We start from the raw sequence: 72,089 nt of genomic DNA, 5'->3' as shown, positions 1-72,089 counted from the left end.
TCCCTTTTAATTTTTCGGGTTTTTCCTTTTTGCCCCCAACTATGGTTCCCATGGGAATTTGGGGCGTGGGGGGCCAGTCTACACATCCGTTTTTATGGGAAAATTTTTAAATTAAAAATTTTGCAAACATTTTAAAATTTTCAGTATTTTGGAAAACCAAATTTTTTTCCCAAAACCCCACCCAACTTAGCAGGTCTGGCCGTTCCCCGGGAAAAGCTCGCATTTTAGGGGCCCAGTCAAAAAATTTTTTTTCCTGAAATTTTTACAGCCCAAAAAATTATTTTTTTTAGGGCTTTTTTTCCGAATTTTTCAAAAAAAAGTACATGTTTTTATAATTTTAAAAAATTTATATTTTCCCCCCTTTTAAAAATCCAAGGGGGTTTTATAGCATGGAAATCATGGGGGGTTTAAAAATTTTTTTTTACTGAAAAAAAGGGGTGAAATCCCCTTTGTTTTGGAAAAAAAAATTTTTAAACCCTCCAGTTTTTAAATCCTAGGGTAAAAAGGGAGCCCCATTTCGGGGGTTTAAAAAACCGGACCCCCAAAAAAAATTCCCCCAAAAAATTTTTCCCTTTTAAATTTGCCCAAAGGGGGCACTTTTTCACTGGAACCCTTTAAAAGAAAGCTGACGGGAATAATAAAAAATTTCCAATATTAAACCTTATGCCCCTGTTTTTTAATTTACACCAAAAAATTTTTAAAAAAGTAGTTTCTGTTTCCTTTTAAATTGTTTTTCTGTGTGTTTACTTTTTTTTTGGGGGAATAAATTTTTTTTTTAAAATTTGTGGGTTAAAGAATTAGCCCAAAAAATTCCCCACAAAAAATTTTTAATTTTTGGCCCTTTAAAAAAAAGGTTTTTAAAATAAATTATAATGAAATTTAAAAAATTTTCTTTTAAAAAATTTTTATCTGGTAGTCCTAAATTTTTTTGCAAAAAAAAAATTTTTTAAATCTGGGTTTAAAAGATTTTTAAAAAAATTTTAATAAAACATTTTTTTAAAGATGAAAATAATTTTTAAAAACTTTTTTTTTTGCCCTTTTAAAAAATTGGACATAAAATTTTTAAGGAAATTTAGAAATAAAGGTTAAAAAATTTTTCCACAAATTTTAAATTCCCCTTTTAACCCTGTTTTTTTTTGTCATGTCCTTAACAAAATTTTTTTAAAATTAACGTTTTTCTTTAAAGGGGGTTTAAAAATTTCCAATTTTAAATAACTGAATTTTGGTTTTAAATAAATTCCCCTTGGTTTGAAAATTAAAACCCTTTTTGGAAAAAAACTTTTCCCCTATAACTTCAAAAACATTTTAAAACCCCAAAACCCAACGGGACAGCCCTAATATATAGACCAAAAACCCTGCCTTTTTTAAAATATTTTTTTTGAATATCCCAAATTTAAAATTAAATGGAAAATTTAAAAAAATTTAAAAACCCCTGGGCCCCAAAACCCAAAATTATAAAAAATTTAGCAGGCAATTTTCCAAAAAAATTTCGGTTTTGATTAAACCCCCAGTGGTTTTGAAAATTGGGTGCGTTTTAGGGCCTTTTTTTTATATGACGTGGCCCACCCCTGGTAAAAAAACCTGAAAATTTCTTTTGTTTAAACCCATTTTGGTAAAAATCAGGGGGGTTTTCTTCCCCGCCAAAAATATTGAAAAACCCCCAAAAAACTAGGTAAAAAAGCTAATTTTTTCCCCCCCCCAAAGGTTTAAATTTTTTAATTTTTAATTTAAAATTTCTTGGTTGAAGTTTTTTAAAGGGAATATTTCTGTTTCTAGTAAAGAGATTTCATTTTTTTTTCTTTTTTTCAGGTCGTAAAAAAAACCCCGCAGTTGCAAAGGTTAAATTTGAGAAAACGGCGGGTTTTCCGATTTGGGTTTGGTAGAAATAGGGTTCTTTTTTGTATCCCCCTTCGGGAAAGAAGAAAACCATTTGAAAAAAACCGACTAAAAACCAAAATTTTAACATTAAAAAAAGTAAAACCCCAAAACCCCAATAGAAAATTTGGAAAAATAAAAAAAAATGAAAAATTTTTGTAGAACCCTTTTGAATGAAAAAAATTTAAAATAAAAGTAAGAAAAAAGTAGGGGAAATTTCCCCCCAAAACCCACGGAAAAAAAGTTTTTTTTGAAAAAATCTCCCCCAAAAACCCCTTTTGGCCTGGGAAAGTTTTCCCGCAAAAAAAAATTGTTTTCCAAAAAAATGCAAAAGGTTTAGTTTTAGAAGGGGGGAAACCTTGTTGCCCCAGAAAATTTTATAAATTAAACCCTTGAAAACCCAAACCCCACGAAAAAGCTAACGGGGATTTCGCCCCTTCCACCCTAAAAGAGAAAAAACACTTTGGTGATAAAACGTGGTACTGAAAAACCCAAATTTTTAAAAAGAAAAAAAATTTTTTCCTAAAAAGTAAAGAATTTTGAAAAATTTTAAAATGAAAATTTTGTTTTTGTTGGGGTTTTCCCTGGGGAAAACCCAAAGATCATTTTTGGTCCCCCCTTAGGTACTTACCCCCTTTAGAGGGTTTGGTTTTTTTTTTCAAAAAAAAAAAAATGTTCTTTAATTAATTTTCCCCCTTTCCCAAAGGGGTTTAGACCCTTGATTTTTGGGAAAAGAATGGAAATGATAATGAAATAAAGATGTTCTTTGTTTAAAATAAAAAATGCCCCGTCTGACCCCAAACTTTTAACATAGGTTCCGGGCAAATGCAAAATGCCCCCCTGCAGGAAAGGTCTGAGGAGTCTTTAAAAAATGTTTTAAATTGCCCAAAAACCCCCAAATAAACTTCCAAGATTTTCCCTAGAAAAATACCCCAAAAAGGTAAAAAAAGCGAAACAGAGGGGTTAAAATTTCTTCAGGTGAAAAAAGGCGTTTATGGAAAGAAAAACAAAATTCGGGTTTTTCCTCCCTAAAAAAGTAAAAAATTTTTAAATTAAATTTTTATAAAAATTAAAAGCCCTTTTTGGAAGGGAAAAAAAGGGAAATTAAAATTAGCTATTCAAAAAACCCAAATTAAAAAAAAGGTTTAAGCTTCCCACCCTAATTTTAAAGGGGTTAAGGACTTTGGGGCCCCAACAAAAAACCCAAAACCAAAATTTTAAAAATTTCCAGACCCCCAAGGGTTTTGGAAAAAAAGGAAAAAAGGGTTTCTAAAAATGTGACAAAAAAAAATTCCCAAAGTGAATGAAAAAAAAATGATGCTGTTTAAAAAAAATTCCCCCAAATGAAATTTTGCAAATTTGAAAATAAAAGGGTTTTTTGGGTTTGGTTAAAAAAAACCCAGGCGAAAAGGTTGTTTAAAAAAACCAAGGGTAAATTTCCCAGCCAGAAAAAAACCGATTGTTTCCCCCTTGGGTTTAAAGGGCCCCGAAAAATTTTCCAAATTTCCGGGAAAAGGACTTCAAAAACCCAACAATGGATATTTCTGACCCTTAAAAGTTTTAAGGGGAACAATTTTTAAAGGATGTATTTAAAAAAAAATAGCCCACGTAGCACGCACCCAGGCCTGGTTCCGGATCCGGGACCAAAAAGGGAAACATTTGGGGAAATTATTTCCCTTTCCCAAGCCAAAAAAAATTTTACCCCCTCCCCCTCCCTCACGATATAAAATCCACAGCATTGGGGGAAACGGGGGTTAAAAAAAACTTTTTTCCAAAATTTTCCCTTTCCCCCAAATTTTTTTGGGAAACGTCTTTTTCCCGGGCCCCCGGAAAAAAAAAGGGGAAAAAGCCCAAAAATTTGGGGAACCATGTCGCTAGATCATTTTTTTGGTACAACGCCCCCCATAATTTGCTAAAAAACCCTTTGGTGAGGCTGGGAAAAAGGAAATTCCCTAATGAAAATTAAAATTTCTATTTTTTTAATTTTTGGGTTTTTCCTTTGCCCTGTTAAGAAGGGAAAAATTGGGGGTTGGAATTTTTGGGGAATGGGCCCTATTAAACTCACCCGGCCCTTGGGGTTCCCCGTCCCCCTTTGGGTTTTGGGTTTTTCCCATCAAAAATTTGGGGAAAAATTTTGAAATTTTTACGGGGGACACTTTTTCACTTAAAAAATCCCAAACATACGGGACGGGGCCCCAAACTTTCCCAAAAAAGTCCCTCAAAAATTTGTTTCCCCCCTTTTTTTTACTGGCCCAAACTGAGAATTTAAAATGTGCTTTTCTTTTTACAAAAAGCTCTTACAGCCCTTTTTTTTTGGGCCTAAAAAAAACGTTTTTAACAGAAAAAAAAGAAACTGCCCCCTTAAAGTTTCCTTTGTTTTTGCTTTTCCCTTCCCTTAAAATTTCCCACATTTTAAAAATTAAATATGGGGTTTGAAAAATATTTAACAGGTAAACTTACCCCCTTTTTTGGGTCTGCTGTACATTAATGGGCCCCCAACCCCCCTTTTCCTTTTTTCCCCCCGTCAAAAAATTTCTTAAAAGGTTTCAACGGGGTTTCATATTTAACTCTCCCAAACCTTTCCCAAAAATTGGCAATTTAAAAGATGTAAAACGAAAATTTTTCTTTTTTAAAACTTGCAAAATTTTTTTAAAAGGGCCAAATTTCATAGAAAAATTTTTAAATTTTAAATTTAAAATTTCCTAATTTTAAATCAAAATTAAACTTTTTGATAATAAAAATTTTGGGAATTTGTGATGTTTTATTTGTTTTTTACAATAAAAAATTTTTTTAAAGAAAGAAAAATAAAATTTTAATTTTATAAACCCTTTTTGGTTTTTTAAAATTTTCCCCTTCCCCTTCCCCCCAAAAACCTTGTATTACTATTTAAAGCGGGTTTATATAAAAAATAATATTTTCATGTTTTTTTAGGATAAAAAGGAAACAATTGGACCCACTTTGTTGCCCTTTCCCATCAGAATTTGGGAAAAAATTTTTCCCCGGACGGAAAAAGTTGGTTGGGGAAAGGCTTTTTTGGAAAATTTTCCCAAAAATTTAAAGGGTTTAGGAATTTAAGGGGGGGTTAAAAAATTTCCCTTTCCCCTTAAATTAAAACCGGAAAAAAAGGTTTTAAAAAAAAACTTGTTTTTTTCCCAAAATTTTTGGGAACTCCCCCATTATCAATTTTTAGGGAAGGGGGAGGATGAAATTTCCAACCCGTTTCCCCTATAATGATACATTTTTCTTTAAAGGGAAACATTAAAAATTAACCTGTTGTTTTTCAAAAAGGACCTTCCCCCTTGCCCCAAATTTTCCCAAATTTTTTTAAAAACTATGCATGGTGAGTATCCATTATGAATTTAAGGGAAATCAAGATGAAATTTATAGTTCTTCAGTCAGCAGTATAGAGTCTGTAGACTGCACAAGATTGCAGGCTATCCTGACACTATGCTGATTGCAAGGGCTAATCACTTTTGCTACCAGAAGTTTAAGAGTTGAAAATTAAATTTTTAGAGTAATATATGTGTGAGTGGATCTACCTAGATCACATTTAAAGCAATATCTTGATTACTGATGATTATTTATTTTTTAACTCTTGAGTATATTTTGCTTAAATTTTATATTATTACGGTTTAGGGTTCTAATCGATGGCATGCAGGTGTCTGAAATAATGCATAGCATTGGCGATTATAATATTATTTTATTTGAGTTCAATAAATTCAGTAATTAATTTAATATACTATTCATCACATACCAAAAATAAAGTTGTTTGTAGTGAAAAAGAACCAGTTTTCATTGACACATCTATAGTAAAATGCTAACATTTTGTGCGTTTTAATACTATGTTCATATGACGCAAATAATGTCACGTCAAAATAAATGCCGGGCTGTGCAATACCATTTTTACGGAGTCAAAAAAGTGACACAGTTGTGTGATAAAAGGAGAACAGTTGAACAGAATATGAAAAAAAAGAGAGAAACATGGCTGTATGACATGTATTCATACTTGAATTCTATTTTTATTTTATTATATACAGATAAAGAAGGTAGAAATACAGTAAACTCCCAGTTATACTTATAATCCTTGTAGTGTACTGCTTATTTGGATACATCATTCTGGTTTTGTTCCATTGTCAGATACCCACAGTTGAACCATTCACATTGAGTACATGTTAATCAACTGTGGGTATCCAACAATGGTTTCGTCCCTGCAAGATTCAAATTAAAAAATAAGTTATAAAAATGCCTGACAGGGTTATTAGTATATGGCTCAGTTTAAATGATTGTAAGCTTAGCAGGAAAAACCAAAATTACTCCATAAATTGACAGAAGCTGTGTTTATACATTATTTAAAGGTCACAATTATCCAATTATAAGGGACGTTACAGATATGATTTGACCAATATTTCATGTGTATCAATGCATACGATTATTTAATCACTTAACCTTAACAACACTAATTATCTTAATAGGCTTGTCCATCTTATAATCTGAATAAAACCATTTATTTGTAAGTAAAATTTCGCAAAAACAATTTGACTGGATAGCAAACAGCTGTGCAGACCAGGATCAGACAGCCAGATAATGCTCGACCTGCACTGGTTGCATCTGTAGATTCATTTGCCACTTAAGTTGGTTCAAGTGATAAGTTTGCTGGTTGATATGTTTCAATGGTAGGATACTACGTCATCATGTTCCTGCAAAACGCTCTGAATTAGACTGTGTTTTTTTTTGTAAATATCCCATCGACTCCAAGATAAAATATGTTTTTATTCTAAGAAATTGTTAGAATATCAAAAAATAATGTAGCATACCAAAGATTGGCATAAGTACTTGATTAAACTTTAAAAAATCATTTCTGTTTCCCTAAATGTTCCCTCTCGGACTCTAAAACAAAAATTTATCCCATTTTCATGATTAAACCAAACCATAAACTTAAAATGTTTTCAAAAAATTATGTCAAAAATTTCTAAAGCCAATCTTTGGTGCGCTACATTAAATTTTTATTCTAACGATTTGTTCAAAATATGATGATAATAATTAGCAATGATGTCTGGGCTTAATAGGGAACATGCGTTCACAGAATGATGTTTGTGTACCAAGTTCATCATTTTCTAATTTTGCATTATATAATGAAGACAGTCCTTAACTTTTGATACACCCCGTTCATTATTCAACTATACCTGATTATTTTGTTATGATTAAAACTTTTGTCAGTACAGAAAAATAGATAATGACAATATTTGGATGTATCGTCTTTAATGTCATGTGAATATCTGTATAGTGTGGAGTTTACTGTATATTTAACTGTGTTATTGTGGCATACCCCCAGTTCAAAAGCTTTAAGTTCAGAATTTCTGTGATTATAAAACAAATTTTATCACACTTTATGTTCATAGTATACCACTTGACCAGTATGTTAATATAATTGAGCCGCATCATGACAAAACCAACGTAATGGGTTTTAGACAAGCATGGATCCAGACCAGCCTGCTCATCCATGCAGTCTGATCAGGATCCATGCTGTTCGCTTATTAACCCTATAACAAGTAGAGAAACTGAAAGCGAACAGCATGGATCCTGATTAGACACTGCAGATGGCTCAGGCTGGTCTGGATCCATGCTGGTCGCAAACGCATTATGTTGGTTTTGTGATGGCGGGGCTCAATTATGACCATAATCCTTTTGTTCACATTTTGTCACTTGACCAGTTTGTTAAATATATGTATGTTTGTTAAATATATGTAATGTATTACATAAATTACCTCCCTTACTTTGCCACCGATGTTAAAGCCTGCTTTATTGATATCCACTTTGATTTATTTATCTTGCCGTTAACCTTTTACCTGCTTAAAACATTGACTCATCTTTGAATTTGGAATACATGATTATTATAAGTTTATTCAAATTTTAATGAATTTAAAAATCTTAATATAAAACTTGAGCTGTCAACAGTATAGAGCCTGGTCAGACTGCGCGGACACCGCAGGACTGTATTATGGTGACAGTGAAGGATCACACTCAGGTTCCAGCAGACTGCGGGTTAATTATCCATTTATCTTGACATTTAACTTGCTTAATAAGAAAACCTCAGTACATGTGAAGTAGCTTCAAGTATCCAAGAAGAACCAAAACTTATCCCAGGTTATTTATTGTACTCAGGGGGCCCGAACATGCCTCAAATAATGCTAGGATCGGACTTTGCTGTTTCCCTTTTACTTTGAATGAACTGTTCCAAATTCAAACCTGGGCAAATCGAGGATGCAGGTTGAGGGATATTGTATATCTTTGAGGCTTGTTCCCATCATAGTCAGGAAATTTAGCTTGTTTAGACTGGCATGGCTTATCAGTATGTTATGTATTATGTTTACAAAACTCACCTATTCTGATGATCTCACTTTCTGTTATGCTGATTCAACACTTTCTGTTATAACTTACTTATTATATGTTGAAAATACAATGAAAATTTGAGACTTATTTTTGAAACTGAGTTGTATACACTTAGTGATAGTAGTGATAAACAGTGGTAAATTATAAAAATAGTGAATGATATATTAGATGAAATACAATGTTATATACCTGGTATAGGCTTACACCGGTTTATAACAGTGAGTTGTGATTGGTATTTATGATGAACAATAGACAATAAACAGTGAATGTCAGATATTCATTGGATGAAATACAGTGTGATAAAACAGTGAGTTGTGAGCAGTGAGTGAAAGTTCTGAAAAAACTGTATTATGATTAACAGTGAATGATATACACCAGTTGATATGCAGTTTGTGATTTAGAATGAGTGATATTCAGTGGGTTTTATGCAATGAGTGATATTCTGTGGGTGATATACAATGAGTGATATTCATAGGGTGATTTAAAATGAGTGATATTCAGTGGGTGATGTACAATGAGGGATATTCAGTGGGTGATGTACAATGAGTGATATTCAGTGGATGATGTACAAGGAGTGATATTGAGTGGGTAATGTTCAATGAGTGATGTTCAATGGGTGATACGTAGTGGGTGATGTACAATGAGTGATATTCAGTGGGTGATGTACATTGAGTGATATTCAGTGGGTGATGTACAATGAGTGATATTGAGTGGGTAATGTTCAATGAGTGATATTCAATGGGTGATACGTAGTGGGTGATGTACAATGAGTGATATTTGGTAGGTGATATACAATGAGTGATATTCAGTTGGTGATGTACAATGAGTGATAGTCATTTGCTGATGTACAGAGAGTGATATTCAGTGGCTGATGTACAATGAGTGATAGTCAGTGGCTAATGTAGAATGAGTGATATACAGGGGCTGATGTACAAAGAGTGATATTCAGTGGGTGATGTACAATGAGTGATAGTCATTTGCTGATGTACAGAGAGTGATATTCAGTGGCTGATGTACAATGAGTGATAGTCAGTGGCTAATGTAGAATGAGTGATATACAGGGGCTGATGTACAATGAGTGATATTCAGTGGGTGATGTACAATGAATGATATTCAGTGGGTTTTATGCAATGAGTGATATTCTGTGGGTGATGTACAATGAGTGATATTCAGTGGGTGATGTACAATGAGTGATATTCAGTGGGTTTTATGCAATGAGTGATATTCAGTGGGTGATGTGTAATGAGTGATATTCAGTGAGTGGTGTACAATGAGTGATATTCTGTGGGTAATGTACATTGAGTGATATTCATGGATTGAAGTAGAATGAGTGATATTTAGTGGCTGATATACAATGAGTGATATTCAGTGGGTGATGTACAATGAGTGATATTCAGGGGGTCAGATGTACAAAGAGTGATATTCAGTGGGTTTTATGCAATGAGTGATATTCTGTGGGTGATGTACAGTGAGTGATATTCAGTGGGTGATGTACAATGAGTGATATTAAGTGGCCCACTTAACATCACCAACAGAATGTCGCTCACTGTTGATCACCCACTAGGTGATCTACAGTGAGCGACATTCTGTTGGTGATGTACAATGAGTGATATTCTGTGGGTGATGTAGTAGAATGATTGATATACAGTCCAGGGTGATGTACAATAAGTGATATTCAAGGGCTGATGTTCAATGAGTGATAACTCAGGGGCTGATGTACAGTGAGTGCTATTCAGTAGGGCTGTCGTTGATGGAATGGTTCGATGATTTTGGACAAGTTATCTCTCTTGAACGATGGAAAAAATTTGAAATTTTTAGTTTCCACACTCTTATTTTTGTGGAAATGTATGTAGTCATTATCTCAGCTACAAATATGCAATATCAAATTTGAAAAAGATTAACACTGAATATTTTCATGGCCTTGAACTTTGTATAAAAAATTGTTTGTGTTTATTAACATTTAATAGTTTAAGTGCTTTGAACTTAGAATGGAAAAAAAATAGTTTGTGCAAACAAATTTGGAACTCAAAATTATTATAACATTTGAAATTTTGGCTGCGTATGGGGCATCTGTGGCATGCCCACACATTTCTAGTTAAAGTGTATAATTATGAGTTAATAAATTATTTTATGTGTAGGACTGCAGAAAGATTATGAGTTAATAAATTATTTTATGTGTAGGACTGCAGGGAGATTATGAGTTAATAAATTATTTTATGTGTAGGATATCAGGGAGATTATGAGTTGATAAATTATTTTATGTGTAGGACTGCAGGAATATTATGAGTTAATGAAATATTTTATGTGTAGGACTGCAGGGAGATTATGAGTTAATGAATTATTTCATGTGTAGGACTGCAGGGAGATTATGAGTTAATGTATTATTTTATGTGTAGGACTGCAGGGAGCCATTGGACGACTTTCTATTGCCTGAAGTCAGCGAGTATGTCCAGGATATCTACGCCATAGGAACTCAGGAAAATGCAATGAACAAGTAAGTATTACTTTTTGGTACAAGTGTAATTATTTCAGGCAAATTTTGCCATTATCTAGATGTTATTTTGAAGTTCTGTTTCAAAATTACTTGTAATTAATGTTTTCCTGTTTTTGAGAGTACAGTAAAGAAATAATATAATTTGATAAAGCAAGAAGACAAATAAAAAATAAAGGGCTATCAGTTTAAAGATAGTAGAAGTGAGACACCAGAAATGCTATGTTCTTGTTCATATGAGTCAAGTCTAAATTTAACTTTTCAATTATTTGTCTTTGATTTTTCAATAATTTTTCATTGATTTTTCATTGATTTTTTATTTTTCAATGATTTTTCAATGAATTCTTCATTGATTTTTCATTGATTTTTTCAATTAGTTTTTATTGATTTTTCATTGATTTTTGATTTTTCAATTATTTTCTTTGATTTTTCTATAATTTTTCATTGATTTTTATTTTTCAATAATTTTTCAATGATTTTTCAATGAATTTTTCATTGAATTTTTCATTGATTTTTCATTGAATTTTTCAATTAATTTTTATTGATTTTTCATTGATTTTTGATTTTTCAATTATTTTCTTTGATTTTTCAATAATTTTTCATTGATTTTTATTTTTCAATAATTTTTCAATGATTTTTCAATGAATTTTTCATTGATTTTTCATTGAATTTTTCAATTAATTTTTCAATTAATTTTTTTGCAGGAAAGAATGGGAGATATTGTTACAAGAGACTATAGGACCGTCACATGTGTTGTTTCATTCAGCGGCTCATGGGGCGTTACATCTAGCCGTGTTTGTTAAGAGAGATCTGATCTGGTTTTGTACAAGTAAGATTTTTGCCGATTACAGTATGATGATGGGGGTGATGTGGGGGTGGTTGAGGGGTTGAAGGCAGAATGATTTTATAGGTGGCGCTAAGGAAGCAATTTAGTTTAACATAGTGTTAAAGTTTTGTGTTTAAGGGACAAAATGCATTGTTATCAAACCATACACTGTTTACAGTGGTATTACAGCAAGCAGCCTTCTGTAGTTTACACATGGGACTAAGTAAGTGGCTGTGTGGGTTTAAACTCTGTCATTGGCAAGTTGTTGTTTCCTTGAGTAAGAAAACCTTTACACTCAATGCTTAGAACAAGTTGGTTTCAGGAATGAATATGAAAGTATTAATAAATGTTTATAATCTTGTAGTGCCCCTAAATAATGGAAATGAAATATATTCTGTATAAACTAAACTGTTATTTATTACAGTGCCAGAGGATGACCTTGTACAGACGAGGGCGGTAACCATGGTAAAAACAAAAGGTGCTATAGCAATCAGCTTTCAGTTCTTCGGAACTTCATTCATCTTCATCAATTGTCATTTTGCACGTAAGTCTTGTCTTGTCTACTTATTTCATGTTATTTTTAGGTCGACTATATAAGTATATGGAGAGCTGTCATCCGCTTCCAGATTTCAGATTAAAGTTTTGGTGCAGTAAAATATTTTTCACTATAACTTTGTCATTTCTTAAGGTATCAACTTCAAACTTCAAATATATGTTCCTTATCATCAACCACATCTTATGTGACTAGGTTCATAACTCTAGCCCCAATATTTTCAGATTTATCTCCCCTTGAACTTAGAATTTTCCTTAAAAAATATAATTTTTTGTTCTTATTTATTTCTTAAGGGATCAACTTCATACTTCAAATATATATTCCTATAAGTTATCATTAACTACTAAAGAATTATCTCCCCATAAACTTAGATTTTTTTTACTTGAAAAATGTTTTTTTTTACTATAACTTCTTTAGTTTTAAAGGTATCTACTTCAATTTATTCCTTATCATCAATTACATCTTATGTGACAAGGTTCATAACTCTTGAAGCAATATTTTCAAATTTATCTCTCTTTGAACTTTGGATTTTCTTTAAGAAATATTATAACTTCTTTACTTTTTAAGGTATCTATATCAAACTACAAATATATATTTCTTATCATTACGTGTACACATGTTGCATGACAAGGTTCATAACTCTAGCGTGACTATTCCCAGAAGAATTCCCCCTTGAACTTGGAATTTATGTTAACAAATATTTTCTTACTATAACTTAGTACATAATTATTCATAATTGATTTTTCTTTCATAGTTTTGTCTTCTTACTGCGTCCCGTATTTTATTAGTCGAGCTTCGATGTCTCCTGTGACAACTCTTGTTAATTTCTGCTTTCTTTTTCCAGTATGTGATATCCTAAAATTTCAATTATAAGTCAGTTGTGAAGATAGGCCACTATTTTGTTACCGTCAAAATTAATTTAAAAGTTAGTCGGCCTTGAAATAAGCCTCTAACTATTATAATGTCATTGACCAGTAACTGATCTTTAATTCTGACTTATTTAGAAAGTACAACACGAAATGTCAAAATGAATTCATTTTGTTGCTACTTGACTGAATTTAAAAAACTGTAAAAAAAAAAAAATGTATAAAAGTCTTAAAATTTAATAGTTTAGTTTAAAAACAACATTTTAAAAGCTATGTATAAAAGTCATAGAATTAAATAGATTACATGCACACTATGTAAATAATAAAATGCATATATCGAAAATTTAATGCATAGGGGTAAAATGATAAAAGCTTTCTTGCTTGTTATACTACTAAATCAATATCTATCGTAATTGTATTAACTAACTACTTACTTGGGGGTGGTATTGGAGGGTTTCTTTGATTGCATGTGATTTGTTTAATGAAAATGTAATTCTTTTTCTTCTTAAAACAGTATATATTTTGGATATGCAGTAAGTAGAATATCATATTTATGTAGCTTCTGTACTAAATTCATTGAACGTGTTGAATAAAAATATATTATGCTTGCCAGAAGCTCACATAAAATAATTTAATCTAACTCGTTCAATAAATTAAGTAATAAACTTCCTCTCATTCAATATCCTCTATTCATGTATGTGATTTTGTTTTATTTTCAGCTGGTGATGGTAAGAAGAGAGAGAGGCTAGATGATTTTACAAAAATTACCAAGAATTTAAACTTACCTAAACAGGGCAATACAGGCTCGCCCAACGGCAGCTCAGCAGGTGAGATTCCTTTATTTATTATAATTTATAAAGATCTTTGACAGATCATATGGCCCTATATAATTTTCAAACCTTTTTATTATGTCTCCCCCACCTCTGGGGGAGACATATTGTTTTTGCCCTGTCCGTCCGTCCGTCAGTCCGTCCGTCCGTCAGTCCGTCCGTCCGTCCATTCTTCGTTTCCGGACGATAACTAGAGTTCCTTTTGACCTACAGCCCTCAAACTTCATAGGATGATTGGTCTTATAGAGCTGATGATCCCTATTGTTTTTGGGGTCAGTAGGTCAAAGGTCAAGGTCACACTGACCGTTGGTCAATTTCTCGTTTCCGGATGATAACTAGAGTTCCTTTAGACCTACAGACCTCAAACTTCATAGGATGATTGGTCTTATTGAGCAGATGATCCCTATTGTTTTTGGGGTCAGTAGTTCAAAGGTCAAGGTCACAGTGACCGTTGGTCAATTTCTCGTTTCCGGATGATAACTAGAGTTCCTTTTGACCTACAGCCCTCAAACTTCATAGGATGATTGGTCTTATAGAGCAGATGATCCCTATTGTTTTTGGGGTCAGTAGGTCAAAGGTCAAGGTCACAGTGACCGTTGGTCAATTTCTCATTTCCGGATGATAACTAGAGTTCCTTTTGACCTACAACCCTCAAACTGGGGGGAGACATATTGTTTTTGCCCTCTCCGTCCGTCCGTCAGTCCGTCCGTCCATTCTTCGTTTCCGGACGATAACTAGAGTTCCTTTTGACCTACAGCTCTCAAACTTCATAGGATGAATGGTCTTATTGAGCAGATGATCCCTATTGTTTTTGGGGTCAGTAGTTCAAAGGTCAAGGTCACAGTGACCGTTGGTCAATTTCTCGTTTCCGGATGATAACTAGAGTTCCTTTTGACCTACAGCCCTCAAACTTCATAGGATGATTGGTCTTATAGAGCTGATGATCCCTATTGTTTTTGGGGTCAGTAGGTCAAACGTTTGTTTCAAGTATCATCAAAATCCTTTAAAGGTTTGAAGAATTATGGAGCAGACACAATTTCATTTAATTTCATTTGTGAAACTATATATGATATGACCATCAAGTGCAATTTCGTTTGACGCCCGCCTGCCATTCGCTGATTGAATAACCAGGATTTTCAAAATTGAATACCTGGTTAAAAACAAACAGTTTAGGAAGCATCTTCTCATACAACCTTAACAATAGAAACCATCCATAGACAGCCTTCATTGAAGTGACTACCGGGTATTTACATTATCTTATCTCCATTTCCATTCCTGTTTCCATTCACAGTTATTCTCAGCAGTGGGGGAGACATGCGCTTTTTTACAAAAGCATCCTCTAGTTTTAAATATGCGGCAAGGGTTACATTGCAAACAACCGTTAATTATACGGCCATTTAATCTGTCAGAAATATTTATAACAAATTTATAATACAGCAAGCATCATTTTTTTTAGAGAAAAAGAAAGATTTCTTCATAAATCAACAGCAGACTTGTACATTGTATATAAAACTAAACACAATTATCCAATGATAAGTGAGGTTACAGGGGTGCAGTATTATAAGAAGTCGTGTAGACTGGTTTAATTTTGTGTCGGAAGATATTTTAGTTGAATCTCTCAAGACAAATATGGAGCAGCACTAAGTAGTGTAGCTAATCTGAAAGATAATGTGGTCTATTAGGTAGTTTATTATCTTTAAGCATTTTTACCCTATCACCAGATACCCATATCTAACGCCCTATTCAAAATTCATAATAACTTTGTTGTTTTGTTTTTTTCTCTTAATTTATTAAGTATGTTAAAGGTAGCTTTTGCAAATGTTAAGAATTTCTCAAAGTTCTCTAAAATTCCACAATTTCCTCCCCCCACAATTTAAGTGAGGGTGCTTAAACACCATATGTCTGTAGATCAAAGTGTAAAAGAAATGAGTGTCAGGTCAATACTGAATTTATTAATGGAGTTGAATAAAACTGTGTATTTTATTTTCTGCAACAAGTTCAATAAATTCAGTAATAATCTTACACCACTTTAATATTCTATTTATCACATACCAAAAATAAATACCGTTTGAAGTGAAAAAGAACAAATTTTTTATTGACACGCCTATATAGTAATTGTTCAATGCTAACATTTAACATGTCATCACTCTTATGTTTGTATAAAACAAAATTAATGATGTCACGTCAAAATATATGCACGGCCGTGCAATACCATTTTTACTGATTCCAAAAAGTGGCACGGGTATGTGATAATTATTTATACCCGTCTCTTTTCACTGCGAGTTCAAATCAAGCAAGAGATTTTGAATGGTTTCATATGAAGTTACAGTTAAGGTATCGGTTATTTTTGTGACTCTGTCAGATAGCATGCTCTTGTCAGAATTATGGGGATTTCCATATTTCACACACAAAAACAAGTGACTTGAGTATTATGTGATTTTAATAATTCCTTTTTTACTTTCTTTTTTTTCCACATAATGTGATACATAACGGTACCTGTAAAGAAATGCTCATCTTTATGTAGCACTTGCTACATTTCTCGTACATATGAAAATTCAAATAATTAAATAAAACATTTTTTTCATCCATATAGATGTTACAACCCGATTTGACAGTGTGTTCTGGATGGGAGATCTAAACTTCCGTATCGAGGCTTACAAAGGCAAGCAAGCTATCGAGGACATTGTCAAATACATTGAACAGCAAGAGCATACAAATTATGAAGACCTTCTAGCCGGGGACCAACTGTCTAAACTTATTGTAGAAGGTAAGCTTAAATGTCATCTCCCTTATTGGGAACTGGCTTAGAATTATAAGAAAGAAAAATTAATGCTTGAAACCAGATACTTGAACTTATTACAAACTCTAAACGCCTATGCTGTTACATAAATGTCTCTACTTTGCTATTATTATGAATGTCTTTACTTTGCTATTATTATGAATGCCTTTACTTTGCTATTAGACCGCCTCTGTGGTCGAGGGGTTCTAAGAGTCGATGACTTCTAATCCAGTTACCTCTCTGGCGTGGGTTCTATCCCCGGGAGATGCTTTGGTAGTTTAGCAAGGAGGAAGGTAGTCTAGTACTGGTGTAACTCTCCAGGAGTGATGGTTAGGAAACTACCCGCCTATATGACTGAAATACTGTTGGAAAAAGGCGTAAAACGAAACAAACAAACAAACTTTGCTATTATAATAAATATTTTTACTTTCCTAATATAAATGCCTTTACTTTGCTGTTATATTATAAAATAAAAGACTACTTTGCTATTATAAAAATGTCTTTATTTTACTTTACTGTTATATTAAATGTATTAACTTTGCTGTTATAATAAATATTTCTACTTTCCTAATTTTAAGACCTTTATTTTGCTGTTATATTATAAAATGAAAGACTTCTTTGCTATTATAAAAATGTCTTTACCTTACTTTACTGTTATATTACATGTATTTACTTTGCTGTTATAATAAATTCTTTACTTCACTGGTTTACCTTTCTGTTTTGATAAATGTCTTGACTTTTCTGTTATAATAAATGTATGTTACTGTTATAAATATAAATATGTACTGGTTGGGGAGATAACTTCGGCTGGTTGATAAACTCGGCTTTTTATAATTTAATCGACTTATCGGCTTTTTTAATGTAATCAAGCTCACCATCTCGTACGAACGCTGGAATTCGACAATATCTGGAAATTTTGTCAAGTTTGGTAAGATATTTAAAAAATAGCACAGACATTTACCCGTTTGTTTAAAAAAAACATGCATATAAATAGTATGGGAAATCCGATTGTTGTACGCATGCGCAGTAGATGCTCATTTTGAGGCCCGTAAAGGGTTACTTTTATATATTGACCGACTACCGGTAAAGCAGACGATGTTCACGGATACATTTTGTAGATGAATTTAGACTCAATTTTGTCTTGCGAACTCAGAAAAAGTCCGATTGCACAAAAAATCACAAATGTAACCTTTTAGTGCAATGGATTGAAAAACTGATGTTAAATGCTCCTTGATATGTTATTGTGTCGGTTGAATACCACTAATTTAATTTCTTCTTCACTGAGACTGTTAAATTACGAAGTTACCCAAGCCAAAATACATTTGAATCACTAATTCTAAAACTACATGTTTCGTATGTTAATAAATGAAACTGCATGTCGTTTTACAAAAAAGTATCCGAGTTTTTTGTTGTTTTTTTTTTACATAACATGGTATAAAATTAACAGTCCTTATTGAAAATTTCTGATAAAAAATATTTTTTTATTTGACATATATGAATAGCAAAGGAATAATAAAATGTCTAAACATGTTATTCTACGTTTTAATTTACTTATTAAAAATGATTTAAGAAGAAAAACAAAGAGCCGAAAATATCTACTCGCGCGTGTTAAAAATGTGCTTTTTATGTACCTCTTTCAAGGCCTCTCAAAATTACCCGTCTTGTTTCTAAATATAACTTTTATGGTGATACCAGAATATCGAAGAGCTGAAGTTTATAATGGTGTAAGATTCATCAGAATACGTAAACAAATAAATGAAATATGCCCCAATAACACCGATTTTCGGCCGAGTTTATCTCCCAAACCAGTATACTTTACTGTTACATTAAATGTAACATTTACTTTGCTTTTATGATAGATATCTTTACAGTTTCTGAAACAACAGTTTAATTTATACATGTATATATGTTTTCAGGAAGCATATTTCAAGGTTTTCAGGAAGGCAGGATTAACTTCCGACCTACATATAAATATGATATAGGGCATGATACATTCGATACATCATCTAAAAATAGAATTCCATCATATACCGTAAGTTTTAAGTTTTTTAAGAATTAAGTCTCAATATTTAAAACTTTGCTGTAGTTCACCTAGTTAGCTTATTACGGAGAGCATTAGACTATGCTGGTTTGATCCTTGACAAGTTGTTATTTCTCTGTGCAATTTTTCTTGAGACTTGAGTGTAACGATCATTTGTTGCTCACCCTTGATTAAGAGGTCATGTGGTATTAGACTATTAACAGTCAGTCGCTTGCTCAGAATTTGTGATAACTTGTTAGTTATTCAAGAAGGCTCAATTGACCACTGAGATATTGCAAAAAAAAAAATATGTTCAAATTGGTAGTAAAAAAGCAGGAAAATCAACAAACAGAAAAATAAATGAGCCACTTCATGACAAAACCAACATAATGGGTTTGCCACCAGCATGGATCCAGACCAGCCTGTGCATCCGTTTCGCTATCAGTTTCTCTACTTGTTATAGGGTCTGTAAGCGAACAGCATGGATCCTGATCAGACTGTACGGATGTGCAGGCTGGTCTGGATCCATGCTGGTCGCAAACCCATTATGTTGGTTTTTTCGTGACACGGCTCAAAATAAACTTTGCTATATAAAGGTTAATCATGCTACACAGGTTCTTGCTTTAAGTAGAATACACCATTATCTGACATTTATCCAACAAAACACCAGGTTGTATCGAAGACACCAGAACTGGCTTATCTATCTTGTAATCTTGTAATAATGACAATACCGTCATGGGTCATAGACATGTTTGCATGTTAAAAATCACAAAAAGGTTTAATAAAGGTAAATGGGGAAAATGATAAAAATGTTAAAAATTCAAGTTCACACAATTTTTAAAAAAATTCTTCTCATTTGAGGTATGTTAAATGAAATATATTTAGATTATGTTGTTTGTAACTTGTAGGATGTGTTTTTTTTTGCTTTTGTTATTTACAGAAAAAAAATATGTTTATATTTTCAGGATCGTGTTTTGTTTCAAGCAAAGAAGAAGAATTCTATTGTATGTACACATTATGACTCACCATCCAATGTTAGATTATCCGACCACCATCCAGTATATGCGATATTTGAAGTAGCAATACAACCAGCTAGAGATTGGTAAGTCTTGACCCCATTTTTTCAACTGATTTTATAAAAATTGACTGGTCCTGCTATGATTTTAGAAGACTACATTGTTCATCTTAGGGATTTCAGCATAAAAGTTGCTATACCATGCTGTGTTTGTATAATGGACTAGTCCTGCTGATTCCAGAAGAGTACATTGTTCATTTTAGGGATGTCAACATAAATGTTCCTTAACCTATACCCTGCTGTGTTGGTAAAATGAACTGGTCCTGCTATGATTTCAGAAGATTACATTGTTCATTTTAGGGATTTCAACATTAAGATTCTTTGACCCTGCTGTGTACATTGTATAATGGACTGATCAAACTTTGAATTAAAAACTGTTCTAATTTTAGAGATTTTTGAAGAATACACTAAAAAAATATATCTGCAATGGTTTTAAGTGCTGTTCATTTACATGGAAGTATAGGCAGGCCTAGGCCAGACTGACTGTAGAATCAGTTTAGAAAATTTTGACAGGTAATATGGCCGAGTACAATTATTGGTTTTAAACATCTCTTCCGAGGTTTACTCAAAGGGCTGAAAATATGCAGTATTGATTAACCCATAGGTCTTCCTTTACCGATAAGGCTAGAAAAAGCTGTTCAACTATAACATTGACTAAAAGGTTAAATATTAAGTGAAAAAACTGGCTATTTTGAAAGTATTCTGATCAATATTTCTTACAGTGTATGATGAATGATTATACCGAACCTTAACTGTCACCTAAATACATTCCCAAGCCCGCTGCCCTCTCATTGGCTACCTTGATTACGGTGAAAATTGGACTTGACTCGAAAATGGAATAGTAGTTGGGCCAGTTATGACAAAGGAGACAAATGCTCTTGACCAATCGGAGAGCAGCTTTTATATCCAGTGTATTAAATATCAATAGTTTAGAATTTAACATGTTTCTTTTATTAATTATTTCAGTTCCTTGCCTCTAGCTGCAGGCCAGTTTGACAGAGCTGTTTATACAGAAGGTAATATTCACGTTCATGACATTTGCTTTATACTTAGAAAACACATGCTCTGTATCTTTTTAATTAGTCCCCTACCGGTTTACCGGAGGGGACTTTAGGTTTACCCTCCGTCCGTCTGTCCGTCCGTCCGTCCGTCAGTCCGTCCGTCTGTCCGTCCGTCAGTCCGTCCGTCCACAAAACTGGATCCCGCGATAACGCAAAAAGTACTGAAAATATTTTAATGAAACTTGATATATGGATAGATGGCAGTATGGAGATTATGCACGTCTTTTTCTTTTCTTCCTATGTTGAAAATTCTGGTTGCTATGGCAACAAATAGACTGAAAATATGGCAAATTTTACACATAACCTGGATCCCGCGATAACGCAAAAAGTACTGAAAATATTTTTATGAAACTTGATATATGGATAGATGGCAGTATGGAGATTATGCACGTCTTTTTCTTTTCTTCCTATGTTGAAAATTCTGGTTGCTATGGCAACAAATAGACTGAAAATATGGCAAATTTTACACATAACCTGGATCCAGTGATAACACAAAAAGTACTGAAAATATGTTTATGAAACTTGACATATGGGTAGATGGCAGTATGGAAATTATGCACATCCTTTTTTATCTTCCTATGTTGAAAATTCTGGTTGCTATGGCAACAAATAGACTGAATTTCAAGATTTCTGATTCTGTTTTTAAGTTTTTTCACTATTAGTTCTTTATTTCTTAAGGTATTTTCTTCAAACTTTAAATATAAGTTGCTTGTCATCATCCACATCATATGTGACAAGGTTTACAACTCTAGCACAAATTTTTTCAGAATTACCTCCTTGAACTTAAAATTTTCATGAAAAAAATTTTTTTTTTTTAAAAACTTTTTTCTGAATGATTCTTAAAAACTTAAATTTTAAATTTTCTTATTGTCCTAAACCCATTTGTGAGTGTTCAATACTTAGCAAGACTTTTTTCCAGAATTTGCCCTTTTGAACTTGGGATTTTTTTTTTGAAAAATTTGGGGAAATTTTTACCCCAAACTTCTTCAATCTTTGATGGATTTAAAAAATTTTATTTTTGAAAAAGGGGGTTTTTAAAAAAATCATTTAAAAGAGGGGCCTTCAGTCCGTCTGCCCTAAAACAAAAAAAACTTTTCCCTGTGTATTTTTAAAATTTTTTCAAAAAATTTTACTTAAGAAAAAAGGAAACATAAGTGAAGGGGGGGGGCCCCAAAATTTGGGCCCTTCAAAATTTGTTTGTTTGGGGCTCTTCCGGTGGGGGATTAGGGATTGTTTTTGCAATACTATGATAATTGCTTGTTGGTCAAGAAATTACTTAAAAAGCAATCACCTTTAAATATAAAATTTTAATGGAGTTTCAAATATGAAATTCAAAAAATTCAAATTCAAATAAAGTTGTAAAAATACAAGTGGCCAAGGCATTTTGTTTTTGGCCTTCCATTTAATTATGAGAATGGAATTGGTCCTTATAGAAAGATTTATTGTTTTTCATTATATTTGGAGAATATATTCATTACCACCGCTGTAACAGATTTAATCTTTAAAGGCACATTTTGCTTCAGAAATGAATATTTTTTTCTTACTTAGAAAAGGTAAACATGAGCTTTATAGCATTTAAGTAATTGTTTAAGAGCAAAAAAGTAAAGGAAGCAAAAGATGATTATCGGAGTAACTAACACAACATGAAAAATCAAAAACATTTTAAAGAAACAAACATGCATTTTGTGCAGCATAATGGGCCCTTTTTAAAAAATTCATTTTCATAAAAGAATTTTTTAAAATTTAAAGTCATGAAAATTTTGGTGTTTATTTTTTTTCAGCCAACCGGAAAACGTTAAAGGTTTGGAAATTTATTGAAAAGCATTCCGAAAGGAAAAAATCCAAAATAAGTTTGCTCCCAATGAAAATGTGAATATAGTTTTCCAAAGGGAACCAAATTTAAAATTCCCCCCCTGGCACATGATTGAGGTTTCCAAAGGGAACCCTTAAAATTCCCCCCCTAGCAACTAAAAACAGTTTCTTTTGGCAAAAATTAAATCAAATCCTGCAAAAAATGATTTTTAGGTTCCTGGGGAAACCCAATTCCTTCCCCCTGGAAAATGGAAATTTTGGTTCCAGGCAACATTAATTCCCCCCGGCAACTGAAATTTCGGTTCCATGGCACCTTAAAAATTTCCTTTCCCCCAGAAAATAATAAAGGTTTTTTTATGGCACCAAAAATTCCAAAATCCCGCAACAAAGAAATTGGGAAAGGTTCCCTGGAAACCCTTTTCAATTCCCCCCCTGGGCCAAAAAATGGGGTTGTTTGGTTCCCTGGCAAAACCCTTACAATTTCTCCCTGGCCCAAAATGAATTGCAGGAAAAATTGATTTATTATAGGAAAGAAAATCTATACAGATTAAAAAGTCGTAAAAATGCTAAATTTATGTAAAAATTATGGGGAAAAAAAATTAACGGTTAAGTCAAAGTTAAAAATGAAAACGAAAAAATTCAAGTAAGATTAAAGCCATGTACAATGCTGAATTTTTAATTTTTCAAAGTACATGTTAAATAATTAAATGAAATTTTTATATGGTACATAAATGTCATGTACAGATTATATGATGAACATATTTTTATCATGTACTTGTACAAAGCTGCACAGATAATATGTACATGTTAAATGATAAATAGGTAAGATATTGTACAGATTATATGATGAATAGATTATGTCAAGTGCAGATTATCCCATGTACAATTCTGAACAGATATTATCATGTACATGTTAAGTTATGAACTGATTATATCATGTACAGAAAATATATGATTTTTTTTTTTAAATCATTTACATATACATTGCTGAACAGACAACAGCATTATATCATGTACAAAGTATATCATGTGTTTGTTAAATAATGACCAGATTATGTCATGTACATGGTATATCGTGTTTGTTAAATAATGAACATATTATATCATGTAAAAAGTATATCATGTGTTTGTTGGATAATGAACAGATTATATCATGTACAAAGTAAATCATGTTTTTGTTAAACAATGAACATATTATATCATGTGTTTGTTAGATAATGAACATATTATATCATGTACAAATATTATGTGTTTGTTTAATAATGAACAGATTATATGAGTATTATATACATGTTATATCATGCACAGGCTTTATCATGTACATGTACATACATTGCAACATTTAACTTGTACAATTTAGATAAGAATAAAACAGAGTACAATTCTGTACATACAAAGGTGCATTGATATTACATACATGTTTAAACAGTTAAATGATGAAATGATGTTGCTGGGGAAAAACAGATTTTTATGTTAGAATTCCATGCTTTTGTTTAAAGAATGTTGTGAAATATAAGTATATTGTTGATTAATGAATTTGGCTGATCTGCATTTATTAATGTTAAAACTAGGTATTCTTCTGTACTTTTTTTTGTTGGTTTTGTTAAGTCAGTGATTTTTCATAAATGTGTTTTTTAACAATACGAAAAAAAAATCTTAGGATTGCCCAATAGTAATAAAAGTTTGCCAGTTTATGGGTTTGAAATTTTGGCTCCCTAGCATGATGCTTGTTGTGTTTTCGGATGTAATAGAAAACTTTCTAAAATTAATTTGTAATATTGAAACACTGTCATATGTAGATTTATAATGTTGGCTTGTTGAGGAACTTTTGGCTTGTTGAGTAACTTAAGGTTCATTTAGTAATTTTAGGCTTTATAAGTAACTTAAGGCTCATTCGGATACTTTTATTTCATCACTTTAAGTTCATTTTTAGTACTTTAGGTTCATTGCAGTGCTTGAAGTAGTTATGAACCCTTGATAAGCCTGTATCACTGAGAAAAATAACATAATAGAAGCCGTCCAGTAAGCTCAATAGGTGGAGCGTTGGACTGTGAATCAGGCGACCCAGGTTCGATTCCTGTACGGTGTAGTTCACTTTTGTTGTGATTGATCATGAAATCTTTTCTACAGTCATTTGCACTGTACCTCTACTCTAGCATGTACAGAAGTTTCAGTTCCTTGGGAAAATGAAAGCATTTTGTAGATTTATGCTGTAAATTATATAATTAAACCCTTATTCTTAAAAAAGATTTAAAAAGTACGAGAATTGAAACAAAATAATAATTTTTAATGTAAAATGTTGTTAATTGCTTCCGATAATGTTATAATTAAACCTATTTCTTAAAACATGTATGAAATTTGTTTAATATTCTCAAAGCACGCAATTTTATTTCTTAGGACTTTGTTTTTATTTATTTTACGTTATTTATGTGGATTGTTAATGCCTTAAGCTAGCTTATATTTTCCTGACCTTGATCTGAATGTGATAACTCATTATTTCCAGTATAGAGCCTGACCCAGCTTCACATCTGGTGGGTTGACTGCAAAACTGCAGTAACTTAAATGAAAGAAGGACTTACAACAGTCTTGTGGTCAACCCTCAATATTCTGTTGTAGTAAGACCTGACTCTGTATTGTTGCTAACATAATTTTAGTATTTGATATTGAAGGGACTCTCCACCTAGGTATTTTTAGCTCGACTATTCGATAAGAATAAGTAGAGCTATTGTAGTCACCCGAGCGTCGCGTTGGTGTCCGCGTCGGCGTAACCACTTATGTTAAAGTTTTTGTAATAGTTCAAAATATTTTCAAAGTCCATTGACATATGGCTTTGAAACTTGGCACACTTGTTCACCATCATGACCCAACCTGTAGACAGGAGGAGGTAACTGTATCAAGCATTTTGACAGAATTATGCCCTTTTTTCGACTTAGAATTTACGTTAAAGTTTTTGGTAATAGTTCAAATATTTTCAAAGTCCATTGACATATGGCTTTGAAACTTTGCACACTTGTTCACCATCATGACCCCAACCTGTAGACAGGAGGAGGTAACTGTATCAAGCATTTTGACAGAATTATGCCCCTTTTTCGACTTAGAATTTACGTTATAGTTTTTGTAATAGTTCAAATATTTTCAAAGTCCATTGACATATGGCTTTGCAACTTTGAACACTTGTTCACCATCATGACCCCAACCTGTAAACAGGAGGAGGTAACTGTATCAAGCATTTTGACAGAATTATGCCCCTTTTTCGACTTAGAATTTACGTTAAAGTTTTTGTAATAGTTCAAATATTTTCAAAGTCCATTGACATATGGCTTTGAAACTTTGCACACTTGTTCACCATCATTACCCCAACCTGTAAACAGGAGGAGGTAATTGTACAGGGCTTCCACTAGGAATTTTTTTTAGGAAGTCAGGACTTCCTTTCATGGAATTTTGGAAGTCATGAGGTAAATTTCTGGAAGTCAGATGTTCTTACGCGTATAATGTTCATGTTTCAATGATTGATTTATAGTATGGGATGATACAAGTAAAAGCAATTATTTTAATCACAAGATTCTGAAAATGTCATTCCGCTTTAAATGTTTTATTATACATATTTAAAAAAGTTTTCAAAGTATCTTTACATGATTGTTGGGTAAATATTTCATAGAAGTAAGAACGTTACCCTGAAAAGGACTGTATTGTTGTTATTTAAGGACAGTGGTAACCGTGTAGAACCCTTCAGTGATAACATTCAAATAATTGCTCATTGGTATAACAGAAAAAATAATATTTCCAGAAAACTTTTAATTCTTTAATCAAACTATGGTACAAGTAGATTCTGAAATGTGTATGATGGGTTCTTCTTTTTCTACCTCTGGATCAGTACCATACAGCTGCATGTTGTCTCATGTGATCAGCCTGCACAGCATTTTTGTGGTCCTTGGATTCATTGCGTTTTAAAAGGGTGGATCTCTGTAGATTTCCTGAAATAAAAAAAAAACATGACATCCTTTAGCATTGTTATATTTCTTATTTGTAAAATAAAAATTGTTGTTTAAATATCTCTTGTGTTTAAAATTATTTACTACAGTACCGAACACAATTTCAGTGTATCAAATGAATCATAACACATTAACAACCGAAAATGGTTTAATTTAATCAGGCTTATAAATTGAAAGTTTTATGAAAATAATTTCGAACACCGTTCTTGACCAAATTAATTTTTTAATTACGTTTTTGAGATACGCCAAATTGCAGAAGTGAGCATTGAGACATTTTGAGAGTGGGTAGGGAAAAAGATTTTTAAATGTAACTTTGCTTCTCATAATAATTTCGTATTCGTAATTAGCGAGTGAAAAAAAAATCAAATCAAATCAACATCGATAGAATGTGTGAAAAAAAAACGTCTTTAACTTCAAAAGGGAAAAAAATCAAAAGACAAAAACACGCTTCGCCGACTCGGCAAACTTTCGGATACATTCAAAACTTACCGATGCACACAATAAAGAATAAATCATTTTATCTAATTAAAGTAATTAAAAACAGATACCTACCACAGTTTACGTCAATTTACTATCCATTATCCGTACAAAACAAACAATTAATCCAATCACTTTGTTTTCACGCTTATCAAGGTCATAAATCAACACTCGCTAATTCGTCACGCGCCAGGTGCATTCGCATAATTTCCCCCATCGCTGTCATGTCAACCATTCAATTCAGGGGGCGGAGTTAAATAAATAATCCAATCGTATGCCAGGAAAGTGAGAAATTGTCGGAAAATGGTCGTGGCGTACGTCACGGCTTACGATTTTCGCCGTATTCCTAAATTTTTGGAAGTCAGCGGTACGTCATTGATCTTAATTTTCGGCGTACAGATACGATTTTCGGGCGTAATTTACGGCCGTACGCCCGTTAACGGAGGCCCTGATTGTATCAAGCATTTTTTTTTACTATCAAGCACTAAGAATAGTCGACAGCTCTTGTTTTTAAAATCCCTTTAACTGTGAATGGACTGTTCCAAATTCAAAGAAAGGCAAATTTGTTTTGCAAGTTAATATAAAAATGAGCATGATTTTTTTTTAAAGTTGTAGAATTTCATTTTTGACCATGAAGCTATATGCATTTGTTGAATTGAAATCATGATTTATTTTTAGTATTTTTAATTAGTTAGAATTAAAACAAACAAACATGTACATCAGGTAAATTCAAAACTTTGTTGAAAATGCTTATTATTTTGTACATAGATTGTTATTTATTTGTTAAAAGAAATGTCATTTTAAACAAATATTGTTTGACATATGAGCCGTGTCACGACAAAACCAACATAATGGGTTTGCGACCAGAATGGATCCAGACCAGCCTGCGCATCCGCGCAGTCTGATCAGGATCCATGCTGTTCGCTATCAGTTTCTCTACTTGTAATAGGGTTTGTATGCGAACAGCATGGATCCTGATCAGACTGCGCGGTAGCGCAGGCTGGTCTGGATTCATGTAGGTCGCAAACCCATTATGTTGGTTTTGTCGTGATGCGGCTCATATAATCACAGTGGATAAACTCAATCATTGTACCATGTCTTGCTGACCTATATACAATGTGTCTTGATTACAAGCACCTTAAATTTCCTGTCAATGTAACTGTTTTTTTTTCTCCATAAGTTACCAACTAATTATCCGTCAGCGATGCTAGACCTATGACAGGACTCAATATTCAAGATCACCCAGAAATTATGCCTTCCAGAGGATTACAAATCTGATTCTCTCCCTTTTGAGCTAGCGGACAGATATTGGAAATGACTTGTGCTTAAAAGAGCTCCACTAAGGTCAAAAGCATAAAAACATAAAATTTGAAATTTTGAAAAACATCAAGTGAAGCACTCAACATGTAAATATCTGGAAAAGATAATACAGAAACATTTTCAGAATTAAATTGATATTTGGTTGTAAGTGCCATTCCTAGCCTGATTTAAGCAAAAATTGTTGCAACACTTTTCATTTTTGAGTCATTTTGCTCTATAAAATCATTATGCTGCAAGGTGATGGAATGAAAATTTGCACAGAAATTATAAGTTTGGACTAACATCAAATTATCACAATTATAAGAAAAAATATTTTCAGTCCTGTCATATAAAAAAACTTCAGTAGAGTCCCTTTAAGTTGTTTATTTGGAAAAAAACATCATAAATGAAGAAATTTTCCTTTTTCTCTGGAATATAAATTTGAGTAGTGGTGGATTGAAAATCTAGTTGTGTGTCAAATGCTTATTCTATGTTTTATTTTTAACACGGTTATTTTTTTGCATTGTGATTTGGGGAAAAAACGGGACCAATATTTTAGTTGTTTAGTTTGTGCCAAACTTGGATAGATATTTAATGTGAAACAATGCTCAAATGGAAGAATGTATGTATTTGTTGAATTTAATCAAAAGTTACTGCCTATTCTCATATAAGATTAATAGATATATTTGTGTCTCAACAAAGGGATTTGACTGAACTACCTAACTAAATCATTTCATAGAGTTATTGAATTATGCCAAGCCAGTTATGGAAAGATGACATGGTCATGTATGTAAATAATCAAACAAAATGGAATAATCTAGTTAAAGTAAATGCAAATTTTGATCCAATTTCATGCAAAGATTTGTGCATCAGTCAATTTTGTAACTCTGCCTCCCCTACCCCCACTTATCAATTTTGTAACTCTGCCCCTACCCCCCACCAGTCAAAAAAATTTTGTAACCCTGCCTCTACCCCATCAGTCAATTTTGTAACTCCGCCCCTACTCCCATCTGTCAATTTTGTAACTCCACCCTCTAGGCAGCATGGAGATTTAACCTTCAATCTGTTCCCATGCAGGTTTATTAGGTTGTTTCGTTTTGGCACATTAAAGTAACTGGCAAGATTTCTAGATAGGTGAGCTGTATTGAGAGTGGAATTTCAGAAATTTCACCATGTGACTGTCTTTGTACATGTTGTAGAGCAAGACTTACACCAGAGATAATCAGTTTCAGTGATCAAAGTTCTTGCTATTAGCGGGTGGTAGGAAGGGCTGTAGTTACAAATTGACTGTTGCTATGCCTGGTTATCTTATTATCAACAAACTGTTTTGAGTATTATTTATTTAATTATTATCTTAAAAGCCCATTAAGCTCTTAAAATATTTTTATTTTCCAAAATCTTTCTGTTTTTTGGAGTTACAGTTTCCTACACACTTACTGGCCATATATAGCTTTACAAACTTTTACTTTTTGGCCAGTTGTAAAGTTTAAAATCAATACTTTATAATGAAGACAAAGTTCCAGATTCAATGCTGCTTTGTTTGGATGATAGCATCTTACAGGCTCTTAATATATTATTATAAATCACAGATTTGATTTTCGAAAAAAGATTTTTTTTTTTGTAATTTCTGAGGCTTAATGTGCCTGTAATGTTTTTTTATAATACATTGTATTGTGCTATGTTTGTTGTAATCTATATTGCTTGTATTAAGTTATTTTTTTTTCGTATTCCGTCCTAGAATTTGGCATTTTTTAGTTAGCTTTTTATTTTTACATGTCTGTCTGTATACATTTATATTATTGAGAGAAATAAATTATTTATTGATTATTTCACACCTTTCCTGTTGATTTTTAATTCATATATATAGATATAGTGTACTCCCCTATGTGGAGCAACAATCAATTGTCAATATCAGTAATAATGCTTCCGATAAATTTAAAACTTACATTTAAATCAACCTCTCTAGAGCAATAAAATGGTACTGGTATAGGCAAGGTACTGTCCACGCACCCTAACACCGGCTTACGCAGAATTCAACAGTCATTTTAACACGAAAATGGTGAAAATTTTAAATTAGAAACATCCATAGACGAGTTCATAGTCGCACTTACATTGTCATGGTCATACAGAAAATTTTCCAGTTTTACAGACCTACAGGCAATATAATTCAGCAGGCACTGGAGTAGAATCATTGTCCTTCCATAAACAAGATGGAGCTTCCTCAAATAAAAAAATCTAATGTTTCCGACAGAACTCAAACAGACAGAGATGAGGGGCAAGATATTTGAAGTTGGCTTGGAATACTTTCTATGCTGCAGAATGGGAAAATGCTATTATTGTCTGTGCTGTATCTTGAGAAATTATTTCTGGTGAGAAGGGTTGTTGTGGCAAAGTATTAAGACAATACACCAAGAAATAAAAAAAGTTATGATCAAGGTACAAGTTTGCTGATGACAAGGGCAACGTCGCCAGGACTATAACAATACCTCTACTTTTTTTTCAAAAAAGGTTGAGCTAAAAACCACTAAGCATTGTATATACAATGTATATTTAACAATCTTTATACAATGTACTTGAAAACATTGGTAGTCACATTGATGCCAACTCGTAAGATAACATGCAGACATATTGCTTTCACTATTTTGAGCAAAAGTCGAATTTTAATCAATTTTTTTACTAAGAAATAAGTGTCCAATTTAAAAAATCTATATAGTGTTTCAAAGATTTTGCATGAAATAATGCATGGTGGGGTATCCAGCATACTGGAAAGTTGCCATATTACATTTCAAGTATTATTTAAAAAAAATATATAAAAAATACGGAACTTTTCATCATTTTATTTATAGTTATTTTTTTACACAGATTTTAAAATATTTATTAAGTAAGTATAACAGTGTTCAATGTTTAACAAGATCATTTATTGCTGACAATCTATGACAATTTTCTTATTCTTCATTTTTATAAGGCCATCTTACACTATTGAATAGGCTGATCATGTCTCCTGTATCTTTAATATGGCAATACAACTACATGGTTTCTAAAAGTTGACTTGAGATTGGTTCTAGGGCTTTTTTTTGTTCCATAGCACATATATAGCAAGGGCCCTTATTTTCTCTTCTTTTTCTTTTTTTTTTAAATCAATTAAAATCAAATTTTGTATTTCCCCTTTTCTAAAAATACAATGTTATTTTCCAACAAATTTAAGGGAATGACCCATTCCACTATCTGGGAAAAAAGGCCTGTGTTCTTTTCAGTCACAATCAAATATCAATAACATTATTCAAAATAAAAAAACTTGAACAGCAAAATTGCAAATTACAAAATAATAACATAAACAATTATATAAGAGTGAATTAGTCCATTTTAACACATAATCATTACATTTAACAATAATATAAGACATGATGCATGATGAACTAAGAGGAGCACAGTATACTAGACAAATGATACTGTTTAACTATATGATCACCATGGCAACCAGATATGATCACAATGGCTACCAGATATGATCGCCATGACAACCAAATATAATCACAATGGCTACCAGATATGATCACCATGGCAACCAGATATGATCACCATGGCAACCAGATATGATCACCATGGCAACCAGATATGATCACAATGGCTACCAGATATGATCGCCATGACAACCAAATATAATCACAATGGCTACCAGATATGATCGCCATGACAACCAGATATGATCACCATGGCAACCAGATATGATCACCATCGCAACCAGATATGATCATTATGACAACCAGATATGATCATTATGACAACCAGATATGAAGAAGGTAAGAAAGTAGTTCCCCGTCTCAGGAATACTCGATCTCTTGAAATCTGTAATAAAGAATAAATCCAGTGAAGAATTAAATGTTTCTATAATTAAATGATATAAATAACTTAACAGGTTTTGCTTGAAAATTCTTTAAGAAATGAAAATTCTTTAAGAAATTATATATTTCATTAATGCTGTAGTTTGGATTATCATTTTGCTTACATTTGATTAATTGTATACATGTATGTGTAAATGTCTGATTGAAGACATGTACGAAAATAGGATTCATCGTACCTTTCGTAAATAAATTATATTTATTTATTGATTTATATAGTAGTATATCATACTTTCTTTCTGAAATATGTTTCATATGTAAAATGCAAGAAAAAGAATCAAACACCAGCTGAGCTGTTGTCACAGTCGGGAATTTCTAGCTCTTGGGTAACAAACATGTTTTAAATTAGCAGACTATTCAGTAGAGCCTGCACATTAACTCCATAAACATGTACCCTCAAAAAAGATATTTCGGTTAATACTGTGAGCCGGTATAAGAACTAATAATCTATTTATGAACATATTAAAACTCATCATCTACCTGCATTCAGGACAGGTAAAGAAAACAGTCTGCCCTTCGTCTGCCGACCTCGTCTGTCTGGTTGTGTAAATCATTTCCTCGTGTCCACATTTAGCACATTTTCTATCAACCTGACAAACAATCACAGCCAGTTTACTTATTAAGCATCAAGAAAATACATGTAACATAGCAAATTTAACACTCATGTCACCTAATGTAACTTTGATAAAGACAGGACCTTATTATAAACATGTATATAGAAAAAGTGGAAAACAAACACCAAATATCTAACATTTCTGTCAATATTTAACAGTTTAATTGCTTGCATAATGGTGTGATGAGAAATAACTGTATATATATCCTGTCAAAATGAGACAACAGGCACATTTTATATTTAATTGTAACAAAGGGCCATGGCAACTTTTTCCACTGAGATTGAATGAAGTCCATCATTCCAATCGGAATGTTCTATTTTCAACAATAGAATGAGTATAAACTGACCATAGGAACGGAGGAAAAGGACTAATCTGCAATCAAATGTTCCAATTAAAAATGTTTGAAACCACAAAAAAAAAGTACCGTAGGGCCTTTAAGCTGTGACTCTGCATCCTCAGTTTTTTTCAAGAATATTTCTGGTTTGTTGAACTCTTTCATTGTATGTATCTCTACTCCATCAAAATCTAAAATAATAACTTACAGATCTTTAATACAAGTCTTGTATGACAAATTACAAAATAAGTCAGGGCTTCCATTAGTGGAAGTTTGGGAGTCCTTTACTCCTGATTTTAGCTTGTGACTTCCAAAATATATTACTTTTTCTTTTTTGTCCATATATTGTGACTTCCAATGTCTGACATTTTCAGTATCTTACTTCAGAATTGAAATTTTTTTCAGTATCTTACTTCAGAATTTAAAATTTTCTAAGTTCAAAAAGGGCCATAATTCTGTCCAAATCCATGTTAGTGTCAGTTATGGGCCTTGGACAGTGACTTCCTATAACGCTCTCAAAGTGTAAAAAGTGTATGAAGTTTCAACCCATTCCCTCAAATCAGTAGTTTTTGAGATATCAACATAATTTAAACTTAACCAAAGTGGGACACCAATGTCTAGCTGAGTACTATAAAGCTCTCTCTATTCTTTGAATAGTCAAGCTAAAAAACTTACTACACAAAAACTAATCAGAAACCTGGATGAAGATGCTGAGGGTTGTCAACAGTTCTATACACTTGTGCACAACGTAGTTAACTTAAAATCACTGTCTTTAAACATAAACATAATGAAATCTTACAGGGAGACACGGGCAAATTTTCCATAATTTCTTTGTTTTAAATTTTTTATTCATCATTCAGTAAATGTCCTCAAAATAAATGCACTAAGCAATCACAGGGACAAAACTTATCTAGTTATAAAGAATAAAATGGGGGTTTCCTAACTTTACCCTCGTTGGTCAGGTTAGAGCGGTAAGATTTCAAATAGTTGTCGCAGTGAATTCTAAAAACGTAAAAACATGTCAAATGAATGACTTAGACTTATTTTAATCATACTATATCCACAATATCTGTTATTGTAACTTCCAGGGTTTGTTTAAGTCACATGACTTGTTTTAAAACTACTCAGTGATTCTGTTGACTTCTAAATTTTGTTCAATATATATAGATTTATATATACTTACACTTCAAACCCAAAATATATAGAATATATACAGAAAATCATCCTGGGACTTTAAAACATTTTAGCCTGATTTGAGTACATACATGTATGATCACTTTAAAATTTTTGTCATTAACTTGTCTGAGTATCCGTTTAATAAGCTTAGAAAAATGCATGAAACAATTACCTCTAACATCATTTTGGAAAAAGCACAGTTTACATGTAACAACTTCTTCTGTGCCAGGTAAAGGCAAAACAGTCCCACATCTTGGACAGAAATCTAGATCAGTTACAAACAACTCATGCTTTGACACTGGTGTTGTCTTGGCCATGTTCTGTAATATAAAAGACTTAAAGGTACATATATATTATGACTTACAATCAAATACAGTCAAACAGTCTCAACAGCTCAGCTCTTTTATACATGAAAAAAGCATGTAACTGAAATGCAGGCCTTTTTCCAGTGTCCCTTAGGTCAGACTTACAAAACCCATTCTCAATGGCATGTATGTTTTTTTTCCCCAGACATTTGAAAAAAAAATTCCTCATTGACCTCAGTGGTAACAGGAAATTAAAGATTGAGCATGGGCCAATCAACATGTGTGCCAAGTTTGATCAGTATTGAAGCAGTTTTTATAGTTCCATAACAATTTGAACTTGTAACAGGAGGCTTTTCAATGAATACATCCATTTTTCACAAAATTCTCATGGAGTAATGGGTTAAAGAAAGTACAGTCAAGTAACCAGTTCTGGTTTCTTCAATGCCATTTTCATTTAATTATTTAGGACATCTAAATTTTTGTTGATAATATAATGTAATGTGTGTCTTATCATCTGTTGGCAGCTCATTTTCTTATGAATTGCTGGTTTTCTAGATGCCCCTGAAATTGCTCACCTGACAAGGAACAAGTAATATTGCTTCAAGAGTTATGAACCTTGTTACATATGATATGGTTGTCTATAAGGAATATGTATTTGAAGTTTGATACTTGTAGATACCTTTAAAACTAAAGAAGTTATTGTAAAAAATAACATTTTTTAAGTAAAAGAATCTAAGTTCACGGGGAGATAATTCTTGCAATATTGGTGCTACAGTTATGAACCTTGTCACATAACATGTGGTTAATGAAAAGGAACATATATTTGAAGTATGAAGTTGATTCCTTAAGAAATAAAAAAGGAACAGTAAAAAAATAATGTATTTAGGCAAACTTCAACTTCTAACTTCAAGGGGAGATAAATCTGAAAATATTGGTGTGTGAGTTATGAACCTTGCAGGGTTAGAATTTAGCAGTAATTTTTACTTGCAGATTTTTGCAAGTGATCATATGAGTAACTGGCAATATGATGTAGTCAACTGGCATTTCCATGATCACGTATCTTATTGTTTTTTTAATACGCATTGACAATGTATTTTGAACACATGGTATGACAAATGATAATAAGTTTGAATGACTATTGAATGTCACAAACATCTTTATCACTAATAAACACAGATCTCTTCTTGTAACGAAACAAAAAAAAAATCAACACATTAATCTATAAATGATAAACAATTGTATTAGATATACCAGAGGAACACCCACTGGTGACAATGTACAGTTATAAACTTGTTCTTAGGACCTTCATTAATTTTAGCACATTTTGTACTTTATTTCACCAACATCCTGAAAACTCAGAGGTAGTCAGATCTTCTTAAATAAATATTTCAGCTTAAAAGTAAACAATTTACAGAGGAGTGCTACACATTTACACTGGACACTGATAAAACTGATAAAACAATATGTGTTTAGCTGTAATAAATAGTCCATCAAAATATAGTCACAGAAAAAATAAATACTGCAGTAGAGCAACCAAAAATTGATTTTTAACTTTTTAAGGTAAAGTCATCAGTTACTGCATCTGGCACAGTAAATATCATCAGTTTCTGCAGCGGACAGTTGCAAAGCATCATCATCAGCTCAGAAGATATCAATTATGTAAACGTCCTAAATGAACAGTCACTTGCAAATAAATGCCAGCTAGAGTAATTTTTACTGGCATTATTAGATTTTAACTGGCATTTTGCCAGTATGCCAGCTTAAATTCGAACCCTGCCTTGTCACATATAAAATGTGGTTGATGATAAGGAACATAATTATTTTTGAAGCATGAAGTTGATGAATAAGAAATAAATAAGTAACAGTAAAAAAATAATACGGGGAAGTCAAAGTACGGGTCCGCGAAGCGGGCCCGGGCTTTGGCTTGCCCGGCTATAGACTACATGTGTATATTTAAAAGAAAATCAAATAAAAAAAACAATTAAAAAATATATAGAATTCTATACCTTTCAATTAAATGTTCAGTGTCAGTTCTAGTTAGGTGCTACCATTTACATTGTAACTCAATGAAGTCGATCTATTCCGATAACAGAAAAAATCTTAACTGTTCGGAAAACGGAAGCGGTGCATGAAATACAGAATGACACCTTTAAAACGGAAAAAAAGTGAAAGGAATTTTTATCGACTTCTCTGTACGTAGGCTTTGCCTAATTTCATATTATTTTCTTAGGAAAATTCTAAGTTCAAAGGGAGATAAATCTGAAAATATTGGTGCTAGAGTTATGAACCTTGTCAAATAAGATGTGGTTGATGATAAGGAAAATATAATTGAAGTTTGAAGTTGATACCTTAAAAAATGAAAGTTATAGTAAAAAAAATATTTTTAAGGAAAAATTCTAAGTTCAAGGGGAGATAAATCTAAAAATATTGGTGCTAGAGTTATGAACCTTGTCACATAAGATGTGGTTGATGATAAGGAATATATATATTTGAAGTTGAAGTTGTTGATACCTTAAAAGGTGAAAAAAATATAGTGAAAATTATTTAACTACACTGAAATGTTGACGCGGACGCCGGGGCGAGTTGAACAGTTCTCCATAACTTCGTTAAAATGTTCGTAAGCTACACTTTGTTACACCAGAATCTTTAAATTAAATAACAATACATAAACAGGAAGAGTAATGATTGTTAACGGTGTACAACATTTAAATAATTATTACCGTATAATTCTATATAAAATGTTAACATGAATAATAATAGGACGAGTGTATTTTTACCAATCCTTCAATATTCATGTGAGTGATTGGGCGCTGACATATTGGTTACTTCAGTTTAAAATTTTGTTTTGAACGAAATATAAAATCTAAAAATGCAGAAATGAAAGAAGAGAACCAATTAGATAATCAACAAACATAATTTTCAAAGATATAACAAAATTATATCATCTAATTGCCATACTAAAATAAACATTCTGAAATATTTTATTTCGAAAAGCATCAATTGGTTTTTATATTTTTCGTTTAGAAAAATTTATAGTGGTTGTTGAAGTAAACAGATTTTTTTTTGTGCAGCACGTGAAAATAATAATCAACAGATAATGAAGCTGTTAACACATAATATGTTGACATCAAATATAATAAAAGGTGTTTCAAAAGGGTTCCCGTTAGGTATTCAGGTATAGAATTGTTATACAATTTGTAATGACTTAAAAATCTGTCTGGCAGAATCCGTTCTGCCCCTGACTGTTCTGCAGGTCTAGGATTTCATGATATTTATGGACTGTCAGTAAATTTATGGATAGTCTATATATTTAAAGATTTTTCAGTCCATAAATTTACAGATCCTCAATGTTCAATTTGCTATTTTTAGTTTTATACTAAAATCCGCAGCTTAAAACAAGTTGTTATATTGATTGTTTCTAATTTAACAAAGCTACTGAGATAAGTTTCATCTTTGTATGATGACTTTGAAATTTTTGTTAAAAGTGAAAATTGAAAGTCAACAAATTGTTCTGAATCTTATCATACTGTTACATTTAATCATATAATCAATAAATTTATTCTTATTAACCTGCGGTTTTTAATTTAAATACAACTTATACTATTTTCGCATTTAATGTCTATAAATTTACAGATAGAAAAATCTGTAAAATTATAGATGGTCCATAAATTTACAGACTGTCCGTAAATATCATGAAATCCTAGACCTGTTCTGGGCAGAATCCGTTCTGCCCCTGACTGTTCTGTCCCTATTATTTTGGGAAAACTGTCTTGCATATTTCAGACTGTTCTTCCCCATTTATATTCTTCTAAATATATAAATATTGTTACTTTTAGGTGTATAATAAATGGGTAAGACAATTATTAGTTGATATAGAATAAAAATGAGGATTTTTTTAGCAGAGTTAGATTATCATTCTGAACTTTTTTGTTTAATTATTTAAGGCAAGGCCTTTTACTAAAATAATATATTGATAATATTTCATAAAATCATGGGAAGGCAAGGATATCCAAAACGGGTGGTGATTATGTCCAAAATCAAAGTAATGCATCTGTTGCCGGGAATTTTGCCAATAAGTGGAGTGCCATGGCTGAGCGGTTATGGGCATTGACTTCTAACTCCTTGCCTCCCACTCACTGCTGTGTGTTCTTCTCGAGTGTCTGTTAGTGCCTGAAATAATACATGGAGGTCCATCTGAGGTCTTCCTCCACCAGTAAATCTAGAAATTTCCCATATGACCTTTACAGTGTTGGTGCAATGAAAACCCAACTAAAATAAAGTTTCCACATGAAGGGTTTTATATACTGATGTAAATTTCAGGTTATGACACCCAGGAAACACAGTCATTATAATGGCATGCATTAGAGTGCACATCTACAATGTGAGTCCTCAAAATGGGGTTTGTCATTAATGGGAAAACAAAACAAAATAGTAGCAGGAGATTGAAAATCTAAGTCGAACTCCTCTATTCATTTTACCTGTTAACATATTAATTTTAATTTTTATTAATAAATATGCAAAACCTTTTATGCAATAATTACATGTATGTACCGAAAAGAATTGGTTTTGTACACTGCTAAATGCCTTTAGTATTATTTCCCTCACTATAATTTATAAATATCAAATAGTTATTGTTTAAACACTTCTTCTATCACATAGGTTAATCAAATTTATTTTCATTTATTTTTCTCAAAATTGGGAACAATTCGTTTTTCAGGCATCCAAGGTTGAAGTGAAGTCAGTGGATTTCAATCCAGAGTTTGTTGCAAGAATGATACCCAAGATAGACTGGGCAGCTCTCAGACAAGCAGCTCTTGATGTGAGATATATTTTGCATAAAGAATGTATTTGGAAACAAATGTCATTTTATTTTAGCCTTTCAACTGCTAGAACTGACAGTAATAAGCATTTGCAGCGTCCATGCAGTCTGATAAGGCTTGGTCTGCACTCTCATTGCCAAAAAAGGCAGATGGTCCCTTATTCAGCATTGAATAGGCACGCATTCTGACAATGCGGGGTCCATACTCTCAGTGCCGGAAAGGGCAGATTGTCCCTTATTAAGCATAGAATAGACACACAGTCTGACCGGGCTCTATATACTATCAACTGACCAACTGCAAATATTGATCTTGACATCCCAATAATTGCCTTTTGTATTGTAAGGTTCCAAATATAGAAGTTGGACCATCTAAACAGTTAGTTAGGTTAAATATGTGGAGAAATGCATGTCATGAACTTTTTTTTAATTTTGTCTTAAAGGCAAAGCATCAATGTATATGAAACCATATTGTATTTTAAATCAATGAGAAATGATTCAGAAGATATTAACCTTTAACCTCCTGAATTTGTATAATGGATTTGTCCTTCTTTAAATATAGAACATACTGGCACCGCCAGTTCAAGCTTTAGCTAGAAAAATGCATGTATTTAATTTGCTTCTTAATATTATTTCAAAGCACAGTTTTTTTGTGGTATAACAGTTTCAAGGTTACTCTTTCCAAGTTTTTACCAAGTTCATATTTCGAAATAGTTTTTACATATTAAATAGGCATTTTCATTGTCATTATTTTGGGTCATTTACAGGTAGGAAAATGTGAGGACTTGCCGGAAGATGTTGCTCCACAGTATGAGGAAAATGAAGATTTTTTAAAGAAAACTCATCATGTTCTTTTAGAGGTGAGATTTGCTTTTACATTTATAATTTGAATAACAGGTCATTGTTGTATTTGTTTCCTTGTATTTGTGTGTTATAGTGGTGGGGCGATAGCTAAGTTGGTAAGACCACTGGCTGTCACTCCTGAGGTCCCAGGTTCGATCCTGGGTAACAATTCCTGGGAATTTTTCAGAGACTCTTTCAGTGTTTCCCACCTAACTAGAGGTGTACTGGTGAGAAATCCAGGTAATCCTCGCATGTATCAGTGCTATACACTGGGCATGTAAAAGAACCAAGGGACTGGTTCCTGGATTCCCTTGTATCTCATAGCTGTTTCTGAAGTGACTATTCTAGAGTCATGTGTCCCCGTGTGCGTTTGACATTAATGGAAATGGAAGATAGATAGTTATGTAGTTGACAAACTTCTTAGGATTCTTTGACACCATAAGTTACCTTGATTTCTTGCTAAATCCTTTTCCTCCCTTCTTTAGACAGGTCTGATAAATAGACAGATTCAAAATATTAGGAATTTGACTAGATTTTTCCAAAATATACAAACTGAAATAATAGAAGTACATAATTTTGTTGTTTTTACATGACGTATTTTATAGGTTGAGGTGATAGAAGGAGAATTGGTGTGTCCGGAGAGTGGTAGAAAATTTCCCGTGACAAACGGCATTCCGAACATGTTATTGAATGAAGATGAAGTTTGACATGGTGGTTAAAGCTTAACAATAATTTTGATAATGGAAACAAACTAAACATCAATTGGAAATATATTGTGACACTGTAGAGGAAACGTGAAATGGGGCTTTGGTGATAATTGTTTTGATATATGTTCAAATTAACATAAATTGAAATGCAAGGAGATATTGTAGACCATGTGTGAAACAGTGATTAGTGATTATTTTGATTGATGTCAAAATTATATGTGGTTGCGATGCAATGAGACTCAATTGATTTGAGTGTTCATAAAACTGTAAATCGTGAACAGTTCAGCCGAGGATGATATTAAATATATTAGATTTGTGAAATGAGGTGGAAATTTCGTTAAAATATGAAACTTACTTAGAATACAATAGAATTATACCATGGTGAATTTAAATATTAACTTTTTTGAATGCCCTGCTGGAGGTAACAAAAACTACCCATGAGACAAGTGAAGACTTGGATCATCGGACAAATTTCGTGCCATCTTGGACTGCACTGTTTGCTATTCAGGCAATATTTAATTTGAAAGTTTACCTAAAAATGATGCATGGTTTTGTCAAGATTGAAAACTGGACCAGTGAACTTACAATATTAAGTGTGGCAAGGGTTTAACATGTCAGTGAAATGAATTTCAATAAAAATTAACAACTTGAGAAAGAAAAAAATATCCAAAATATATCAAATGTAAATTCTGAAAGAAAAATTTACTCATATTTTAAGAGCTGTATAGATATGCACAATCAAGGTGAAGTTTTGAATGTCACTTGCAAAATATGGGCTTTACAAGTGTTTAAGCAGTACCTCTAGACTCTTGCAGAAATCATACGAACAAAGTCGGAAAATATCACCTTTTTTTTTGCTGATTCTTACATATTTCAGAGAAAGAAATCAGTATGATTAGATGCATTTTACATGAATTGTACATCCTTAAGAGCATTTCAGGGGGTGAAAAGGCGAGATTTTAGTATATAATCATTCAAGCACCTTGTCCGGTATATACTGGAATACGGTTTAATGTGGTGCTCCAACACTTTTTGTAGTCCCACTCTAAAATATAACAAAATTTACTATTTTTATCATCAAAGTTTTACCCAATTATTATTGGATTATCAGAAATTTCTGCATATTTTATCTAGGACTTGGTGTAAAGATTTTCTATGTCTTTATTCATTTTAAATACCTTAGAACAAGTACAAGTGTTGACCAAACTTTGTCTTAATTGATTTAAATATCACTAAAATCACTGATAAATCCATGCTAAAATGTAAACCTTTGCAAGGAAAGTCAGTCTTTTTGTCTTAATGTTCAATGTAGGGATTTCACTTCTCAACAGTACAATGTTATTGTACATTTCTCTGTTTCTAGAAATTGTAAATAATTATTTTCATGAATGGTTATTATTATGTGAATAAAAATACAAATCCAAATATGCTGCTATTTTTGTTTACTAATTTTACATACAAGTCATGTATGTTCAATTAGTTTGTAAAGTTTGTGTTCACTAAGCTAATAGAGATCCTAAATACACTAACCACTTAGTCTGTATATAAAGTGGCTCTTTGTAAGCTTACAAAGAGCCACTGTTATGATTAAGCTTAAACAGAGCTTAATATGTTCACTCAAATTATATAGCTATGTTCATTTACCTAATAGCTGATGTTCACTTACCGTTATAGAGAGCTAATATTTATTTAGCTTATAGAGAACTTATGTTCACTTTACTTACCGGTATGTGTAGCTAATGTTCACACAGCTGACCAAGAGATGTGTTTACCAACTATATAGATAACTAAATTAAATGTTCATTTAGCTCCAGAGAGCTTATAGAGAACTTATGTTCACTTTACTTATATATAGCTAATGTTCATTTAGCTCCAGAAAGTTTACCTAGAGCTAATGTTCAATTATGTTAGTTGAAAGAGAGCTTATTCACTTTGTTTATACATAGCTAATGTTCTCTCAGCTTGTTAGTTTAAAGAGACCTTATTTTCACTAAGCAAATAGAAATTTGTTTCCTACCTGGCTAAAACAAACATTTCTTGCATAGTAGACGGGGTTTCCGTGAGTTTTACCCATGCCAGAAATTTCATCTGCCATAGGGGGTTCCAGATGAGTCGCTTGTCATACAACATCATTTTAGGGCATTTTATGAATGAACCACGTTAAAATTACGTTATTTCGGTGCATTTTAGAAATGTCATTTCACCGTTGTTATTCAAGTTGTAAATTCATATGCTATTGTAAGAAAATAGTTATGGATGAATTAATTAATTTCCATGAACTAATATCTTATTGAGGTCAACCATTTTAGATATGAAAGAATGGCGGAAAATGCAAGAAAAAATATCTGAACTGTTTGCGGTTTAGATCGGAATATCTGTCCCTCCGGAACCCACCCATGGGCGGTAACTCAGCAAGCCTCACTAAAGCCCAATGAACGGGTTCCCCTTGGGATGGATATTCAAATCTAAACCGCAACCATCCATATGACAGATATTATTAATCTAATTGGTTTATAATCCTAGAGCTTGTGTTCATATAGATTGTACTGAGCTTATTCCCACTGAGAATGTTGATAGTTAAAGCCAATTGGACTGAAAGCCAATGTGTTTGAACCATACTATAACTAACTAGTCTGTGTTAACTCTGCTTATAAAAACAAAAGGCTTAAATCTAACTGATAAGGGAGAGTTTATCTTCACTTAGATAATGACCATCTCTAACAGCTTATGTCTATGTTCAGGTGTTTGTAAAACAATTACATGTATAACTTTGATACTGTTACACTGTGGAAGCCCTGGGTGTGTTATAAGACAGAGTTTCTATGCAGGGCAACACACTAAATAATCAACATCCAGTGACTTTTTTTTTAATTTTCAAAACAACCTGAGGCTTTCTGAAGGGGAAAATATAGCGTGATAAATCAGAAAAGGGGAAAATCAAATTCCATCAACTGAGAATAGAATTTACCCACACATTTTATAAAATGTTCAATTTAATTTAAAATGTATGGTTCATAGCAGAGGCTCTCTATACTATAGGAACCACTTTCTGTCTTCTAGCTGATATAAGTCATCTGCTGTTAAGTCATGGTTCTGGTGAAGAATGTGCACAGGGCATTTGGGGAAAATATTAGCATTTTTAGTGGGAATATACCTATTTTAGGCTAGGGGAAACAGCCTTATTTGGCTGTAAAATAAAAGTAAAAAAATCACTGACATCACAAATGATTTTTATATAAATTTATTAATTATTATAAAAACAACATAGCAATGTGAAATAAATATCATTAAACTTACATTAATCATAGTAAATGGATAATAATAAAAGTAAACAATATACTAATATTTAAGTTTAAAACAAAAATCTCACAATACTGTAACTAGGTCATAGGTTATAAGAAGTTTTCTCAGCTTGTCTTGAAGTATTAACCAATCAAAAACCAGCACAGAATATAAATTGACCAATGACAGTCCTGAGATTTGAGACTGAGCTCAGAGAAAAGTTTTATAACCTCAAGGCCTGGTTTACATAATATTGTGAGTCATAAAAGGAGGTAATAAAAAGAAAAGAATGATACTGCAAAGTATGTTGACTAAAATTCAACTTTAAAATTATATTTAAACATACTATAAATGGATAGAATCAATTATAAGCAATAAATCCTGTACATTGTACTACATGTATATATAATTACATATGACAAGAAAACTAAGAAAACACATTTTCTGCAATGATACAGAAAAAAGAAACCTTGTGGCATCCAAAAGTTTATTTCATTTTGTCAGATCTGATATCCTTTTAAAAAATATTAGAGGGATTCCATTGAGGTTTCCTGAGCTTTCCTCACATAAAAGGATTGGAAAAATATATCTATATATATTTGAGACTTGTATAAGATTTGATTGAGGTCTAGATAAATAAGTTGTATGTAAAATTTCAGGTCATTCCTTCACTCTGTTTTCCTAGAAGAATTATTTTCATTGTACAAATGACCAAAATGGTAAAGTGATGCCATGCTTTTTACAGAAACCAAGATAATTCATGCAAAAATTTTCAATTTAACTCGAGAGTATTTTTTTTATTATCCTAAACAGATTTTTCCTTCTTTTTTTTCATCACTTGATCTTTGCAAAAATTTCAATTTTTATGTTTTATGGCTTTTTGACCTCAGTGGAGTTCCTTTAAGATCATTAGGCTGTTATACAGCATTATTTGGTAGGGGAAGTCCCCATGTGCTCCTCTGTGCCGAACCTAGAGGTCTAGAAGCATTACCTACCACCCAGAACCTTTGTTTATGTCATAATGTGACTTTCTAGATTTCCTGATGGAGAAAGACTTTAAATGCCCTTGTATACAAAATTTCTGACACAAGCAGATACATTTAACGTTGCTTACGGGATTGAACATACTGTTATCATTACCTCTTGATCACGGATGCCACTTGTTAAATCATGAAACATTCACAAAAATGTTCTATTGCACAACATAAAATTATACGACAATACTAAAATACATTATTTTCAAGTTTATAAAACAATTTTTTTATAAATAATTTAAAAAAAGAATTTATAAAATACAGTCATACAATGAACAATACTTATACTACTCTAAAATCAAATTTTCACAAGGGATGAAATTTCACGAACTGAATATTGGTAAAAATAAATGTTTGTGAAGTATCACAAATAAAAACAGAACTGATTGTGGAAAAAAAAAGAATATTTAACCACATAATTAGTCTGAAATGTTGACTTTAAGAATATAAGGCCTGATGAAAATATCTTATTTTACACTTTGCAAATAAAAAATTGCTGTCTCATCACTACGACTGAGAAAAATCACTATTTAACTTTCCATATTTTATAGATAACGCAGGCCATAATGCTCTTCCATAGATTAAGTGCTATAATCATAATTACAAATCTTGTTTGAAATATAGTAAATAAATGAATATCCTATTTGTACTAAATGAATGAAAGTCATCTTTTTGAGGTTGTTTTTACCCAACTGTTAAAAATATACATTTAGATTTTTTTCTTAATCAAGCACTTTGCAAATTAGCAAAATTAATTTTTTAAGCTAAGTCATAGTGTTCAATTCTTCAAAGCTTGGGAGAACAACACTAAGATTAACAAAAAATTTTTATGTACTCCTTATAATCCGAAACGAAGGCAGAAAGTACGAGTCTAACTAAATAGCTGTAATCAGGAGATTCTCTGTGCTTGGGCCACTTCTCAGGTCCAGTTGGGGTCCACAGTGCAGGGATCTGTCTGGTCCCATTGCCCCCTGCGACCCTTGAACTCGGCTGGAATCAGGTCCCTGTCTGAGTTCCGGATTTGGTCCTTTAGCAGACGTGTATTCAGATCTGGAGGAAAAAAAACAACAGGATTTGTATCCTCTGATTATTGGTTTTAACCCTTAACCTACTAAATTCATGAAATGGTATTGTCCAACTTTGGATTCGGGCCAGTCCATTTAGCATTTTATGGTAATTCAGTATCAAAATACAAAAATTCAGCTACCAACAGTGTAAAGCACAGTCAAACTCCACAGATGTGCCAGACCTTATACTGAAGGTAAAGTCTAACCTGTCTCAGTCCCTGCAGATTAAGAATAAAACAACACAACAACTGACTTTGTTCTATACCTGACGGGCAAAGGTTATTAATTTCGGTTCCGGCAGGTATAGGGTGCCGCTACATTTCATTATTCTTGGTAAAACCTGATTGAACTACTGGTATTAATCTTAAATTAGCTATAGAGAAACAAAATTCATTTAACGTCGGTGACAAACTTCTTAGCCACAAGCCCCTGCAAACAGCCTTTCTGGTAACTAATCGCATGGTTGGTTAGAAAGTGATTTATTTAAAGTTCAAGCATTCTGACAGATGTGCCATTTACAATTTTAATATTTACAATACCTTACTGCGGGGTCTTTACTCTCAGTGTCTGAAAGTGACCCTCATTAAGCCTAGAATACACAAACACATTCCTGCACCAAGGGGACACGGCCAAAAGGTTGACTCTTCAGACTAGTATTCTTAGGATCGCTAGCCGTTCAAACCCCATCAGATGTTTCGTTTAGTAAGAAACTTTAAACACCGTGCTAAGTACTGGCTGGTTCAAGGAAAAGATTCGAGAGTGTGTCTATAAGCTAATAGCTTCCAAAACAGTGGAACTAAAATAAATTCTGTTTAAACAAATACTTACAGCAGTAAACCTTTGTTAGGGCCAACACGAAGAGACGAGTCTGGACCTTTAGCCTCTGTTCTGTACTGGGACACATATCCTTGTCCAGCTTGAGGTTGACTTGCTACTACAGAATGACCATGACTTTGGCTATAAATAGAATATATATAGCTATAAATAGAATATACAACTACAAATAAAATGAATAGAATACTGCTACTGCATACATTTATAATAAGTAACAGTTTAGCTACGAGTAAAATGTATAGCTATAAAAGACTTACTCCAGAATAAAAATATTTTGGTTTTTCCCAACTGAACCGGGGTTACAAGTAAGTGCTGCATTTGACTGTACTTTCACAAAAATTAACAACAAATCGGTTGCATATTTTTGAGTTTAATTCAGTAAGATGTCAGGGCTTCCTTTAATGGGAAGTTTGGGAGTCATTTACTCCTTGATTTTGGCTTCTCAAAAAATATAATGCTTTTCCTTCTTTTCCTATATAATGTGACTTCCAATGTCAAGGATTCTGAAACTTAAGGAAGCCCTGAAGATGTGAAACAATTTTAGGCTGGAAACCAAATAAGAAATTAGCATTTGGCACCAATATAAAGCCAGGCCAGCCTGCACATCCATGCAGTCAGTTTTTGTTTTTTGATATCAAATTTTTTTAATCTGAAAAATTAATGGACTATTCTTGTTTCACGGCAGGGCCAATCCATTACATATATTCAATAGATTAAAGGCAAATTATGCCCCAGAAATGTATATGACTCCGATATATGGCCAATCACAATGTAGTATCATTTTTGCAAAATGTGAGAAAGCAACAAAATAAAAAGGTTTTAATAATAAAATGATAGCATTTTTTAGGCTTAATGGGCCTTTAAGGTTAGTAAGACGATTTAATATAGTTGGCTGTAGTGTCAGATATATGTAACAAAATATGAAACATTCACAATTACTGTTACAACAATTTTCTGGATGTGCAGGCTGGCTCCTTACATATGGCATAAGCTGATAACTTTTAGTGGCCAGTAGGGTAAGAGCTAAGAAACATATAAATTTACATTCTTACTGTTGTAACAGAATGATAAAGCACAGGGTGGACTAAACTAACATATTAAATTATGTAAATTGCAACCTGTGCTGCGAACTAGTTTAGCCACACCAGTCTGAATATTCAATTTATTGTAACACACTACAAATGTATACCGTTTCCAACTCATTTCTATCACAAATTAATACGCTGAAATTCGTCAACATAAAAATACACAATGTTCCAAATTCAAAGAAAGTAAAAGTTTGCATAGATGTATAAGTTTACCAATGTAATGTTAAAGAAGGCTGAATATGCCTCAAGTTGACACAAACACTGTGAAGTAATTAAGAATTTCATTTTTTTACTGATAGAGGAAGATCTGAGATTACAGTGTATTTTTCACACATGTCATAACTTTTAGACAACTTTCCGCTACACTTTTCATGGAGACCATCTCCCCATATCTTGCTTAAATTTACATAATGGCATGTGACCTAGTTTAGATCAGGTACTAGTAAGTTTAGTTTAAACAATATTTCATTTATAGCCTTTTCTTTCAATAATTAATTAAATAAAAAAAATAAAGTTTACATTTTATTGAAAAACTTAACAGCACAGAAAGTTTTTATAAAAACTCTCTCGGTTAAACCAGCTCAGTTTGCTTGGCTATACAGACTGGCTTTCCTCTGTATATGTGGAAAATGTGTTTTACAATGGTACATGAAGGGTTAAAAGCGTTCTAAAATAAGCATCAACCTTCAAAGCCAATCTTCTATAATACTAAGCAAAGAATGTGAATAAAAAGCTAGAACATCCATCTGTGGCAGCAACTAAAGAGAAAAAAATTCTGCAGGGGGGAAAAAAAAGAAAGAAAAACACAGCAACAAAAATTCAACCCCACAACATTTAATTATGTATTTCCACAAGAACATATCCATGCAGAAAGACCTGTTCTCATTGGCTGTTCCTTCTGCATGTGATTGTAACTCATCTGTTGATTGGCTATTGTTAGCTGTCTCCTGATTGGCTGATTCACCTTCCTGTGGTAATTCAGGCTGTTTACAGCAGTTCACATTATTAGTGATACGATTCAGAGTGGCTATAGTCGAGCTTAACACATCCTTACTCATTCTATATAAAAACATTTAATGAGTTAAATAAAAAACAGCGTGGGTATGCAGCTGCTTGACTTTTCCCCATGCTGGATTTTTAAAACCCAAAAGCCGGGATAAGGGAAGAATTTTTTCTAAAAAAAAAAAATTTTAAAAAATTGGGCGGGAGTCGACACAAAGGGTAGCAATAAAAAATCTTTTTGCCATCAAGGTCTACCTTAAAATCCCGGGGGGTGAATTTAGCTAATAAAAATGTTTTTAATTTGATTAAAATTTAGCTTATCCCTTTACGGGGGAAAAAATTGGTTTAATTTTACAAAGTAAATTACCCTAAATTTTAAACGGGGGTGACTTGTTTACTCAAATGTTTTTTGACTATGGGGCCGGGGGTGAGGTTTTTTTTTGGTGACGGAGTCCTCGAAGAGGTCTTTCCAGTAGATGGCCTTGAAGCGGAGTCGGAGCTTTTCTTTACAGCCGGGGTGGAGCCTCTTGATGGGCTGCTCCTCGAGTTTGTACTGCTGCTCCTGTAAATAACACTTTGTTCATGTTTATACAGTAAATTATATCACACCTAACATAGAATATAAGCGATAAACTTTCATTTTTTTTCATCATGTGATCTCCTCAGATATAAATCATTATAAGGCACAATCTTATCAATTTAGCCTTGTTTTCATTTTCAGAGTCCAAAAAAAAAAAAAAATACATATCAAATCACTATTATACTCCATTTTACCTCACTTTCATTTTTGTGACCCCCCCCCCCCCCCCCCTCCCCCCCCCCAAAAAAAAAAAAAATAAAAAATCTATATCAAAACCATAATTCAATTCGGGCAAAGTGTCAAAAAAAATTGTGGTGTCAAATAAAGAAGTTATTATACATTGTTGAGCACAATACTGATGCATCTATATTGGACACAGTAAGTGCCTTGTCAATTAACAACAACTCGGCCCAATGAATTCAGTTTTGCACTTCACAATATATAATAACCTCGTACTATAACATATGTATGAAGCATGTCAAATACATCGGATAAATCATATTTTGATCTTAAATTGTAAATAAAGTAAACATACAAATATATTATGTTACAGTATAGAACTGTTTATTTTTTAGGGGAAAAAAATTATTAACCCAAAAAGGGTTAATCTTTAGAATGTATTCCAAAGATTTTCTAGTTCAAAGCCCCCAATCAAGCTTAAATTTTTCAAACACTAGAGTCTGGCCCCCCCTAAAGAGTTCCGGTGGATGCAGTCTCCAGGGGCCCAATTCACACTTTTCTTGAAACCCTTTTATTTTGGGGTTTGCCCTTCCAAAAATTTGGGGAAAAGTTTTTTAAACAGTTAAAACTGTTTACTTTACTAGGAATCTAGAAAATGTGTTCACTGTGGCCCCAGTTAGTTTAGTTAGGGTAAAGGGGCCGCATTCATGGTATACTGAGGGTCAAAGGGTTTCGAGTCGGGTCAGGCGGCCATTTTCTCACCCTGGACATAAACATAATATACACTGGCTTTTCAATTTAACATTGTAACACTGCATTCCTCACTTTCTACAACATAACTATCCCACAGGTAAATTTTTTCGTCTAAGTGTTACATTTTACTGGAAGTACCAAACAATCAAACAAAAATACAAACAAAAAAGAATAACACCCTGGGCCGATCATAAACCCAAAAATAACTGGTTCCCAGGCCCTTGCCAAGGGGGCCTCTACAATTACGGGTGTTGATTTATGCTGCCAGTGCTGGTACTCGGTTCTACTTGGGTTTATGGTGGGGATGCTTATCACCTCTATAATGTAGAACAGAATAGGATAGAATAAATTTTATTTCCAATTATAGGCCTTTACAGGCCTATAATCACATAATAATGATATTATGCAAATATCTTGTCATAAAATTAACATTAAATCATGCTTCAGAAACATGTTAACATTAAAATTTCACTTTTCTCAAAATAACCATCATGATATTCATCTAAAACCAGTTTCTTAAGTTTTCTTACAAGAACTTAACAGTTAACATAAGGTGACATTACGTAACTGCCAACGATTCCATTTAAATTGTTTTATTCTGAAGAACACTGTATTTTCATTACAAAATTTACAGATTGTAGCCACACTGAAAGAATTATCCGAGTTTGATAATTACTACATGTATATATTTATCATCAAACTTGTTAACTTTATCAGATGGTACTGTACAACATGCCTCCAACTGGGAAATTTTTTTGGACATTGCTTTGAATTTGGAACTGTTTTTTATTAAGTTTTTTTTGGGTATCTTAGGAATAACAGAACTATAACAAAGCATAAAGCAATAATATTTTGTAAGTCAGTCTGTAGGAATATGGAGACTGGACTGGTTCTATATATAGACACATTTGATAAAATGGTAATATAACAATAGTATTTAAAGGGTTTTTAACCTTTTATAATCTGTTTGAAATGAAAATAAACAATAACTTATTGCCGGCAGTATTGAGTTAGGTCAGACAGTATATCAGTACAGTTTAACCGGGCTCTATACTGTTGGTAGCTAGTATTTAACATTAAATAAGACTATTCCAAATTTAAAGCAGGACATAATACTTTACACAAATACATTACACAAATATGTTACAACAAATATGTTACAAAAATTTGTTACAAAAAACTCGTTACATATATATGTTACATAAATATGTTACACAAATATGTTATATAAATGGGTTACACATATATACATTACATAAATATGTTACACAAGTATGTTATATAAATGCATTACACATATATACGTAACATAAATACGTTACACAAATATGTTATATAAATGCATTACACATATATACGTTACATAAATATGTTACATGAATACGTCACATACATATGTTATATAAATTGAGTAGGATCAAGTATGCACTAGTGAGGACCAGGAACAAATATTACTGCAAACCAAACTTCTGTATTACCCTGATTCCATTCTTCCAAGCACGTTCTTTGCTCTTTCCTCGTCATAGTCACACACCTGTAACGCCATTTCCAGCACGGACTTCTCCATATCCTTAAACTGGTTCTGCATCTTACGAATTACTGAAATATACGTCATACAATATTAATAATTAATATAGTAAATCTATAATGGTATAATAAACCTACATAGATGTTCAAGTTCTTTGGATACTTTGACACACGGATACAATCAGATAGATTAATCAGAGCAGTTTATGCAGTCCACTAACACGAAACCAGGTTAAAACTAAAAGGAATACTATGTCCCATCTTCACCAGAGTCAAACACCACATATTTTGGGTTAGGAATGACCACTACAAAAAAATTTAATCTATTTACAATCCTGAAATACGCATATTGTTATCAAATTGAAAAAACATAAAAGATCCACAGATCAAAAAAAAATTTTAAAAATCTTTTTTTATTAGGATGCTGAAAATATTAGATCTTGATTTCCTTTTAGTTTTTATTCAACCCTTAAAGATTCCTTCAAAGCTTGTATAAGTGGTTTAAGTTAGCAAAACACTGAAATATTGGGTGAATTTTTGCAAACTACCAGAAAATCGCCAAAAAATTATTCTCTATATTTTAAGTCAACCAACCCTGTCCTTCAAACTTCTCTTATATTTCATAACCGTTAATATCTGGAATTCTAAATTTGCTAACTTTTTGACAAGTGAAAATATCAACTTATACAGTAATATTTAAACAGCATGCCTCAAAATAAGTAGCAATTACAGGTTGTTTTTTTTTACTTTTTTTCAGTGTATGTTGCAATGTTACGCCTTTGCAATATGCTTAAAAACTTAATAAATAATAACTGTAGTTTATTGACATGACAAGATCCGAAGTAAATTTTCAAAACTTATGTACTATTTGATGTACGTCTGGATAATATCTTAGCATAATATCTTTATTTGTGAAATATCACACACAATGAAAAGTGTTTCAATGCTTTTTTATTAAAATTTAATGCTTTTTATTTCAATCAGTTTAAGAATCCGCAAAAAAAACCAACATTTTTAGCTAAATTCTGTGTATATATACTTTGCAAATCTTTCCGTTTAAGTGCTTCAGGGGATCTTTGTAAGAAATTTTGGGTTTTGAACCTGAGTTGAGTTCCTTTAAAACTATGTTTCTCAGAGATGACTTACAACTTTGTTTCTCTGACTCTGACAGTTTAGGTTTAGCTGGTGAAGGTGACCGGTTCCTAGCAGGGCTCGGTGCCCTAGCAGGGCTCGGTGCCTTAGCTGGGCTTGTCCGGCTACCAGCTCGGGCTGACGGGTTCCTATGTGTGGCTGGAAACTTTGCTGTATAACCCATTGATTCTAGCTGCTCTCGTGTCCTTTTCTCATCATTGTCACAGCTGGAATAAAACAATAAATCTGTTATAAGTTACGGAGAATTTTGTTTATTTAACCCCTGAAATAACACAAGTGTATATGCACCAACACAGGTCATATGGTGCCAAAACAGGCTTAGTTTGGGTGGTACAAACTCAAAGCAACACCACTTGTCAAAACCACTTCACTTGCTGGAGCTATGAAATTCATAGACTCCAATCAATTAAACCCATTTAGTTGCAGAAATACTGATGCCTCAACCGTTAAAGCAACCTCTCAGCCACAAGGGCAAAATGAATCACAATGAGAGACAACTGACCTTCAGACTCAATGTCAAAGGTCAACTACCACTAAAAAAAAAAAAGTTTCACCTTGTCAAAAGATCAAACCAGCAAACCTCTGATGCTCTCCCTATTTTAGTCATCATATTTAGCATTGGCCCGGTGGCCCATGGCCAGTGAAAATTGGTTTGGGCCAGTGAAAATTTAGTTAAATATATAGTAGAATCAATTCAAAACCGGAATTCGGGGCTAGTAAATTCATTGACTGCTATTTAACTAAGGCAGGGTCACAAATGTATACTTAACCATATAACACATCCAAATTTTTGTTAAAAACTTATATCATAATAACTTACGTAGACAGCATATCTTCGACAAGTTCAGAGTCTACTGTAGGAAACATCGCCTTCAATCTTTCCAACATGTCCACCTTCCTAGGTGGTGGGTGGGACACTGCCTCCCTCTTATACCCTTTGTTAAACAGCTCATTTGTTGTCTTCACAGTATTGTTTCCATGTCTACAGAGAACAAAAACATCCATTTTAACCCTTAGCTATCTGAATTTTATTAATTGACTTGCTGAGCTTTAACCGTCACTCCATTACGTTCCTTTGGAAATGAAGAAGAAAATTTAAAGTGACATCATGTCCATTCAAGTGTAAATTGTCAGTTAACAGATCAAAATCAAAATTACTTAACATTGTGCCATAACTCTGCTCAATTTTATACTTTACTATGAAAAAAAAATCATTATTGCATATGACCAATAAAATTTTCTATAAATATTGTTCAAAATGTATCAGTAAACATTCAAATCTTAAAAAGACCAGGATTGTCTATTTTATAATTGAGGCTCTTTATGGGTGGCAAAGGCTAATAACTGCTGATTACAGCAGTATAGCAGTTATTTTGTTGAGCTAAGAAACATATAATCCTTTTTACTGTTCTAACTGACAAATTGCCGAAAGGCCCCTGCACAATGCCTACGAGAGTATACAATAATATATCATTCCAATCTTTGTAAATTTTATGGGTGTGTACAAGAAACAACTTACTTCTCTAGCAAAGATTTGATTAAGTCCTCCGGAGCATTAGGGAATGATTGCTTAATCTCATGTAGCTTCATCAAGTCAACTTTCTTCTGAAATTTGAAAAAAAAAATAGAAACCAACTTAATATATTCTTTGTCGAATTCTTTGTCGATTTCAGAAACATTAATTTCCCTATCGCCAATATATATCATAAATGTACCAATCACTGATCAAACATTGGCCTTTCTCAGAAACTTTATGGCCTATAGTTAGATCAGAGACTTTTATAACAGAGGGTTAAGCAGCTCTGGAAATAGAATCTTTACCCGTACAGACCCACAATCCCTTGTACAAGATTCATTGGCCCTAGGAGTTGATCAATTTCAGCCATCTATTTTTTTACGTTACCAAATGTGTTTTACATTTTCATCCATGACTGAGACTGAGAATAATTTACATCTACTTAGTCTTCATTGCTTTGTACATTTTTGCAACTAATGTTTTATTGCTTCTTTTGATTACCATGTTTAGTTAAAATGGTGGAATAAATATTTGTAAATTTCTTAGGTTAAACATTATAAGTCTCAGTAAAATCTCACAAAAAATGTGAACTTGTGGGATAATAAACCAGATGTATGAGGTCATAGGTTCCTCTCCATTTAAATATAGCTCTGTAATATGATTTTTGCAGCGGGTTAAATATAACATAATTATATTAGCCCTATTTACCTCATATTTTAATTTGACATTAACTGAACATAATCTCTCTTTTGTTTATACAATGATGTGTATAAAATGTTTATAAAATTGCAACAATATGAAACCCTTGCACAATAAAAATGACAGTGGCATCATGGCCAAGAGGTAAACGTGTACAACTAGTAATCTAATGAACTCTAGTTGTGTGTGTGTTCAAACCCCTGCAGCCTTTGACTCCTTAAGCAAGAAATTTTACACTCATTGCTCAGTACTGCTCAGTATGGTTGGTTCCAGGAACAGCTTTGAGAGTGTGTCTATAAGCTTATAGCTTTCTTCATAACTGAACAAAAATAAATTCTGTATAAACTAATAAAAATGGGTCAAAGACAGAAAAGGCCGGGTTGCTTTTGTACACCAAATATCATGAGGCTGTGATGTTACGAAAAGAATTTACCATTGACCCATTAATGTCGAAAATTTAATTCAGTGGGTAAATAGGAAGTGGATTAGCTACAAACCTTAAATCAAATCCCACTGTATGGGACCATGTGTCAATGCTTTATGCAAAATATTAAAAGGCTGTGATTAGTAGTTGCTGAGAAAACTGTTACGAAAATTTCCTACCATTGACCATTAATGTTGAAAAATTTAACTAATTTAACTAAGTGGATAAACAGGAAGTGGATGAGCGACAGACCTGAAATCAAATCCCACGGTATGGGACCATGTGTCAATGCTGTATGCCAAATATCAAGAGGCTGTGATAAGTAGTTGCTGAGAAAACTGTTACGAAAATTTCCTACCATTGACCATTAATGTCGAAAAATTTAACTAAGTCAATAAACAGGAAGTGGATGAGCGACAGACCTGAAATCGAATCCCATGGTATGGGACCATGTGTCAATGCTGTTTGCCAAATATCAAGAGGCTGTGATTTGCAGTTGCTGAGAAAACTGTTACAAAAATTTCCTACCATTGACCATTAATGTCGAAAATTTAACTAAGTCAGTAAACAGGAAGTGGATGAGCGACAGACCTGAAATCAAATCCCACGGTATGGGGACATGTGTCAATGCTGTATGCCAAATATCAAGAGGCTGTGATAAGTAGTTGCTGAGAAAACTGTTACGAAAATTTCCTAACATTGACCATTAATGTCGAAAAATCTAACTAATTTAACTAAGTGGATAAACAGGAAGTGGATCAGCGACAGACCTGAAATTAAATCCCACGGTATGAGACCATGTGTCAATGCTGTATGCCAAATATCAAGAGGTTGTGATAAGTAGTTGCTGAGAAAACTGTTACGAAAATTTCCTACCATTGATCATTAATTTCGAAAAATCTAACTAATTTAACTAAGTGGATAAACAGGCAGTGGATGAGCGACAGACCTGAAATCAAATCCCACGGTATGAGACCATGTGTCAATGCTGCATGCCAAATATCAAGAGGCTGTGATAAGTAGTTGCTGAGAAAACTGTTACGAAAATTTCCTACCATTGACCATTAATGTCGAAAAATCTAACTAATTTAACTAAGTGGATAAACAGGAAGTGGATGAGCGACAGACCTGAAATTAAATCCCACGGTATGGGACCATGTGTCTATGCTGTATGCCAAATATCAAGAGGCTGTGATAAGTAGTTGCTGAGAAAACTGTTACGAAAATATTTTCCCCGCCCGCCCGCCGCCCGACATTCACCATACTATAACCCGGATTTGCACCCGTGCAACCCGGCCAAAAATGAGATCTATCAAAATTTACACACATTCACATTTCGATAAACTAAAACAAAGCAGTAACACCTAGCATTTAATCATGCAAAAGAGACAAGTAAAAGCAAGCAAATATGAACATGTGAAAGTCCTTTCATTGCAGACAAGAAGTCAAAGACCACAATATATAAAAAGGCTTTTTTTTTTTCCATAAGAATCCTATATTAGATGAAAGGTGTTAAAAAAGAACTTCTTTACTATTCACCTGCTTAATTTAAATGACAAGTTTGTCGTACTTTGAATTTCAAACCAACGACACCTGGATTACTTATCCAATGCTCTTCCATATTTGGCTAACTGTTGATAATGACAGACATATCACCTTAATGAAGTGACAGGGGGAATTTAGGGATAAGAGTGCAAAGGTTGTGTGATACGTACATCAGTAGAGGAGGAGAACAGTGTATCGAAATCTTCGGGATTTTCCCACTCATCATCATCGCTGCTTCCGCTATCACGCGAAGTCGTTGACCCAAATTGCTTCATCATGGTGGACATTTTAACATTTTGATCTTGACCTCCATGACCTCCACCAGTTTGAGGATTGAGAAACTAAGAAGTGGAAATGAATTCTATGAAATCAATTTTCGGATCTTTCATCACTTTAAGCATTTATCCATACCCTGCTTGAACCAAAAGTAATTAGCCTTTGCCACAAGTGGCCAGCCTGTACAACCAGACTACACTGTTGGCATATTAATATTTTTTTTAATTTTCATACTGATATATCCCTTAAATTGATAATGAACAGTTCCAAAATGGAAGCTGGACCAGTCCATTTAAGAAATTCAGCAGGTTTAGGGCTATGCCAGTTATAGTGATTTTCCAGATGTTATATAAAGTATTAAATCACACTTACATATAAAAACTAAACAATTATCCACTTTCAAAGTTTCTCTATATAACAATAAACTATATTTGTTTTCACTATGACTATTGACATACATTGTATGTAAAAATACAAGCTGCTATGCATTTTTACATTTTTAACACTTTCCCTGTTGAATTTGTGAATAACAGAAATTCCTAGCCTTGAAATTTTTAAGAACTGTTCAATGATATTCTAATTTTTAGTCTGCTGGCGGCAAATATATCTACCCATGTGACCAGTGCAGAACAAGATCAGCTGGCATATTCATGCTGTCTGTAAATGGTCTATATTGTTCACTATTTGATCAGAAAATTCTTATTTTAAATTTTCCCTATAAATGATAAATGGTTTTGTCCGGAATGAAAGATGGACAAGTCCATTTCAGACATTTTGCATGTTTAAAGCCTTCAGATACTTATAACATGGCTAGAATCAGTTATGCAGAAACATGACCTGGCTCTGAATTTCTAACCTGCTTCATTTGCAAACAAACTTTAACCTTTAACTTGCTTCATATGTGTAATGGATTTGCCCTGCTTTTACTATTGAAAGATTAATTAAGGGATATCAGTATCAAAATATGAAAAATTTTGCTACCAACAATTAGCACAGATGTGACAGCTGGCCAGGCTCTATACTGGTGGAGTGACAAAGGCTAAATCACTTTCAATTCTTACTTCACAGAGTAAATGGATGAAAATTGAATTCAGAGTATCCTGATTTAGATTATAATGGATAGACTAAATGACTGTGAATGATCAATGCTTTGGAAAATTATAATGGAAAGATAATATTAATTAAAAGGAGTTTAAATTTACTAGTAGATGTGAGTGTTCAATTCTTCATTGAAAATAACAGTTACTGCTACCAAAGTGGGTTACGTCACAGTGTTTTGATAGTGTTTTAGGGTCAAAGTGTGGGTTAAAGACCCCATTCCTGTGACCAAGATATGCTTATATATCTTTATATAATTTTATAAGGGTGTCTGTGAGATTTTGATGTTTCTTTTATATTTTAAAATTTACCCAAATACACTATCCAAACACTGTGTGAAACCTTTTTGGCTGCCATAGTGCAAAGCAAAAATTATTGAATATAAAGTAAAGTCTCAAGCATGTATATATAAGGAAAATATAAAGATAATACAAATACATTTAGATTTTTCTCAAGTTTGTGCAATATCGGTTTTCATAAAGATTTTTGACACTTGACAGGTAACATAACCCCAATCCCGCCTCATGATACCTGAGTAGCTAACAGCTTAACAGTAAACCCCAACCACCCCCCCCCCTCATGATACCCGAGTAGCTAACAGCTTAACAGTAAACCCCAACCCCCCCTCATGATACCTGAGTAGCTAACAGCTTAACAGTAAACCCCAACCCCCCCCCCTCATGATACGCTAGTCACTAACAGTAAACCCCACCCCAACTCATGATACCCTAGTCACTAAACAGTGAAACCCAACCAACCTCATGAGTTCTAAGTGTGGTAACACCTCCGTATAACCTATCATGGACATTATAATAAATAACTGTATATTACTTTCTTGCCTTTGATCAAGACTGATAAATTAATGTTATAAATAAATTTGTAATTAAAAAGCTATTACATTGAAGACATACCCAGCAAACATTATTGTAATCACAATCAACAACAGACATAAATGAATAATAAAACACAAAATTCACAAAAGAAAAAAGTAAATTAACAGTTAACTACAGATTCGAAAATGCAATCAACTGCATTGGTCTAAGTGAGCATTTGAACAACTGAAAATTGCCAGAATTAACCCATAAACTGGAGGCACCGAAAGTGTTTAGCCTTTGCCAGCAGTAAATTTATGCCAGGCCAGCCTGTATACTCAGTATCCCTGCAGTCTGACCAGGCTCTACAGTCTACACAATACAATGTAGCTCAATTTTTGTATTTAGATTCATTGAAATCTTCAAAATTAAACTGATCTGACTGTTATACATTCAGAGCATGGCATTTTTAATCCAATACATAAAATAATATACAAATTCAGCATGATAAGGGTAAAGATTCTGACAACAAAAAGATGGTAAACAGCTGACGAAAAAGACAATATGACTCATGCTAGCCTGAAAATCTAAAGCTGCATGCCTCCATATCAGCCAAAATATTAAAAAAAACAAGAGGGCCATGATGGCCCTGAGGTCGCTCACCTGTATATAGCCCCCCCCCCCTCGGCCCAATTTTTACCCAAGGGCTTTTATTTGAACAGACTTGGTAGATACCCATAAGAAGATGTTTCATGCAAAACATCTAAGTTCTAGCTCATTGGGTTTTTTAAAAGAAGATTTTTAAGTTTTTACTATACACATATAGTTAAAAACAATGACACCCCTCGGGCAGGGCCAGTTTTGAGCCCTGGGCTTTTATTTGAACAAACTTTGTAGATATCTACTTAAAGATGTTTCATGCTTAATATCTAAACTCTAGTTATTTGGGTTTTTTCAAAGAAGATTTTCAAGTTTTTGCTATGTATATAAGGAAAATCAATGACCCCCGGGGCAGGGCCAGTTTTGACCCCAGGGCTTTTATTTGAACATACTTGGTAGACACCCATTAGAACATGTCTCATGCCAAATATCTAAGCTCTAGCTCTTACGGTTCTTTAAAAGAAGATTTTTTAAGTTTTTACTATATGCATATAGGGAAAATCAATGACCCCCCCCCCTGGGGCCGGGCCAATTTTGACCCCAGGGCTTTTATTTGAACAAACTTGGTAGACATTCACTAGAAGATATTTCATGCCAAATATCTTAGCTCTAGCTCTTTGGGTTCTTTAAAAGAAGATTTTTTAAGTTTTTACTATATGCATATAGGGAAAATCAATGACCCCCTGGGGCGGGGCCAATTTGGACCCCAGGGCTTTTATTTGAACAAACTTGGTAGACATTCACTAGAAGATGTTTTATGCCAAATATCTAAGCTCTAGCTCTTACGGTTCTTTAAAAGAAGATTTTTTAAGTTTTTACTATATGCATATAGGGAAAATCAATGACCCCCCAGGGCGGGGCCAATTTTGACCCCAGGGCTTTGATTTGAACAAACTTGGTAGACATTCACTAGAAGATGTTTCATGCCAAATATCTTAGCTCTAGCTCTTTGGGTTCTTTAACAGAAGATTTTTTAAGTTTTTACTATATGCACATAGGGAAAATCAATGACCCCCTGGGGCGGGGCCAATTTTGACCCCAGGGCTTTTATTTGAACAAACTTGGTAGACATTCACTAGAAGATGTTTCATGCCAAATATCTAAGCTCTAGCTCTTACAGTTCTTTAAAAGAAGATTTTTTAAGTTTTTACTATATGCATATAGGGAAAATCAATGATCCCCCGGGGCGGGGCCAATTTTGACCCCAGGGCTTTTATTTGAACAAACTTGGTAGACACTCACTAGAAGATGTTCCATGCCAAATATCTTAGCTCTAGCTCTTACAGTTTCTTTAAAAGAAGATTTTTTAAGTTTTTACTAATATGTATATAGGGAAAATCATGACCCCCCGGGGCGGGGCCAATTTTGACCAGGGCTTTTATTTGAACAAACTTGGTAGACACTCATTAGAAGATGTTTCATGCCAAATATCTAAGCTCTAGCTCTTAGGGTTGTTTAAAAGAAGATATTTAAAGATTTTTCTTTCGGTTGCCATGGCAACCAGAGTTCTGCATGGAATTAAATTCTTTGAACAATTTTTAAAGGTGACCACCAAAGGAACATTCCTGTGAAGTTTGGATGAAATTGGCTCAGTGGTTTATGAGGAGATGTCATTTAAAGCAAAAGTTTACGGACGGACGACGGACGGACGGACGGACGCCGGACGAAAAGCGATCACAAAAGCTCACCCTGTCACTTTGTGACAGGTGAGCTAAAAAATAAAGCCTGGCACCATACAATGTACCATTATCCAACTTGTTTATTGCTACAATTGCCTTTTTGAAAATAGAAGTATTTAGTATTGACTATTGTACAGTATTGCTGATAGACAATGTTCCCTTTTTTTCAAAATGACGTAAATTCCCATCCCTGAGCATGCCCCCCTCCCCAACATCACCAATTCCCCTATAAGGTGATTAGATGAATAAGAAATGACGACAAAACCAAAATAATGGGTTTGCAACCAGCATGGATCCAGACAGTCTGATCAGGATCCATACTGTTCGCTTACAAACCGTATCACATGTAGAGAAACTGATAGCGAACAGCATGGATCCTGATCAGACTGCGCGGATGTGCAGGCTGGTCTTGATCCATGCTGGTCGCAAACCCATTATGTTGGTTTTGTCGTGACGCGGCTCAAATGATTATACCTGGGCAGCAGTCGCATGATGCTGCTGCTGTTGAGGCTTCTGTGCTGCAGGTCCAAATCTCGGATCTACCCAACTTGTTGATTTGTCGAAATGATTGATAAAGAAACTAGAAACAAAAAATAATGAAACATTGACAACAATTTTAAATACATTTTGTAGTGTGGTACACCAGGGTATTTTTCTCTACTATACCAGATAATCGTTTACAATTGCCTTCTGCCAAAGAAAATTCTTAAATATCATATTTAGATTGTATCCATTAAAATTCAATTTTCTGTTCTATTTTTACACCAATCAAAGAAAGGGGAAGGACCTCTTCACCTACCAATGAAGAAAAACCCTGTAGACTTAATGGATCTACTTAATATTATGTAAATTATCTTTAAACATGTACATACCGTAAAGAAAATTATAAATTTTTCTAATTCTGTTCACAAAAGAAAACAGTACATAGGAAGGAAGGAGTTTATTTTTATATATATCCTCAAGGTACTTTATACCGGGAGGTACTTTGTACCGGAAATGTCCAGATATTACAAACAAAACTTACATAAAGAATTTCTTTTGTATGCAAGTGTTTTTCACATTATTTCATACAAAATATAGCATTTTTTGAAGAAAATTCAAAGTTTTAATAACCCTATTCAGGTAAATGTGTTTTACGTATAAAAACTAGTAATATTGCTAGTAACGATTTGGACCCAATATGATATTTTGAATGTGTATGCAAATGCTTATCTAATTGTTACCCTTTTACTGTGTGATATCTGATAAATATTGAATAGAACTTTAGTATCATTAACAGTAATGGACCATTTACATATGTTTTTAACTTTTTATTGATTGCTTTAAAGTCATTCCTGGTATTAAGTACTTAAAAACAAAATGGCTGCCACTCATATGAGGTTATTAACAGAACTATCTTTTTGATGTATAGTTAAAATTTCTTTTGGATGATGATTGTTATTTTCATCAAAAAATGGTACCTTCTACAGAAAATAACTATTTTATCCTAGATTCTTTCTGTATTATATGATGGTGGGCTTAATAAGGCTTACCCGTGTACACTCCCGGTAGATAGTACAACCAGGATATATCTTCAGAAATGTTTTTGAAAAAAAAGTGAAAGGCAAATTTTATCTAAGGTCTACATTTGAGAGGAACTATAGGGATACTGAAAACAAAACCTTGTCTTTTGTATCAACCAAAGTGCAATGCCTAATGGTTTGCTTTTTAGTGTGGGGGAGAGGCTTGAATTATAATTGTCTTTTCAGGGGAAATCTGTGACCTCGGAATAGAAGCAGATCAAGTTTCAACCACAGGATTTCTTGGAGAAGCTGTTACTAGAACTTTGATGGACTGAATATTACTAGTATCACGGCCAGGCTCCTGCTTTACAACAATACGGGAACCGTACATGTATGTATTTACCATTTAAAACCCACATTTTCTGATTGACAAAGAGTGCATGGAACAGGAGCTCAGTTGGTTAGAGGACCACTGGCTGTCACTCCTGAGGTCTTGGGTTCGATCCTGGGTAAAACCCTTGGGATTTTTCAGAGACACTTTCAGTGTTGCCCACCTAACTAGAGGTATACTGGTAAGAAATCTAGGAAATCCTCGCATGTATCATTGCCATACACTGTGCATGTTAAAGACCATTTGAAGGGGTCTATTCAATAGGAGCTAGAGACTGGTTCCCAGATTCCCTTGTATCTCATGATCTCTGCCTTTTAAGTGACTAGTCTATAGTCATGTCTTCGTCCCCGTGTGGGGTTTGACATTAATGGAAGATAGATAGATAGAAAATGAACATAACAAATACTTTGACTTGTGATTTGATTGTTGGAAGTGACTAGCCGTACGGGCCCGTAAGGCTAGCCAAAAGTCCTAGCCGTACAGGAGTCATTTACAGTGAGTCCTGGCTAGTCGTATGTGACTCACGTACAGCTAGAACTTTTGGCTAGTCATACGTGACTCACGTACGGCTAATACTTTTGGCTAGCCGTACGTGCCCGTACGGCTAGCCTGTGACTTCCTTGATTGTTCCCTGAATTTTATTCCAAGTATTGTCCTCCGTCATAAAGTATATCCCAGAGGTGGGCGAACAGAGTTTAAAACTGGCTTAACGAATTTGACAAATTTTCATCTGATGATGCTTTTTAAATCATTGAAATTGAAGAACTTGTCAAATTATCACAATCTCAGCTTTTTTATTCAATTTTGTCATGATATTTCAGAATAGAGATCTACACGTTTTCTTTCTTATAAGGAAAACAAAAATGAAATATTAATTTTCCAGTTAGATCTTTCTTATGATATATAGAACCTGCCTGTAACACTCGTAAGAGGGGTTGGCAGTATCTAGAGATAGATAGATAGATAGATCTATTAAGCATAAAACAATAAAAAGATATTGCAATTTGCATGTGAATTTCGAAATATAAAATTTTGCATATTATTCTTACCCCACCCACTTTGTTTACCACTGTAAATTATACTTGATCGAATTCAATATATTACAAATAGATCAATTAATATGGAAAGAAAATCTTGTTTGAAAAGACTTACTAGGCTCGTTGATTTGGGTCCCATCTTGCCTCATAACCGGCAGGCAAAGGAGGAATCCACTGTCCTGGCGTAGCCATTTTCTGTTTACATGAGCAGCAAGGCGTAAAGGTTAAAGGGCATTATATTTTTGTTTATATTTGAATAAAATATTACGGACCACATTATGCATCGGGTCCCCGTAGCGCAGTGGATAGCGCGCTGGACTTCTAATCCAGAGGCCGCGGGTTCGAATCCCGCCGGGGATGATATTTTTTCTTTTCTTTTACTTTTTCGTACAACATTACAGTATATACTACTATACAGTACAGTACAGTCTTATTCATTGAAAAGCATAATTAATACTGAGTTATATCATAAGAAAGCCAACGAAAAGCATGAGTTTTTTTTTTATTTGCATAAAGAAATTTTTACACCACTTTTATTTTAATACTTAACACAAAATTAGTTTGTTACATACATGCAGTGAATCAGGGTTTTTGCGGGCTGCAAAATTCAAATTTCCCTGTAACTGATGAACTTACCAAACTTTGATATCATAATCTACTAACTCTTCCGCGATTGTGTACCCCAGAAAATAACTTCACAATATGTACAGTACATGTATGTAGCTTGTCTGAATGACCTTATAACAAATAAATAGATAGAGAATAATTCCAGATGTAACAACTTATCCGGTAATTAATGCTCTGAGGTCAAATTTGCATCTCTGTATAGATCTAACCTTACTTGAAATAATGGTTTAGCCGATAAAAGTGATTTTTATCCCAGTAAACTGACCTTTTGTACAACATGTAGGTTAACATGTTCGTGAAGGTTTATGCTTGGACAGAAAGTTACATTTTTAGTCCATTTCGATACACGCATTAAGATATCTACGAATTTATATTTTATATTTCACAAACACATTTTTGAAGTCCGAATCAAATTAGCGAAATTCCGAGTTTTATTAAGGAAAGAAAAATGATGCAAGAGTAATAATATGTACCTTGTCTGGAAGTTGATATGAAACTTAAATTTAAAGTATGAAGTTAATACTTTGAAAATAGAGAATAGTAACAGCAACAAAAAAAAACAAACAAACAAACAAAAACAAAACAGACAAACAAAAAAAAAAAGATTTTTTTTTGTTCAAAGGGGAAATAATTCTAGAAATAGTTATGCTAGAGTTATGAATCTTGTCAGACATGGTGAGGGTTATGATAACATAAACAAATTTTTATTAAGTTAAATTAAAAATCAATACCTTAAGAAGTTGCAATGTATTTTTGAGGAAAAAAGTTCATGGGGAGATACATGTAATTCTAGAAATATTGGTGCTAGAGTTAAAACAGTCTCAGGTATGATGTAGTTGTTTATAAGGAACATATAATAATAATGTTTAAAGTTTTATGTCAAGCCCTTAATGATAAATAAAGAAATTAGTGTAAAAAATAGCATTTTCAGGAAAATTATATGTGCAAGTGGAGATTTCTCTCAAAATATTGCTTCTAGAGTTATGAACCTTATTACATCAGATGTGGATGATGATGATAAGGAATAGATATTTGAAGTTTGAAGTTGATACTTTAAGAAATAAAGAGGATACAGATATTAAATAGTAAGCAATAAAAAAAAAACACAATAAAAAACACTTTAATCTAAAATATGGACGCGGACGGGAAGAGTGTTATGCGCTGAATTATAGTTCTACTGTAGGTGGATTGAATCACAACACAATGTTCCGTTTTATATTTTAATGTTTCTTTCTTAGTGGAATACCACAGATAATATATAACATATACACAGGTTATCCTGATGTTAACAAATTAATATTAAAACAGTAACAATTATTTCTAGTGGAAAGCCACAATACAATGTTATCACTTGGAAATCCAAAATCTAACTGTCTCTAAATTTTCTACATGTATCTTTACAATAATTCTAAAATTGATTTCGTTTTAACTGACCAATAGAATTTTAACATTTTTGTGTCTTAAATAACAAAATGACCAATCAGGTTTCAATACAAAATAATGTAACATAGCAACATAGAATTTATAACAACAATCATCACCTGGATATTTTATCAGTCAGAAGGTTTAACAACATGATAAGAACAGACAGCTTAATTGACCTTATCACCTATATATTATAAAACTTTTAGCACAGTTGATTGGACATTAAAGGAAAAGCCGCATTTTAATCTTTCAGTTAAATAATTTTTAATTTGACATCTGTTATTGAAACATATACTATTTGTAACGTATTTTTGAAATTTCACATATTTTGTTTTGAAAATATGACCTTTTAGAAAATGATTATATATATAAATATTTGTGTTTAAAAGAAAATCATCATGCATATTTATTCTTTTTCTTTTTTTAAATGAATTTTATCATTTTTCGGCTGCACAACAAGAGTACGACAGCTCTCCATATACTTTAAGTTAACATAATTTAAAAATATATCACTTACTTGGTTATTTCTTTACGAGTCTTGCTTTTTGCAGTAAAACATTACATCTGTCACTATATAGTATTTTCCACGAAATAGATCTCCATTCACAAAGCCAGAAGTGTCTTTTTTCACAAATGACTGTTATTGACAAATGATTAATGACTATTTATAAACATGAGTAACAGTAACTGAACTATTGAACTTTATTTATATCACTGACATAAAGGTATATCCCAACATATAATTCATTTAATAGCTAAAATTAATATTGTGATATAGACTATATTTACAGTTATTACACAATTCAAGTTGACCGCAGACCCATCCGCAAAAGAATGGAGAAAAAACTCTGATATAAAGGCCTCAACAAAAGTTCTACAGAAACTTGATCCTTCAACGTCAGGGCCATTAGATAAGAATATAGAGGGCCAATTAGTCGTGGCAAGACTCTCATCCCAGTGATACAGTTAATAGTGATTTACTAGCTGATAAGCCCTTACTGAAATTCACCAGGTCTCTGGGGGTAAATATATACGTATAGGACATATATAATTATGGTATTGTTTACATGAGATAAAGATTGAGTGTTACAATTCATCATGTGTCATATAAGCTCAGCCAGTACTCTTCATATTTATGTTAAATGGCTTTATATTAAATTACCGAGACCTAGCTGGTGTAGTTTAACTTTTTAAAGAAATACCACATACTGTGTGCTACGTAAACGCCTGAATAATGTTAGACGAGGCACTTGGTTTCAACATTATATATTGATGATTTGTCAATAACTACTGACAGTTAGTCTCACTTATAATATACATTTTTTCTACATACTGGGGTAGCTAGACTAACATTGAGTTTAAACCAAATGACTATTAAAGAAACAGGTGACAAAACTCAGCGGAGAACAAGGTGTAAATTGCTGAACATGCTATGAATCTTAAATATAGTCAAATGATCTCTACCTAGCTGCTTCAAAGTCAGTATATTTTATAGGGTTAACGCACGTTTTTCCGTGTTATAACGTCTGCAGAGTCCCGAGGAACGGTTGGTGCCCGAGCCCGGTAGGGCGAGGGCTCCAACAGTTCCGAGGGACTCTGCAGACTTTATAACACGAAATAAACGTGCGTTGACGCTATTATAGCATAAAATTTTTAAAACAGATTCATGATGTATATTATATACAAAACACAAACATAAAATCCTTGTGCTTGAACGGTATTTATCCAACTCTACATGTTTTACGTATGCGTTTTATTTTTTCCGGGGCCAACAACTTGAGAACCGAACGAAATTTCGAATTTTAATTGATTTAACAAAGTTTAACTTTGGGGATATATTAAGTTAAGAAAAACATAACATTACTTTCCCCAAGACAAAACAGACGCCTCAGAAATTCCTAGAATGATTACAGATTGGCGGTAGGAAAAAGATCAGTGACATCAGATTCAAAATCAGAATCGTTTTTTTTTAAGCACGCAAGTTTAAAAAAAATCAGGCATAAAACATTATTCTCTCAAAGAAACATACAGGACATTTATCAATATAAACGTCAATAAAGCAACGTTTTCTTATATTCATTTTGTGCTTTCCATTTTTGTAAGTTAATCGGGGGATTAAACTGAATGACAGATTCTATTTGTTTACATTGACAACTGTCCGTTTCTAAGAAAGGGCGACAACCAAGATAAGCGGCGATGTCTATACGCCGTATTGCCGGCATAATTACTTGAATGCTGCTCGCCGTTATGCGACTGAGGCCCTCGAATTAATAATTCCAATATAACAAGAGCGCATGACTCTGGCAAACAGGCCAAATCGTCATTTTTTGTTTGTTTACTGGGCCCTGTATGTATTGCGCATAGGTATAACAAGAGCGCGTGACTATGTTAACGCATGGTTTTGGCCCCGTTATAACATGGGCAAAATAGGGGAAAATAGCCGATTTTATGCTATAATAAGTGAAATATCACCCAAACACTGTTTTTAAAAAAATCTAGTTTAAAATTGTACACAAGAGTAAAACTAAAAGGTAAGTACATAATTCTATCTCAGAATTTCGGTATATTGTACAAGGTCATTCAAAGGTGAACATCAAACATAAAAGTAGTTTAATGATAATGTAAATGAATAAGGAAATTTACATGGAGCAACAAACTTTACACTCATTTCAAGTCCGTTCGAGAGTGTCTCAATAACCTTACAACTTCCAACACAATCAAAAAATATAAATTGTAATAAACTATCACACTTTAAAATTATACTTTAACATTTATCTCCTCTAAAACGATCACTTTGTTGTTTCGTTCTTTTGTTGAAATTTACATCCGACAAGTTAGAAGAACTCTGTCACAGTAATAAGAACTTCGAGCGACACATTTAACAGGAACACCCAACCTCGGATATTAGAAGAATACCACCTTAATCCGTGTTACACTTTCGATTTCTGCACCAGTATAGTTCTTCAAATATTTCAATTTTTACTGTAAATGTCATAGAGCGGCTAGTACTGTCTAGTTTTAATGGTGGAGGAAGGTCGATCATAATGCACATTTCTCTTTTTCAAATACAAGAACCACCAACCTTCATCATTAATAAGCTGACTGAATAAAATTCTTCCTAAATACATAAGAAATTCACAGACCCACAGATGTTACCAAGAAATTGAAATTTCAGCCGTGATTGAACTGATTTATAGGCAGTTATTGCAGGTACATGTAGTTAGTACAGTGACAGGTCTCTGTAGAATATACCAAATTCTATTTATATCCCGTAGCGCCAGAGACAAAGATAATCTATGTCTCTGGTAGCGCGTAAGGCATAAATGAGTAAACTACCAATATACATGTTCATTGTATTTACAGTTAAGGTATTAGGACCCTAATGGGCACTATAAGGAACTAAAAAATTGACATCATAGGTCAGAAGTATACCTTAAAGTACACCTGTATGCACAATTTAAACAAAGTTTACCGTACGGAAATCAAGTTATGGCCACTTTTCTTAACTCAAGCTTGGATGTTATGAGGGCCCTTTTTTAGAAATGAGGAACCTTTAAATAATCTGCAATAACTTTCTAATGAAAAATGTTTTCCCATTAATTTTTGGTAAGAAACAAATAGTACCATTCAGCTAACAATCCACATAAGCAAAATTATGGTTTCTACTTTAAATTTATGAAATCTGTACAAAAATGTTACCCTACCCCACCCATTTTTACCACGTGTCTGACCATTTTTCTACTTAGGGAGCCTAATTAAAAAAATTCTTAAAATTTACCCAAATGAGTGCCTGTTTTCAAAGTTTCCCTAAATTTTAAGAAAAGTATATTGGTTGATCTTGTGAAATATAAAATACTTTTACCGTCTAGTTTTGATTATTTTACACTTTGAAAATATCAGGTACCATATTTATTACTAGATTTAGCATAATTTAGCCAATAAATACCTATACAAATTAAAAAATCAAAATTAAACACTTCTTTCTTTCCAAATGGGACATGAGAGATACATCAATAATGTTAAAAGAAAAAAAAGAAAGAAAAAAAAAGTTGACCCTTCTGAGGATTGAACCCATGGCCAATCAAAATTATCACACAGGGCTGCTAAAAATTCAACAGTGTTTCAACCCTCATTACAATGTTATCCCGGGATCGCTGCTTTTCAAGCTTTCTGAGGATGACAATCATCTGAACTGCTTCTGATTTCCAGAAATCACCAATTAAGACTTTTTTTTACCAATTTACTATAGTGCCATATATGTTACCAAAAGGAATAGATACATTTCATCGAGGCACGTTTTTATGAGAACCCTGGAATTTTGTGTGTGAAGTACAATCGAGGTAACGTTACTTCATAACTAGAAATGTGTCCATAGGACACGAGTGCCCCCACACTCCACCGATTTGGCAATCTTGTGTCTCTAGGTAATTTTTTTTTTTGGCTACATGTGCCCAAGTTGAAAACTAAAATTCTTTTATTAAGTAAAGGGCAAATACTACAAATACTGAATAAATCCACAAGAAAACCCCAATTAAGGTGCATACCAACATTCTTGTGAACTTTCAGGCCTACAAGTCATAAACTTTTGAGTTACATGCAACACAAGTTAAATATTGTAAATTTTTACTAAGTCAAGGGCAATAACTCTAAAAATATCCACATGAAAATACCCAAGTGCACAACTACACATGCTAAGCAACATTCCTGTAAGGTTTCATGACTCTAGGTCAAATACTTTTTTAGTTACATGCGACACAAGTTGAAAATTGGAATTTTTTTACTAATTCAAGGGCAATATAACTCTAAAAATACTAAATATATCCACATGAAAATACTCAAGGTGCACAACTTCACATGTG

General features: G+C 33.0%; 4 protein-coding genes and 1 non-coding gene across 6 annotated transcripts; 3 read left to right on the top strand and 2 right to left on the bottom strand.

Annotated features, from left to right (window-relative positions):
* The first annotated feature begins 10,365 nt into the window (after positions 1–10,365).
* LOC132749164 (phosphatidylinositol polyphosphate 5-phosphatase type IV-like) lies at positions 10,366–22,639 on the top strand. The gene is made up of 9 exons (XM_060738867.1): positions 10,366–10,759; positions 11,461–11,585; positions 12,007–12,126; positions 13,721–13,828; positions 16,425–16,598; positions 18,527–18,642; positions 19,596–19,732; positions 20,672–20,772; positions 22,548–22,639. The coding sequence occupies exons 1-9, from the start codon at positions 10,752–10,754 to the stop codon at positions 22,637–22,639; spliced, it is 981 nt and encodes a 326-aa protein (XP_060594850.1). The 5' UTR covers positions 10,366–10,751.
* A 9,332-nt stretch (positions 22,640–31,971) lies between these two features.
* LOC132749179 (DNA-directed RNA polymerase I subunit RPA12-like) lies at positions 31,972–37,533 on the bottom strand. 2 transcript variants are annotated; one of them, XM_060738893.1, is made up of 5 exons: positions 37,452–37,527; positions 34,542–34,689; positions 33,284–33,384; positions 32,726–32,835; positions 31,972–32,192 (listed from the first exon to the last, which is right to left on the bottom strand). In XM_060738893.1, exons 1-5 carry the CDS (start codon positions 37,467–37,469, stop codon positions 32,168–32,170), a joined length of 402 nt encoding a protein of 133 aa, XP_060594876.1. In that variant the 5' UTR covers positions 37,470–37,527; the 3' UTR covers positions 31,972–32,167. The 2 variants fall into 2 exon arrangements, with proteins under 2 accessions (XP_060594876.1, XP_060594883.1); XM_060738900.1 differs by having other exon boundaries at positions 31,977–32,192; positions 37,395–37,533.
* Positions 37,534–37,686: 153 nt separating this feature from the next.
* Positions 37,687–42,466, top strand: LOC132749193 (multifunctional methyltransferase subunit TRM112-like protein). The gene is made up of 4 exons (XM_060738913.1): positions 37,687–37,849; positions 39,392–39,493; positions 40,258–40,350; positions 40,939–42,466. The coding sequence occupies exons 1-4, from the start codon at positions 37,772–37,774 to the stop codon at positions 41,038–41,040; spliced, it is 375 nt and encodes a 124-aa protein (XP_060594896.1). The 5' UTR covers positions 37,687–37,771; the 3' UTR covers positions 41,041–42,466.
* Positions 42,467–45,260: 2,794 nt separating this feature from the next.
* Positions 45,261–65,573, bottom strand: LOC132749203 (uncharacterized). The gene is made up of 11 exons (XM_060738923.1): positions 65,294–65,573; positions 62,723–62,828; positions 57,894–58,064; positions 55,059–55,144; positions 54,360–54,521; positions 53,534–53,745; positions 52,339–52,459; positions 49,858–49,956; positions 49,222–49,404; positions 47,252–47,380; positions 45,261–46,406 (listed from the first exon to the last, which is right to left on the bottom strand). Exons 1-11 carry the CDS (start codon positions 65,368–65,370, stop codon positions 46,232–46,234), a joined length of 1,521 nt encoding a protein of 506 aa, XP_060594906.1. The 5' UTR covers positions 65,371–65,573; the 3' UTR covers positions 45,261–46,231.
* Trnar-ucu (transfer RNA arginine (anticodon UCU)) lies at positions 65,466–65,538 on the top strand. The gene has a single exon. It is a non-coding gene; the product is annotated as a tRNA-Arg (tRNA).
* Positions 65,574–72,089: the final 6,516 nt, after the last annotated feature.

This window comes from Ruditapes philippinarum, unplaced genomic scaffold, assembly GCF_026571515.1.
Source record: "Ruditapes philippinarum isolate M1 unplaced genomic scaffold, ASM2657151v2 ctg4443_1_1_1_1, whole genome shotgun sequence".
Taxonomy (NCBI): domain Eukaryota; kingdom Metazoa; phylum Mollusca; class Bivalvia; order Venerida; family Veneridae; genus Ruditapes; species Ruditapes philippinarum.
This window is presented reverse-complemented; position numbering and strand designations above follow the sequence as displayed.

Bases quoted from the DNA above. Each gene is read 5' to 3' on its own strand.
- LOC132749164 (XM_060738867.1), top strand. The intron at 12,127-13,720 runs GTAAGTCTTGTC...TTTTATTTTCAG, and splicing joins CATCAATTGTCATTTTGCAC to CTGGTGATGGTAAGAAGAGA. The intron at 16,599-18,526 runs GTAAGCTTAAAT...ATATGTTTTCAG, and splicing joins GTCTAAACTTATTGTAGAAG to GAAGCATATTTCAAGGTTTT.
- LOC132749179 (XM_060738893.1), bottom strand. The intron at 33,385-34,541 runs GTAATTGTTTCA...TTATTATTTTAG, and splicing joins TTTCCAAAATGATGTTAGAG to ATTTTGATGGAGTAGAGATA. The intron at 32,193-32,725 runs GTAGATGATGAG...TCTTTATTACAG, and splicing joins TTTACCTGTCCTGAATGCAG to ATTTCAAGAGATCGAGTATT.
- LOC132749193 (XM_060738913.1), top strand. From the start codon at position 37,772: ATGAAGCTGTTAACACATAATATGTTGACATCAAATATAATAAAAGGT. The intron at 37,850-39,391 runs GTATAGAATTGT...TTCGTTTTTCAG, and splicing joins GGTTCCCGTTAGGTATTCAG to GCATCCAAGGTTGAAGTGAA. The intron at 40,351-40,938 runs GTGAGATTTGCT...CGTATTTTATAG, and splicing joins CTCATCATGTTCTTTTAGAG to GTTGAGGTGATAGAAGGAGA.
- LOC132749203 (XM_060738923.1), bottom strand. From the start codon at position 65,370: ATGGCTACGCCAGGACAGTGGATTCCTCCTTTGCCTGCCGGTTATGAG. The intron at 55,145-57,893 runs GTACGTATCACA...TTCAAATTTCAG, and splicing joins TGTTCTCCTCCTCTACTGAT to AAGAAAGTTGACTTGATGAA. The intron at 46,407-47,251 runs GTAAGTATTTGT...TTTTTCCTCCAG, and splicing joins CCTAACAAAGGTTTACTGCT to ATCTGAATACACGTCTGCTA.